At 42.5% G+C, this 62,714-nt stretch overlaps 1 protein-coding gene and 1 pseudogene across 1 annotated transcript; both read left to right on the forward strand.

Moving 5' to 3' along the window:
- Positions 1–26,765: 26,765 nt before the first annotated feature.
- LOC103205522 lies at positions 26,766–28,490 on the forward strand (annotated as a pseudogene).
- A 27,942-nt stretch (positions 28,491–56,432) lies between these two features.
- Positions 56,433–59,565, forward strand: LOC103205523 (cornulin-like). The gene is made up of 3 exons (XM_042782320.1): positions 56,433–56,570; positions 58,060–58,758; positions 58,921–59,565. Exons 1-3 carry the CDS (start codon positions 56,433–56,435, stop codon positions 59,563–59,565), a joined length of 1,482 nt encoding a protein of 493 aa, XP_042638254.1.
- Positions 59,566–62,714: the final 3,149 nt, after the last annotated feature.

The raw sequence follows: 62,714 nt of genomic DNA on the forward strand, positions 1-62,714 counted from the left end.
TCTCAGTCCCCTCTTCTCATACCCCCTATCCTGTGCCAATGTGCTGCCCACAGGCTGTCCAGCAGCTCCCACTACTTTATAGGTTTTGTTTTAATTCTGTATGTTCCAAATTAATATTTCATCCTCATTCAATTTCACTACAGTCTCCAGAATTTTTTTTTCTTTTTCTTCCTTTCTTTTTATTATTTTTAAAAAGTGTTTTTCATCACATTTCTGCCTGCAAGTACTGTTTTCACTTTATTATACCCTCGCATGGCCCTATATATGTTTCAGCTTCTTACTTTTTGCCTTAGCCATACCTCTCCCTTGAGGGACATCTTCCTGGTGGGGCAGCTGCTGCATTAAGATGCCCCAGCTGGCATCTCTAGAGTGAGTACACCTTGGTCACATTAGAGCTTCATCCAACCAGGCGCAAAGGGGCTGCAGCTTCTCCCATACAGATGGCCCAATGAACTCTCTCTCAATCTCCCTGAAAATTTCCCTGCCATTCCAGTCTCTCAAGGCAGAGAGGCCTAGGTTCAAGCCCCACAGAATAACTACCTTAACCCTTCTGAGCCTAATTATTCTCAACTATAAAAAAGTAAAAGTATAATGCCTACCTCATAAGGTGGTCATAGGAAGGAATGGAGCCACGGCTATAAAAAGCCTAGCACTGTGTGTGGCCGATGGCAGACACTCTGAAACTTACAAAGGCCCTTCCTTCTCCCCTCTCTTTGAGGCTTTCTCAGAACCCTAGACAAAAATCCCCTGAAGGGTTAATAAAACCAAATCTTACAATGAACATCCTCAGCAAAAAGGAATGTACACTCCTGGAAATAGCTAACGCCCCAACCTTATAATGATTAATGTTTGATTCTTCTTAGAAGTTCCAGTCTGGTACTCCTGAAAATAAGCTAACCAACAAACCCCCTAAGGACCAGTGTCTGCTGTTGTTGTTGTTATGTGCTGTCGAGATGGACCCAACTCATAGCGACCCCTCCTTGGGTTTCCGAGGCAGTATCACTACGGAAGTAGATTGCCCAACCTTCCTTCCGAGGAGTGGCTAGTGGGTTTGAACCGCCAGCCTTCTGGTTAGCAGTCAAGTGTCTTAGACACTATGCTACCAGAGCTCCCAGGACCAATGTCTAGTTCTTATCAAAATCTACTTCTGAACAGAAACTACAGGAAAGAAGCAATAAAACAATAAGGGCAATATGACCCACACAGAAAGAACAAGCCAACCTTGGGACCAGAGAGAATGACGTTTCCAACTATCAACCAAAGAAACCAGGAACATTGACTGACATTGGTCACCTAACATTACGTATTTGGTGCCAAAACCCAGGAAGGAACAAAGCAGAAAAGCCTGCAGGGGGTTGGACGGGGCAGTTCAGGCTCATTCAGATGAATCCACAGACAAGAAACAGCTCACCCCTTAGGATCTGTAGCCCTTCCCTCAAGTCAACCCAAACTGGGACTACACCCGGGCCATATGCTCACATGCCTCATTGCTGGCCTAAGAAAAACGGCCCATAGGGCAGTTAATTATGAGAAACCTGAGATTGTGTAAGGCCCTGATATAAACCCAATCTTCTTTTTCACCCGCCTAGCTGAAACTTTACAGAAATATACCACCCTAGACCCCACTTCACAAGAAGGATCTCTACTTCTTCACGTGCATTTTATTTCTCAGTCTGCCCCTGACATCTGACAGAAACTTCAGAAACTAGAAATGGGTCCACAAACCCCTCAAAGAGACCTTCTTAATCTTGCCTTTAAAGTCTTTAATAATAGAGATGGGGAATTAAAATGACAAAAACAAAAACGAGATCAGACAAAAGCTCAACTTTTAGCCACTGTCTTACAAGGCTCAAGACAGCCACCACAGGAAAAACTTATTCTTAAACCTCCACCAGGACCATGAAAAGGCAAACTGGAGTCCCCTCTGGGACCTTGTTTCAAATGTGGCAAGGAAGGCCTTTGGGCCAGATCCTGCCCAAATCCAAGATCCCTACCTGGACCTTGTCCAGCGTGTGGCAAGGAGGGACACTGGAAGTCAAACTGCAATCAGGCCCCTCGAGGCAGGATTGCATCTGTTCCCAAAATACCCTTCTCTGAGTCTGATTTGGAACTGCTTGACCTTCTTGGCCTTGCTACTGAAAACTGAAGATGCCTGAGCTCCCAACAGGCCCCAGCACCTCCCATCTCAACAGCGGAACCATGGGTAATTGTGACAGTGGCAGGTAAGCTTATCTCATTTTTAATAGATACTGGGGCCACTTATTCTGGCCTACCTGAATTTACTGGAACTTTATTAAATCCCTCCTCTACCTCTGTTATGGAGGTTGACAGACTCATAATACAATCCTTAATTGTACCCTTTATACCTTGTTGTTTATTTGGAACTCCATTTACCCATAATTTCCTTATCTTACCTAAATGTCCTACTCTGGTTGTAGGAAGAGATGTATTAATCAAGTTTCAAGCCTCTTTAACTATGTCACCCCCTCTCTTACTTCCTCAAGAAACAGACCCTAATCCTTCCATCCTCCTCCTTCTCACCTCAGCAGTTACTTTAACAAACCCTCTGTCACCTTTTCATTAACCTCATGGATATCTACTTTCTCTTGGCTATTACCTTTATCAGGACCTCTCATATCTATATATTTTTAATACTAATGTTTGGACCTTGCATATTCAAAATGTTTACGAAATTTTTAAAAAATCGTATTATTCAAGCAATAACCAATAACTCAATAAAAGATATCCTCCTTCTATGACCAGTCTATTATCAACCCATACCTCAACATACAATATAGGGACATCTATGCCCCCTATCAGCAGGAAGCAGTTATAGAAGAAAGAGAGAAGCAACATCCCTCAACTTCCCTAGTGGTACAAATTTAGATAAATTTTTATACAACAAACAAGAGGAGGGAATGAAAGATTAATAAAAATCAAATCTTACAATGAACATCCTTAACAAAAAGGAATGTATACTCTTGGAAATAGCTAACTCCCCAACCCTATAATGATTAATGTTTGATTCTTATTAGAAGTTCCAGTCTAGTACGCCTGAAAATAAGCTAACCAACAAACCCCCTAATAGCAAATGTCTAGTTCTTATCAAAATCTACTTCTGAACAGAAACTACAGGAAAGAAGCGATAAAACAATAAGGGCAATATGATCCACACAGAAAGAACGAACCGACTTCAGGACCAGAGAGAATGATGTTTTCAACTATCAACCAAAGAAACAAGGAACTCTGAAAAAAAGGAATATAAAAGAGCCCTGACTTAGACAGTCAGGGCTGCTGCTCTCTCTTAGGTACTGAGAGCCAGCATTCATGCTTCTATGATTGTACTTTTTAAATGGACTTGTTTTTCTTTTTCCTCTGGCCTGGTTCCTCCTGACATTGGTCACCTACCCATACATCCCCAAATTAATCTAATTGTCCCATCCACCCCTCCCTAAATTTCTGTGTATTTTGCGGCTCTTCATAGTTCACCATTTTGCCAAATCTGATCTGCCCTTGTGCTTCAGGCATCCTGTAATTATTGCCTTTAAAGGCAAGAAGCCCAGCTTACATACTTGTATGATGTCTATGGCATGGGGAAGAGCTGAGACTGAACCTTGTCCCACCAGTATTCTTCCATTCTGTCCTGGGGCCCTAGCACCACCTGTCCTTCCACATATCAGGCTTGAGGTGGAAGAATGTTTGGAATCAGCCTCAGAAACCTTCTGCCCTCTTACCCCTCCTCCTCAAGGCCCCTGCCACACACCTCCTCCATTTGTTCTTAGCATGTCACCTCTACCCATAGCCATTCCAGAATATTTATATAAATAAGAATATATCCAGCACCTAACAAGGTAAGACTCACAATGTCAGGCATCCAACAAAAAATTAACAGTGATGAAAAAAGAAGAAGAAAAATGTAAAATGAGGAGGAAAATCATCAATTGAAATGAACCCAGAAATTATACAGATGATAGAATTACTAGACAAAAAATTTTAAAAGTTAATACAACTGTATTCCATATGTTCAAAATGCTGGTAGAGAGATTAAGCATGTCAAGTAGAGACATGAAAGACATAGAAAGACCCAAATAAAACGTTTTTAGATAAAAGTTAAAACATCTGAGGAGAAAAAGAACTGGATGTGATTAATAGCATATTAAATACTTCAGAAGTTGAAATGGATAGTAATAAAGATGACCCAAAATGGAAGAGAGAAAAAAGACAGAAGAACAAGGAAAGTGAACTGTGAGACAGCTTCATGTGGTCTAATATACATATTAATTGAAGTCCCCAAAGGAGGCGACTGGGGAGGGGGGACAAAAAAATTTTGAAGAAAAAAAATGTCCAAATTTGTTTTTTGTAAAAAAAAAAACCCTATATTCCCACAGATCTAAGAATCTCAGTGAATGAAACCAACAAAACAATACACATCAAAATCACATAGCTTACAGCCCATGATTTAAAAAAAAAAAATAATAATAATTCTTAAAAGCAGCCAGAAGAAGGAAAAATACATTATTTATAAAGGAAGAAAGATAAAAGTGATAGCAAGTTTCTTTCAAAACAATCCAAGCCCGAAGACAGTAGTATTTAAAGTAATGAAAGAAAAACTGTCAGCCTAGAACTCTATACCCAGTGAAAATATCTTAAAAAATGAAGAAATAATGATTTCTTTAGACAGTCAAATGCTGAAAGAATTCACTGCCACAAACTTGAACTATAAGAAACACCATAGAAAGTCCTCGAGGAAGAAAGAAAATAAACCCACTGCCGTGGAATCGGATCCCACTCATAGCGACCCCTCCTTGGGTTTCTGAGGCAGTATCACTATGGAAGCAGATTACCCAGCCTTCCTCCCGAGGAGTGGCTGATGGGTTGAAAATATCAAGTGGAAATGTGGATCTGCACAAAAAGATGGAGATACCTGAAAGGGTAACTATGTGGGTGAGTACAAAGACGTATTGTTATTATTTAAGTCTCTTTCAAAATTCTTCAGTGAACTGTAATACTAAACATATCAGCACATATCACAAGTCCACAGATGGCACAAGTGGTGTGTGCTTAGCTGCTAACCTCAAGTTTGGTGGTTTGAACCTACCTAGTAGCGCACAATAACAGTAGCGCTGCAAAAGAAAGGCTTTGGCATCTGCTTCTGTAAAGATTACAACCAAGAAAACCCTATGGATCAGTTCTCCTCTGTAACACACGGGGTCACCATGAGTCAGCATCAACCCTATGGCAAAGGTTTTTGTTGTTTTTAAATACAAGCACTCCTCAGTTACAAGTGTCCAACTTGCCAGGAACTCCCACTTGTTCTTTAATGTTATGTAAACTTACCCTTGCTTTGAAATGATTGAACCAACTTCTGCTAACAACAAATCCTTCATAATAATCACCTTCACTTGCTGCATGTGCAGCTTTTAAATCATTTGAAAGACTTCCAGCATTTCCTTGCACTAAACTAAGTGTTGTTATGTGCCATTGAGTTGCCCCCAACTTATAGCAACCCCTCCTTGCGTTTCTGAGGCAATATCATTAGGGAACTAGATTGCCTAACCTTCTTTCCAAGGAGTGGCTGGTGGGTTTGAACCGCCAGCCTTCTGGTTAGCAGTCAAGTGCCTTAGGCACTACGCTACCAGAGCTCCCATGACCTGGTTGTACTCACCTACAAATGCCACTTAAAGACTGAAAGACACAGAAACGGATCTCATTCGTAATGCGAGGACTTGAACAAATCATAGTGGTAGTCCAGGAAACCCAGCAAGGCAGGTAGGTCTCAGCCCTCCTGAGGGGTGCCTGTGAGCCCAGTTCAAGGCTGCACTCTCACATCTTCCCCAGCAGAGGGAGGCTGTGGACTTTGGAAAAGTCATAATCATCCTTTGCATGACAAACTCACTGGGCAGGTGGGGGGGATGTGAGGCTCATCAACAAGAACCAAGGTTCGATGTCTTGAGGATAAATGATAAAATTTGAAAGATCACTGATGTTGGGTGACCTGGGTCCTTCTCTGGGCTTCCCCACTAACTCACTGAAAGACCTCATTTGGGTATCTACCTCTAAGGGCCTCAGCTCCTCCATTTGTAAAATGAAAAGTGAGACCAGGCAATGACGAAGGGCCCTTATTTCATTTCCCATTCTCAGAAATTCCCTGGTTTTATCCTACTATTTAGTCCGCTCCTCTTCTATGCTGGTGGAGCCTTCCCTTCTGCGGAAGGGTTAAAGAGAGACAGCTTTGAGAAATCAAAACCTGAAAATCAAGCTTTTTAATTCCCTGTGCCCATCAGTCTCCACCCCCATGTCCCACATGCAACCACTGTGCAAAGCACTTTATATAATTCTTTCATTTAAGTCCCTATTCCAATCCCTAAAGCAAGAGACATAGAAATAATGATTCCAATTTCACAGATGAAGAAACTGAGGCCCCAAAAAGTTGACACTTACCTAAAGTCACACAGCTAATAACAGGTAGCACTGACACTTCAGCCAAAGTTGTGCCCTGACACTTGTCACCACCTATTGGGGCCCCCACATGGCCATTATGAGCTTTCTACTGTCTCTCTCTAGGAATTGCCCCAGTATGCTGTTTGCTCCTCACATTCAGACTCTAACTAACAAGACTTCTTACAGTTTTCTGGGCAAACCCTTTCATTTTGCATATAAAGAAACTGGTTCAAAGGAGTTTTAAAATGTTTAGGACCTCTCACACCTGCCCAGTTCTGTTCCTGTAAAAGTCCACTCCAGTAAGGGGTAGGGAGCTCTGGTAGCATAGTGCCTAAGGCACTTGACTGCTAAACAGAAGGCTGGCGGTTCAAACCCACCAGCCACTCTTCGGAAGGAAAGTTGGGCAATCTACTTCCAAAGAGGGGTGGCTATGAGTCGGGTCTGACTGGAGGGCATTGCGTGTGTGGTAAGGGGTATGACTTATTGATTGTTCTCCACCTTACACCATATCTTCAGAGTTTACACATCACTGCCACGTGTATGGAAATTCTGGTGGCATCGTGCCTAGGGTACTTGACTGCTAACCAGAAGGTTGGCAGTTCAGACCCACCAGCCACTCCTTGGAAGGAACATTGGGCAAACTACTTCCCTAGAGATACCACCTTGGAAACCCAAGGAAGGGTCATTTTGAGTTGGACACAACTCAACAGCACATAACAACAACAACTAACAGCTATGTGTATTATCTAGGTGCTTCAGCAACAAATGTAAATGCTTATAAGAAAACTGAACTTTTAAAAAATTACACACATTTTATGATGTAGAAATTTCAACACATAGTTTAAGTGATTCGGTCACAGTCACGTAAGAAGAATCAGTTAATAAGCATTGTAACACTAATGCTTCCTTCAAATCTCATGCTTTTCTATTACCCCTCTCTTCCTCTGGTGGGGTATTGCCTAAGGTATTTGACTGCTAACCAGAAAGTCAGCACTTCAAACCCACCAGCCTCGAAAGGAAGATTGTGTTGTTGTTATTGTTGTTACCTGCCGTTGAGTTGGGCCAACTCATAGCGACCCCTCCTTGGGTTTCTGAGGCAGTGTCTCTATGGAAGTAGATTGCCCAACCTTCCTTCCAAGGAGTGGCTGGTGGGTTTGAACCACCAGCTTCTGGTTAGCAGTCAAGTGCCTTAGGCACTAAGTTACCAGAGCTCCTGAAAGGAAGATGGGGCAAGCAATTTCTGCAAGGATTTACCACCTTGGAAACCCAGTGGGGGTCGCTATACGTTAGAATCAACTCAATGGCAGTGAGTTTGGTTTTGGTTTGGTTTCTTCTAAGTCACTCTCTACCTACAGAATTTGTAATAAGTAATGTAATGGTTCAAACCCACCAGCCACTCCTCGGAAGGAAGATGGGGCAATCTACTTCCGTAGTGATACTGCCTCGGAAACCCAAGGAGGGGTCGCTATGAGTCGGGGACAACTCGATGGCACATAACAACAACAACAACAATGTGCTTATGGGTGTATGTGTGTGTGTTTGTCCTTAATGTTTATCGTAAAGGATGTCTTAGTGAAAATACTAACAAAAATTTTATTGAAGGAATCATTTCATTTCACCAAATGAAGGATGCAAGAGAGCATTCTGCAAGAGACCATGGATGGCATGTGTCCTGGCCTGCAGAGGAAGAGCAAGCTTTTTATTTGGCAAAACAAACTAAGGTGAATGCTTTCACATCAAAGGGAAATTCAGGGGAAGGAAGGAAAACTTAAAAGGAATCGTCAAACTACAAACTTTCTTAACTTCAATTCCTAACCTAACATTAATTCCTTATCTCCTGATCCAACTTAACTAAGGTAGTATTTCTAAAGTAAACTGTAAACATTTTGATGTGGAGGTGTTGGGATTGCATGGAGATCAGGTCAATTCTAGTTGAAGTCTTTGAAATATAAAAGCCAACCCTTGGGTTTAGGAGTGAAGGTTGAATGGACTCCAGTCTGAAGCCTATGAAATGTAAACATTGTCCACCTGGCTGAGAGGGAGTGAGTTGAGCTGAGTAAATTGCCTGAGAACAGCTAAAATAGCAAGTTTATTTTCACAAATTAAAGCTTCAATCTCTGCATTCTTTATGTTACAGCCAAGACTTTGGCATCTGCAATCTGCCTCTTTAGTTACAAATCTGCAAACTAAACTAGCAGAAATACTGCAAAAAACTCTCAACACATGAAATTTTTTAATTTGGGGCTAAGAATGAGGAACAAAGACCTGGTATATCTACCTGTCTTGGGTATAAAGTTATTTACAGTTTCTAACTTCATTTAACATTATCAGTTCTGTTTCCTAACCTCTTGCTGACTAAGGCGTCTTCTCTGGGGCGAACTGCATAAATATCCTTAACAAGCACTAAGCAATTTGTTATCTAGGTTAGAAATCCTGACTCTTGTCTTCTTTGCTTTTTGAATGGTAACACTTTGATTAAAAAAGAGGCAGGGAGCGGGGGAAGGATAGTGAATGGTTTCTTCAGAAAAGTAAAAATGAAAATCTTAGTTTAATTTAAAATGGAGTTTCGATTTGGGTCTGAAGTCACCCAATTCAGATATGCTAGCACCCAAGTTTTGTGAAGACTCAGGCCACAGGGAGAAATGACAAGAAAAAGAGTAAGACCCACTGGCTAGAGCAGAGGCAGGTGACACCATCACCACGAGGACCCTTCCATAGTCCAGGCCTTCAGAGACTCATCTCCACCCCACTACTCCCTGGGTCAGAAGTCAGAACACTTTCCTCTCTGCCCTAATGACAGAGCTCCTCCCAGCTCCACAGTGCTGTCCCTGTCCCAGCTCTTCCATGCAGACTGCCCAGAGCTGGGGCCCACCCACCCCACCTGTCTTCTCTGGAAGCCAGGGAGGAGCCAGGGAGCAACAGGGGCACCTTGCACTCTCCTCAGCTTTAATGAAAGAAAGATATGATCGCTTTTCAGCTATCTGAATCTGATTAACACCTGCACTGAGTTTTGGTTTCTGATTGAGGGCACTCCTCCCTCAAGACTCTTATAGGAAAGTCTGTTGCAACTTTATGGAGATGGGAGGGCAGGATTAAGGTCGGGACTGGGGCGGGAGTCCTCCTGTTTGAACTCTTCTAGAATCCTCAACAAGATCAGGAACAAGCCAGGCTCTAACTGAGTAACACATCTGTTTTAAAACCCTGCCTTTTGCTGTCCTGCCCAGACCAAGAAAGACGAGGGGTCCCCAGCACACCCAGTCCTCATGGTCTCCAATCCAAACTGTTTCTCCGGGCCTCTCCCACATCAGTATACTTTTCTTCTTCCCCTAATCAGAAGAATCTCCAGAAATTGAACCCAGGATTGATCAGATTTCAACCCAATATCCAAGTCTGAACTCATGGCTAGAAGCTTCCAAACTTGAACTCAGCACCTCAGATCATGACATGGCTTTCACAATCCGTCTCTTCACTTCCATCTCCTCTCCAAATTGATGCTTATTGGCCTCATATCAAACTCCATCTGAATTATTTAGAATAGGAATAAACCAGCAAACAAATAAATACACAAGATCATTACAGAGTGTGATAAGCACTAGAAAGAAAACAAGTAGAATGATGTGTAAAGACTAATTGCAGGAGGAGGCAGTGCCCCCCAGCTAGAGCAGGCAAGGCAAGGCTGCTCTGAGGTGAAGGCCCATGCGCATGCAGAAATAGCATCTATGGCAATTAGTTTTAACCTGCTGAATGATCTCTCACAGCTGGCAATGGAAAATGCCATGGTGAATAGAAACTGCTTATTGGCGTCCCCCATCAAGTGGTGCCCAGGGCATGTACCATCTCTGTCATACCTAAAATAGGCCTCTGGGCCCAACACAAAGGCTTACCTCATCATTCCCAACTGGCTCCCCTCTACCCACCACACTACTCCCTACTCCTCATCCCAATCTTTTTTTCCCATAACTCTTTTTACTCTCTGACATGCTGCATCTTTCATGCATTATTTTGTGTACTGTCAGTCTCCCCAACTATGATGTAGTTATATAAGGTAGGTTTTTTGTATGTTTGGTTCACCACTGTATCCCCAGCACCTAGAACAAGGCTTGGCTCACAGCAAATACTTAATAAACATGTTGAATAAATGGCTACCATTTATCCTTGGCAAGAAGAACATATGCCAAGGACCCAGGCAGGAGCTAGCTTCCAAAACTCCCAGCAATTTTCAAAGAATATTTGGACAAAGTCATCTGTTTGATATTTTAACACCAAGAGGACAAAGTTCTCCACTACAGGACATGCTGCAGGAGCAGTGGCTCCTGTCTGGAGAAACATCTAGAACCCAGGACCCAATATTCTTAAGATCCAACCCTCCTTTTGGTCAAGCCCAAAGTTGAGTAGTTACCCTTGATTCTTCCCTTTCCCTCACTCTCCATACATCACATCCTGTTCATTCAATTGCCAAACAGTTTTCAAACTGTCCACCTTCTCTTGGTCTCTTCTGCTGTGACCTTAGTCCAAACTCACACCCTCTCTGCTTGGGCCACCACAACTGTCCCCAACTCTTCTCTCTGCTCTTACTCTTGATCTTTCCAGTTCCAGCTACATGTAGCATCCAAAAGACTTGCTTTAAAATGTAAATTAAGAGCATCTCTCCCCTGCTTAACTTCAACAGAATTCTCTTTGCTCTTAGAATAAATTCCAAACATCTTATACATCTTGGCCTCTCACTTGCTATACTCCAACCCCACTAGCTTCCTTTCCCATCAAATATACTTTTTTTTTTTTTGTAATTTGTTTTAAATGTTGCCTCTGCCTATAATGCTCCTTCTCACCCTTCAGGCCTCTGCTCAAACATCACCTCCTTGGGGAGGCCTTCTGGGACCTTGCTGTCAGCAGGAGTTACCACTCCCACAGTTAGTCTCTATCACACCATCATGACCACTTCATCCTAGTACTTACCACACTCTGTAATTACTTTGTTTATTAGTTTAGTGTATGCCGACCTCATTAGAACGTAAGCTCCATTGGGGTAAGGATTTTTGCCTCTCTGATTCATCTCACTTCTCCCCAGTGCCTCACAAACACTCATCACCCTATTGACATTGAGTCAATTCCAACTCATAGCGACCCTATAGTACAGAATAGACCTGCTCACTAGGATTTCTAAGGCTGTAATCTTTCTGGAAGCAGACTGCCACATCTTTCTCCTGCACCCAGCACGTGGTAGATGTTTAATGAATATTCTTCTCAAGGAAAGAATAGAGGACCCCCTACTTATTCACATCCTATCAATCTTTACCCACCCCAATGGAGCTTGAAATCCCTCAGTATACACACACACACACACACTCATGATCACATGTCCACTGTCAGACAGTGATCCGTACACACAGGACACATTCACACAAACACATGTGCATTCATACACAACAGAGGCTGCAGTCACCATTGCCTCTGGTTGCAACATTTTCTCTGCTTTTATGTCACTTGGCCTCTTAGTAGCATCTGACATTTTTTACATCACCTACGTTGGAAATCACCATTTCCTTCACAAAGCTGGACTTCTTGCCTTTCCTCTCACTCCACATCCTTGTGAGTCTCTGAGACTTCGCCTTTCCCTCTGCTGACACGCTCTGTCAACCTTCTTATTCCTGTTGGATGCTTGTCCATTCTTCAAGGCAAGGTTCAAATAGTACTTCTTTGAAGTATTTGCATGTCCTGGACATTTCAACCCTTCCTTTCTGCTCCCATGTTTAGTTACATAGCTAACATAACATTTCTCATGCTGTCTTTTTTTGTTGCTTTGTGCCTCTGTCTCCTAGGCATAATGTGGAGTGTTCTTGAGGACAGGAACTATGTCTTACTCATAATTGTATTTGTAGGGCTTCATAGAATATATTAAGTACATGTGAGTGGAATCACTTGCTTAGAAAATCTGGCCCTCTGTTACACCAAATCCCTTACCTGTGACTGTCTCTGGCTCCTTCAATGTCTCTCTCTTCTGTTACTTCCTAAATGTGATCACTTCTTCAATTTTCACTCCAAACCTCTTCTGCTCTTTCTTCACACTCTCTTTCATAGAGATCACATATTCTCTCAGAATTTAAAGGATCTCTTCAGTTCCTAGCACACATGAAGCCTTAATCACATTGGGCCCTATCATCAACCTCTTCAACCCTCTGCTGGGCCAGGTAGCACCAGTGGACAGATCTTATGTTTTGGAGGGTCTCTGAAGAGCCAATGTGACTCTCAACCCATATGTTATACATGGCATGAGTGGGACACAGGTATCACCTTATGCCAGGAGGCCATGAATCTATGAAATGACTACTCAAGACTCCTGAGGTGGAGGGGCTTGGTATTCTTTAGGATGAGAAGGTCACTTTTCAGCATCCTCGGACAATAGGAAAGATAGAGCCTGAGGGAAATTCAGTTTGTGGAGTTGAATTTTAGAGAGTGATTTCAATGAGGACAGTGTTTCTATAATGGGGATGTCTGGTCACACTGTCACAAGGTGACAGAAAACCCTGAATGTAATGTGGCCACCAAGTACATTGGTCTTAAAACTATATAACAGGTCCATAAGAGGTAGTCTCAGGAAAAAGTCAAACGAGTGATGATACATTAGGGTCCTAAACCCCCACCCTACAGCACATTATTAGCTCTTCCATGCCTGCCCAAAGATTGAATGGATGCTTCATTGGGTCTGCATCTTTAATTAATAGTTGTTAGAAACACCCCCAGCTCTATTTCCACCCAAATGAATGTCAAGAATCAGTTGGTGAGGTTTAGTGTAAAAAGCACAGGCTTTGAAGTGAAACATAAACTTTGAGTCATGAACCCCACTTACAGCCTTCATTCAACAAATATTTACTGAAGCCATTTTATGTGCCAGGCACTGTGTTAGAGTCTAGGTGGTAAAGGAGAAAACAGGACATGAACCCTGGTGGGATTACTTAAACCTGACAGCCTCTGATTTCTTGTCTAAAAAGGGGTAATAGCTACCCCACATAGATGTTAGTGACCCTCCTTGGGTTTCCAAGGTGGTAACCTGACTGCTAACCAGAAGGCTGGTGGTTCAAACCCATCAGCCACTCCTCGGTAGGAAGGTTGGGCAATCTACTTCCGTAGTGATACCACCTTGGAAACCCAAGGAGGGGTCTCTATCACTCAGGGCCGACTCGACGGCACATAACAACAAAAACAACTTGAACTCAATATTTGTCCCAGGAAATTTAGCCTAAGGAAAAGCCCCAAATATGTAAAATATTTTTTTTCCACACATATATGAAGGAGAGAGATGGAAGGAAATTAAGTACCTACTAAACATATACATTTTTCCAGGCCCTGGCTGAAATACCTTACATTTGTTACTTCATGAAAATGAGCAAAGGGAAAGACAAACAATAGAAGCAACTTAAATATTCAGCAGTATGGTAATGAACGGAATAATGTGCACTCATTTGAAGTAATTATAAAGACTGTGTGGCAACATTGAAAAATGCTGGTGACATCATGATAGGTGGGGAAATAGGTTACAGAGTGTAGGCATGTGGATGACGGCTGCAACTATGTAGGGTTCAGATGCATGAGCAGCCACACAAAAACAATGATATTTGCTCTAGAATGATAGACTCATGAGAGAGAGAGTCTTTGTTCTCCATTTGATGAACTCTTCATGGTGCTCTTTGATTATTTGTTGTATTATTTTCATAGGGTGCTTTTCTTAAGGTGCTTTATTTGCAAGTATTGCGCTCCTTCCCATGAGGTCCTCCCAGCAATTCTGAAAGAAAAACACAAAGATAGTGTCATGCCTAAAAGTCATGATAGGTAGCAAATCTTTGAAGAGGCATCAATTGCATACAATTTATTACTGTTTCCTGAAAAATAAATGGAAGCTTTACTCCTTTCTGAAGGAGCTCTGGTGGGTTAAAGGTTAAAGCATTTGGCTGCTAACCAAAAGGTTGGTTGTTCCAACCCACCAGCTGCTCTGTGGGAGAAAGATGAGGCAGTCTGCTTCCATAAATACTTAAAGCCTCAGAAATCCTATGGGGCAGTTCTACTCTGTTGTCCTGTAGGGTCACCATGAGTCAGAAACAACTAGATGGCAGCGGGTTTGGTTTTCATTACTCCTTTATAGTTATCTCTTTTTTCATAGCAAGCCTTCAGAAGCTGCTCTCAGAAATGAAGGCACTGCCACAGTAGCGTGCCCATAACTAGAGGATAACAACAACCATAACTGGAGGATGCTAGGTCCTAGTAGGGTGATAGGGCAAAGGCTAGCTTCCCACCCATCCGTTCACTTATTCTACCATCTGTAAGGTGAGGTCACCCATGTCGGGAGGAACCAGGCCAGAGGAAATGGAAAGAAAAGTTTATTTAAAGAGTAAAATCATAGAAGCATAAAGGCTGGCTCTTCCTCTATCCAAGAGAGCAGCAGCTCTGACTAAGTCAGGGTTCTTTAATATTTCTTTTTCCAGAGTTCCTTGTTTCTTTGATTGATAGTTGAAAACGTCATTCTCTCTGGTCCCGAGGTCAGCTCATTCTTTCCATGTGGGCCATATTACTCTTACTGTTTTATTGTTTCTTTCCTGTAGTTTCTGTTCAGAAGTAGATTTTGATAAGAACTAGGCATTGGTCACTAGGGGGTTTGTTGGTTTGCTTATTTTCAGGCATACCAGACTGGAATTTCTAATAAGAATCAAATATTAATCATTATAGGGTTGGGGAGTTAGCTATTTCCAGGAGTGTACATTCCTTTTTTGCTAAGGATATTCATTAAGAAGACTGCCTCATCTTTCTCCCACAGAGCAGCTGGTAGGTTGGAACAACCAACCTTTTGGTTAGCAGCCAAATGCTTTAACCTTTAACCCACCAGAGCTCCTTCAGAAAGGAGTAAAGCTTCCATTTATTTTTCAGATTTGATTTTATTAACCCTTCACCATCCACCTCTCTAAAAACCTGATGACTCCTTATCTGTCCATCATCTATCCATCCCTCTGTTTATCTATCTATCCATCCTCTCTTTCTTCAAAGAACATTACTAGAAACTTCTTTAAAGGAACTAGGGGTTTACAAAATGTCCTGAGTCTTCAGATGGCTATTTGCATGAAAAATCTATGTCCAGGTTCCCAAATGGGGTCAATGATGCAACAGGACAAGCACCCATGCTTTGAATCTTCTCCCTGCCCATGGTGGGCTGTTAGTAGCTGGTTCAGCCACTGGGCAACCTCCCAGGGTTCATCTTAGGAATCAACGGCTCCAGTAATTAGGCAACTGTTTGTCACAAGGGCCCACCCTTGTCCCAGTAGTGCCCAGCTGGTTGGCTGGGGCAAGATCTTCCAGACATTTCAAGCATTTGCCACCTAAATCTGTCACATACCAGCCCTATAGGTGGAGTGGGAGAGGTTGTGCAGTATGTACTTGTCAGGCTGCCAGCTGAAAACCTGTTTCAATCAATTAATTAATGAGCTTTGGTTGCATAAGCCTGTGACCATATCAATCCAGCACTATTTTGGGTGGTGAGCACAATCTACTTTGGACCTTCTTACCCCAAAACAGACCATCATTGCCTAGAGTACCACCCTAAAATAGGTCCAGATGGGGAAACTGAGCCTGAGTCTGCAGAGGGACTGGGCTGTGTTCACTGAGCAAACTAAAGATTTAACAAACATTGATCAAGTGCCTACTCCAATTGGAGTCTGGCACTAAATGCAGGGAACTCAGGGACAAACAAATCTCTTGCCCCGCCTGTGAGAAGCACACAGTCTAGTGGAGAAAGAGTGACAACCAGTGTGACAGGGCCATCCCAGAGATAAGGATGGGAGCAAGGTAAGCCCAGAGGTGGAAGCAACCACATCTGTCTAAAGAGCCCTAGAGGCTTCAGGGAGGGGACATTTGAACTGGGCCTGCATGGCCCATGCCTGTTCCCTGCTGGATACACCTGAGGAGAAGCATGGAGAAGGAAGGGGAGGGGCCCCACAGTTCATGGCTCACACAGGGCCTCTGAGCCACAGCCACTCTCTTGAGCAGTACATTTCAAATTTGAAAATGCAATGAACTATAAATCCACTGAGAAAAGTCCAAAGCCACAGAAGTTCCCCCTAGCATTCCTGGAACACACTTTGCAGTTCCACTGCCAGGCAGCTGCTCTTGCTCTTCATTTTGCCTAGAATGGCTTCTCCTCTCCCCAACCAGTCCCTAAGCCCCCAGAGCTGCTAGATTCCACTTATCCTTTAAGGTCCAACTTTCAAGCCCCCTCTTATGTGAAGCCCTCCAGGATTAACCCTTCCCCATAACTGGAGGACACTAGGTCCCTAGTAGGGTCATAGGGCAAAGGTTAGCTTCCTATCCATCCATTCACTTATTCTACCATTGGTAAGTTTAGGTAACCAATGTCAGGAGGAACCAGGCCAGAGGAAAATGCTGGAGTGGGAGAGGTTGTGCAGTATGTACTTGTCAGGCTGCCAGCGGAAAACCTGTTTTAATCAATTAAATAATAAGCTTTGGTAGCATAAGCCTGTGACCATATAAATCAAGCACTATTTTGGGTGGTAAGCACAATCTACTTTGGACCTTCTCAACCCACAACAGACCATCATTGCCTAGAGTTCCACCCTAAAATAGGACCAGATGGATTTTGTTTCTAACTTTAGACTTGTACCTGTCAGACCGCATGCATGGACCCTTATCTCCAACTAGCTTCATCTTTATATCCCCAGCAGCCAGCACAGTGCTTGGTGCACAGTAGGTACTCAACAACTGATTATTGACAGACTAACTTCTCTCAGGATCAACTCACACTCAGGTGATGAAAAAACGCCATCCAAACCCACTTCCTGCAGGGCTGAGCTTGTTGTCATGGCAGGAAGCCACTAGTTAGTTTGGGAAAAACAAGTCCAGATGAAATTATGCCAGATTACAGCATGTGTATGCCACAGACCAACTACCCACTCCGCCCTCCACACACACATACATATCATATTCTCTAACATTTACAGGGAACTTGGAGCTCATTGGGAACCAGTCAACAGTTACCTCACAAGTACTGATTGAGCACTCACTGTATACAAGATACCATAGCATCAGAAACCTTTTAGTCACTGGGAAGGGAACTGGGAGAAATTTTCTAGCCATCAAAGACAAGATAAGCTTGTTATTTTTTTTAATTAATTAAAGAAAAAAAAAAAGAAGACAATCTGATTGACATTGTTTGGATTCCTGACTTTCCTGTATTGGGCCTGTTTTTTGTGTGTGGCCAGATTTATTTTAAAAAGAGAATTGTAAGACAATCTGACTGGGAGTAACAAAAGTATTGATTGGGTGGTATTAGGCAAATATCAGCTGATTAGTATTTATTGACAGATGACCAATAGGATCTGATTTGTTTTATGCCTAGTTAGTTTGGAATGGGAAAGGATGGAGGTGTTGAGTGTGTATGGAAAGGAGAGGTACTAGGAGACACTGGGGGGACAGAGAGTGCAGGACAGCAGGGGCCCTGGGCCTACTGTCTGGGAGCAAAGTCAGCAGCAGCCCCACATTTCCAGATTTCTTCCCAAGTTGCCCTTCTCCTTCTGCCCCTGCTCACTCCTCTTCTAACACTAGCGCTAAGGCCTGGGTCTCTGGGGATGTTCTGTTGCTTTAGCTCTCCTGCCCTACATGGGAACAAATGATTCTGCTCTTTTGTTTAGAAATAAATGAAGGGAGGGGATTATTTTCAAAGGGAGCTTTATTTGGGAAAATAAACCAAAAGAAAGTAATTACAAATTGAGGACAGTGAGTTGTTGTTGTTGTTGTTGTTGTTTTAGCAGTGGAAAACTGCACCAAGCAGGGTCACTATCCTAAAGTACATGAAGACTAGAGAAAGACTGGCTGGGCTGACACAGGTTACCCAGCACCCATCACCCTCTCTTACATTTAGAGAGGTCCACTGCCTGCCTTGGAATGTGCCCATACCTTTACTCTAGTACCATCCAGGCAGGTGAGGAGAAAACATCTTTTCTGTTTCTCACCTTGGGAGGATGGGGTGGGGATCTAAACGGAAGGTGGTGATAGCCACCACCTACAACCCACATCCCTGAAAGATGTCCATCGGTCTCCCTTCCAAGCCAATACCTGTTAGCAGGTGAGCTGGCTAAATTTTCTCTGTAATCCTACCAGGAGATGCCTGAGCCCAAAATTCCTGGTCTTGCCTGCTGTTAGAGCGCCATCTACTTGTTGTGCTTCTATCCAGTCTTGGTTCTTCCATTACAGCTGTTGGTTAGCAGGCCAAATCATCACTGGGCCTGTCATTGACCATTGTCTCTGACACTCCATTAAGTTCCTCCTTCCCAGGGCACCTGAGATCTGGGCCCAACCTCTGTCCTGGCTCCTGTGCAGGACTCGCCAGAGCTTGTCTCATGGCAAATCTTTACTCAAGCCCAGCCATTGCACACGCCCTGGGCCTAACTCTACTATGAAGTCAGCCAGGGACACATGCCCCTCATTGTGTTGCGCATGAACCCTCCATACTTCCTGCTTACTCTTGCCTAGACTTTTCTAATTATGTCTGAAAAGAAACTTAAGGCCCACTCTTTCTTGGCTCCCAAAGTCTGAAGACCTCTTTTTTAATGTCAGGTCTGACATGTAACAGGTGACTGACTTTGTCAAAATTTTGAACCTTCCAAGGATAAGCCACATTTATAACACAAAACCAAAAAACCAAACTCACTGCCATTGAGTCGATTCGACTCATAGCAACCCCTCCTTGGGTTTTCAAGGTGGTATCTCTACGGAAGTAGATTTTCCAATCTTTCTCCCAAGAAGTGACTGTGGGCTTTGAACTGCCAGCCTTCTGGTTAGCAGTCAAATGCCTTAGGCACTATGCTACCAAAGCTCCCTATGTAACATAGGGAAAACAATAGTAACTAATCCAAAGGCTCAAACAAGATAATGTAGGCAAAATGCCTTGTAAACTATAACTGTGAGCTGACAGTTTTGTTCGTTTTAATGGCCATTGGCCAATAAAACAGGCATTCCTCAATAAAACAGGCGGCCTGAGGACTGAGCCACCTGCTTGTCTTCACCACCTGAAATGTATCTCTGGTGCAGTGAGATGAGCCTCTCTCTGAAGTCTGGCTTCTACCGGATTTTCTGGTTTTCCTGCTTTCTTTCTTATTCTCCCCCTTAGGGTTGGTGGTGTACATTAGGATTTCTTCCTGCCATACATCTGGATGAACACTAGGTGGCAGCCTGGCTACAGGCGCTTGCACAAGTAACCCAGCCTTCTACCTGGCTCAGAACAAGGCTCAACTCCACAATTGCATCTTCTTCCATGACCCTTGGCAGCAGAGACCCAAGAAAACCTTGCTGTGAAGCTCAGGCTGAAGCCTTGGAAACAAGAGGAGATTTTGGCTTGACCAGGAAGTCAACTCTTTTGCCAGCTGGGGCTACCGTCATAGATTGTTGTTTTTATCAGGTACTGTGGAGTCAGTTCCATCTCATAGCAACACTATGTACAACAGAATCTTTATAGAAAAAAGGTCCAAAATAGCCATTAGTTAAGTGTGCAAGAAGCTGTGGCCAGGATACTGGCAGAGAGTTTAGCATGCTAATCTTACAAGCCAGAAGGCTCGTTTACCTATAGGGCCTGTAGCTCTTAGTGGACCCTAAGGCCCAGAGGTCCTTCAGGGATCCCATTGAGCCCATGCTTCCTATGTTTTACTTCTCTCTCTCTACTAATTCCACATATAAGCAAGAGTTTCCCATTCTAAAGCAATACTTCCTCAACTTCTCTCTCCCTTAACCACCCCCTCTCTTTTGCCTTACCTTCTTAGACAAGTTTATTGAAAAAGTGTTTTTCACTCTCTCTGCCTTGGAATGTGCCCATACCTTCCGATCCATTCCTCAACCCATTGCATTCTGACATCTCTCCCACTTACTTTTCAAAATCTGCTGTTACAGGGACCAGCCATGATCTCATATTGCCAAAGCCAAGGCCCCTTTTCAGTCTTTACCTTACCACATCTCTTGGATGCAAGCCACATTTGTGCCCTCTCCTTGACACATTCTTTTCCAGTTCCAACCCTCTTAAAATGTTCTTCTTGGTCTTCTCAAGCTCAACACTCTCAACTTTTTAACTAGGACTTACATGGTGAAGATTTCCAAATCTCCACCTTCAGACTTGACATCTCTGAACTCCAGAATCTTATCTGTAGTTGACTCAACAGGCCCAACACTTAACCCACCTTTCTGCCTCCAGCCTTGATTCAAACCTGTTCCTCCTCCCTTTCCATTTTCTATCTCAGAAAAGAGCAGCATCAGCTACTCAGTGGTGGTTATAATCAAATAATTGGAGGTCACCATTGACTCTTCCCTGTCCCTCACTACGCATGTCAACTTGATAACCATTGGTTGTCAATTCTACCCTGTTGCTGTTAGTTGCTGTTGAGTTGGTCCCTAACTCATGGAAACTCCCTGCATAATCGGTCCATCCCATTGTGACCCATAAGGTTTTCATTGACTGGTTTTCAGAAGTAGATTCCCAGGCCTTTCTTCCTAGGCTGTCTTAGTCTAGAAGCTCTGTTGAGACCTGTTTAGCATCACAGCAACACAAGAGTCTCCACTGACAGACAAGTGGTGGCTGCACATCATGTGCATTGGCTGGGAGTTGAACCTGGGTCTGCTGAATGGAAGATGAGAATTCTACCACTGAGCCATCTCTACCCCCTTAACTGAAAAAACCAAACTCACTGCCGTGGAGTCAGACCTGACTCATAGAGACCCCTCCTTGGGTTTCTGAGGTGGTATCATTATGGAAGTAGATTGCCCAGCCTTCCTTCCGAGGAGTGGCTGGTGGGTTTGAACCATCAGCCTTCTGGTTAGCAGTCAATTGCCTTAGGCACCATACCACCAGAGCTCCTTTTTGTTGTTGTGTGCCATCAATTCGGACTTGACTCATAGTGACCCCTCCTTGGGTTTCCGAGGCAGTATCACTATGGAAGTAGATTGCCCAACTTTCCTTCCAAGGAGTAGCTGGTGGGTTTGAACTGCCAGCCTTCTGGTTAACAGTCAAGTGCCTTAGGCACTACGCTACCAGTACTTCTCAAATCTCTCCTCACCTCCAATCCCACTTCATTCCCCCAAGCCTTATCACCTTTTAAACATGAAAAACTGAAAGAAAAAAAATTGCCATTTTGATTGTGCTCCATAGGGTGTTTTGGGATTTTTTTTAAAAATTGTGGTGCAAATATGCACAGCAAAACATTAGCCAACTCAACAGTTTCTACACACACAACTCAATGACATTATTATACTCCTCATGTTGCACAACACTTACCCCTATCTTTTTCCTAACTATTTTACCACCATTAACATAAACACATTGCCCCCAAGCAAAAACTCCCCCTCCATAGGACTTTCAGTGCCTGGATTTTAAGAAATTGACTGCCAGGTCTTTCTTCTGAATGGTGGACTCGAACCTCCAACATCTCAGTTAACAGTCAAGGGCTTTAACCATTTGCACTACCCAGGGACTCCTGAACAGCTGCCATTGATTCTAATTGGTCTCCCTGCATTCACTCCTGCCCCACATCACCGCATTCTCCTCACTGCAGTCAAAGTTTCCTTTATAAAATGCAAAGCTGATTATGTCATTTCTATACTGAAAATCCTTTAGTGCTCTGAGGGTACCATCCAAATGCTATTGCATGGATCACAGGAACCTTCATGACCTGGCTCTGACTGCTTTCTCCAGCCACAGCTTTGCAGTCTCCATCCACTAAACTCTCTGTTGCAGCAAAAGTGGCCCTGGGCATCTGATGCACTCACCTTCTATTGAACCTTCTATCTGGATCACCTCTGCTATATCCTTTTTGTCTGTTGAAAGCTCTCAACTCCCTAACCCCAATTCTGGGTTGAATACTTCTTCTCTTTGCTTCCTTGATCAGTGTTATAATTGAGCACAAGAGCTATCTTTTTGATCTTTGGTGCTCAGCATCAAGTTCACCACCTGACATAGAAAAAGGACTTAAAGAAACAATGGGATAGATCTAAGCAGATTCATGGAAGAGGAAAAACTTGTGCAGGACAAGTTATCTGCTTATTCTTAATATTTCAATTCCTCACTTTAACCTCAAGTCTCTTGTACCTATTACATAAAGCCCCCAGGCTTCAAAACCACCCAAGACAACCAGGCTGGATGCTTTCCTGGGGCAAGCAGCGGGAACTAGGTTTCCTGCCAAACACCTCAGGCAACCATTCCTCTCCTGACAGGATCCTGTTCTCTGCCTCTCTGCTGAGAAGACTGTAGCCATTGCAGCCTCCAACTCCAGCCCAGAGGGAGCTCTTGCCAAGCTAGGAGGAAGGGAGGGATACAGTTAAGCACAGTGGCCAGGAAGCAGGCCCAACTTCTCTGCAGTTTGTCACCAGCAGAAAGAAGCTCTGAATAGTGTGTCAGCTTGAGGGGCATCCAGAGCAAGAGGGTAGAAGGCAGGGCCTCTCCTGATGCTTTAAATGAGAAACAAATACGTGAACAAGCCTTAAGGACACAGAGTTCTTCTTCCTACTTAAAAATGATACAGTTATAGCACTAATAACACTAATGATATTGCTTTACATTTGCCAGGCATATCTTACATGCTGGGTCTATGCTCTTTCTGTTAAAAAGAAAAGAAAAGAAAAGAAAAAACAGTTGCCATCAATTCAGTTCTGACTCATGGCAACATCTTCTGTGTCAGAGTAGAACTGTGCTCCATAGTTTTCAATGGCTGATTTTTCAGATATAGATTGCTAAGCCTTTCTTCCTAGGAGCTCTGGTGGCGTAGTGCCTAAGGCACTTGACTGCTAACCAGAAAGTTGGAGGGTCAAACCTACCAGCCATTCCTCGGAAGGAAGGTTGGGCAATCTACTTCCATAGTGATACCACCTCAGAAACCCAAGGAGGGTCGCTGTGACTCGAGTCCGACTCGAGGGCACATAACAACAACAATAATAAGACTTTCTTCCGAGAGGTGCTCTGGGTAGAACCTCCAATCTTATGGTTAGCAGCCAAGCACATTAACTCTTTGCACCACCCAGGGACTCCTCTCCTCATCATGCTGTTGTTTGTTGCTGTTGAGTCAAGTCCAACACACGAACACCGGGCTTATCTTTCACAGTACTAAGTGGATTAGAACTGCCAGCCTTTAGGTTAGCAGTCAAGCAAAATTATTGTGCTGACTGTTACCATACTGCCTCTTAAAGTCTTGGTGGTCTTTCAAGACCCAGTGTGAATGCCACCATTCATGAAGCATTCCGAGAGCCACTCATCCTCAGTTTGACATTGCTCATAGTCCTTACACACACATATATATACTCTTGGGAGCTCTGGTGGCATAGTGCCTAAGGCACTTGACTTCTAACCAGAATGCTGGTAGTTCAAACCCACCAGCCACTCCTCAGAAGGAAGATCGGGCAATCTACTTCCGTAGAGATACCACCTCAGAAACCCAAGGAGAGGTCGCTATGAGTCGAATAAACTTGATGGCAGTGAATTTGGTTTTGGTATACACACTTACTTCAATTTCTCTTTCATTGATATTTCCTATGACTGTGACACTGCCTTGGAAAGCCAAGGGGAGGGGTTGCTATGAGCCATATCCGATTTGACGGCAGTGGGTTTGGTTTTTGGTTGGTCTTGGTCTACGTCCCCGAGAAGGTTGTGAATGCCTGGCAAGGAGGAACCATGACTTATTCATGTCTGCATGTTCCACAGTTCTAGTCCAGTGTTCTAGACCTTTGGTAAATGCTCATTGAATTGAATAAAATTATCCAAGCATTGCAAACCAACATGCAGACAACTCGGTTCACAAGTTCAAAATTGTTGTTGTTATGTGCCGTCGAGTCAAAATAGGCAAAGAAAATGGGAATGATCACATGGGTGGGGCTAATCTGGGAAGACTTCCTGGAAGAGGTGTGTCTGAAGATACTGTGCAGGGAAGAGGTGAGAAGGATGAACAAAGTACCTGAGTAAGCATGGCTGCCATCTTAACTTCTTCCAGAAAGGAAAAATCAGGCTTCTCTCCTTTCTTATCCACTTTTTCTCTCCAGTATAACTTAGAAGCAGTATGGCATAATGGTTAGATATGAAGACTCTTAAGTCAGATTGCTTGGATTTATGTCCTAGCTTGGCCTCTTAAGCTGTGCAGCCTTGGGTTTGCCACCTAACCTTTCTGGTCTCAGTTTCTTCATCTCTGAAATAAGAATAAAATAGTACCTACTTCATTGGACAGTATCTGAGTTATCTAGTGCTACTTTAACAGAAATACCATGAATAGATGGCTTTAACCAACAGAAATTTATTCTCTCATGGTTTAGGAGGCTAGAATTCAGGGCACCAGCTCGAAGGGAAAGCTTTTTCTCTCTCTTGGTCCTGGGAGAAGGTCCTTGTCTTCAATCTTCTTGTGGAACTAGAAGCTTCTCAGTTCAGGGGCCTTGGGTGCAAAGGACATACTCACTCCAGGTGACTCTTCCTTGGCAGTAGGTGGGTCCTCTTTCTCTGCTCAGTTCTCTGTCCTTTTATCTTTTAAGATAAAAGGTGATGGAGGCCATACCCCAGGGAGACTCCCCTTACATGGAATCAAAGCTGTGACTTGAGTAAGGATGCTGCACCCACCCTAATCCTTTCATGATTGGCTGATCACATCATATCCTATCAATGGGAGTGATTATATTATTACATAACTGCCAAACTACATCATTACTTTGCTGCCAAATGACTGACAATAATAGTCCAGCCAAGTTGACACGCATTTTGGGAGACACAGTTCAACCCACGACAGGCTGTGTGGAGACCAAATGAGTTAATCTATGCAACGTACTTACGAGGTGCCAGCTGCTATCTCAATTAATCCTCATGCAGCCTATGATGTCAGCACTATTATTATCCCTACTTTACTAGTGAGAAAACTGAGACTGAGAGATGCACATTCTATTCTGGAGAGATCAAACCTAATATAAGTGTCATAATATATCCTACCCAAAGAAGTCAACTATTCTCAAACCCCAAACCATCCAATACTTCCAATGACAAGCCAGAAACTCAGTCAGAGCCCCAAATAATAATTCTGCCTTTGCTATAATTAATAACCAACAAGCTCTGATGGCATAATGCCTAAGGCATTTGACTGCTAACCAGAAGGCTGGTGGTTCAAACCCACCAGTCACTCCTCTGGAAGAAAGATTGGGCAATCTACTTCCATAGTGATATTGCCTCTGAAACCCAAGGAGGGGTCACTATGAGTTGGATATGGCTCAACAGTAGTGAGTTTGGTTTTTGAGTTATAATTAATAACCATCCACAGAACACTTTCACATTCGATCTTCACTACACCCCTATGAAGGAGCTCTGGTGCTGCAGTGGTTAAAGGGCTAACTGAAAGGTCAATGGTTTGAACCCACCAGCCAGTCTGTGGGAGAAAGATGAGGCAGGCTGCTTCCATAAGGATTTGTAGTTCTACTCTGTCCTCACAGGGTTGGTATGAGTTGAAATCAACTCAATGGCAACAGGTTTGGTTTTCTTGGAACACCCCTACGAGTCTCCCCAAATGGTTAACACATGTGACTGCTAATGAAAAGGTTGGAGGTTCAAGTCCGTCCAAAGGCACCTCAGAAGAAAGTCCTAGCAATCTACTTTCAAAACCATAGCCATTGAAAACCCTATGGAACACAGTTCTACCTGACACACATGGGGTCACCGTGAGTTGGAATCTACTTGCCAGTGCTTGTCTCACTCTTATGAAAATCCCAGTTCAGAGTGTTATACCAGACCAGCCTCCAAACTCACAGGCTGGACAACAGGGCATCAGGCAGATGGCCAGCAGCCCCACACCTTGTCCTCCTCACTCTACTCCCCCTCCAGAGGCTGAGCAACTCATCCTCTAATGAATCTACATCAGACTCCTCAGATCCCGTAATGGCTGCTGGGCTGCACTGCTGTAATGGCTGCTTCACCTGCACCGCTGTAGGGGAACAGTGAGTTTACAGAAAGACCACCATGGCTCCAGGGTCTAGAGATGATAGAAAACAAAACTAAATCATGGCCAGAGGCTAACAACAATTTTTGAGATAAAAGAGTTTAGTTTGTAAGACTGTAAATAATTCTTCATTGCTAGAAAAATGGAGAAAAAGGAAATGAACCAAAAATTTATACATAAAAATGGTCAATACGCCCTTCCCTTGACCCTTGGCCCCGCGGCACCCACCCCCTCCACAGCCACTCAGCCTCTTTCCTCCCTTCATCCTTTCCTCCTCTCCCTTTTTCTTTTCTCCTTCCCCCTCCTTGCCACCACTGCCCAGGACCGAAGTCAATTCCTTCTAACATGGCACACCTCAAAGAGAAAACCCCAATGTGTCGTGTGAATGACTTAGCCCATTTCAACAAGATTCAGCCTGGGTATAAGCTTTGGCATGAGCGAAGTCCAGCTCACTGTAAGAAAGTGTAACTCCTACTGTAGAACTAAATGCACTGTGCATGAAACTTGGGAAAAAAACAATGTACAAGCCTGTTGACCCTTACTCTCGAATGCAGTCCACCTATAACTACAACATGAGAAAAAACTCACTGCCATCGAGTCATTTCTGACTCATAGCGACCTCCATTGGGTTTCCGAGGCTATAAATCTTTATGGAAGTAGATCACCCTGTCTTCCTTCAACAGAGCTGCAGGGAGGTGCTTATCCCCCGAGGTACTTTTACCCCTTTCCAGTTCCACCTTTGTTTCATCAAGTTGAACTTTCTGTGGGAGGATAGCAATTTAGTGGAAAAGGAAGGACAAGACAGGCTGTGAAACATGATGCTGCTGCTAAGCAATGAGCCCCTTCCTGAGAGGCTGGAGGTGAATGGAAGAGAATCAGAAGAAGAAAATGTCAATAAATCTGAAATAAGTCAAGTGTTTCAGATCACACTTAAATGGAACTTCCTTGTGAATTTTGAGGTCACGGGAGAGTGACCTTCCCACATAAAGAGTTTTATGACCAAGGTGTCGGTCGGGGAGTTCATAGGGGAAGGTGAAGGGAAGAGCAAGAAGATTTCAGAGAAAAATGCTGTTCTTGAGGAGTTGAAGAAGTTACCTCCTCTCCCTACAGTGGAGTGAGTGAAGCCCAGAATCAAAAATAAAACAAAATCCATAGTCAAACTCCACACAGGCCCAGAATATGGCCAGGGAATGAATCCAATTAGCAGATTCAGCAGATGAAAAAGAAAAAGGAGCCAGGGTACCTGCTCCTAACCAAACAAGGCCTCTGGTGCTGCAGGGAGTTTGTGATGCAGATGAAGGTCGGGAACAACATCACCAAAGGAGCAGGCACCAATAAGAAGGTGGCCAAATGCAACTCAGCCTAGAACATGCTGGAGATCCTTGGTTTCAAGGTCCCGCAGGCTCAGCCCACCAAACCAGCACTCAAGTCAGAGGAGAATACACCAATAAAGAAACCAGAGGATGGAAGGAAAGTAACCTTTTTTGAACCTGGCTCTGCATATGAAAATGGAACTAGTAATAAGGAAGATGAGTTTAGGATGCCTTACCTTAGTCACCAGCAGATGCCTGCTGGAATTCTTCCCATGGTGCCCAAGGTTGCCCAGGCCATAGGTGTCAGTCAAGGACATCACACCAAAGATCTCCGCAGAGTAGTTTTGAATCTTGCCAAGGCCACAGTGACTGCCATGATTGCCCAGGAGCTGTTGTATGGAGTCACCTTGCCCACAGCCAAGACCATTTTAAAGAATAGCATCTCTTCGGGCCACATACCCATGGATCTCTCATGAGGCCCTCTGAACAACTGGACTATCTATCCAGAGTCCAGAGATTCAAGGTTGAATACAAAGACTTCCCCAAAAACAACAAGAATGAGTTTGTATCTCTAATCAATTGCTCCTGTCAGCCGCCTCTGATCAGCCACAGCATGAGAAAGGATGTGGATTCCTGCCACGATATGGCTGCACTGAACATATTAAAGTTGCTGTCTGAGTTGGACCAACAAAGTACAGAAATGGCGAGAACAGGAAATGGACCATTATCTGTGTGTAGGAGGTGCTGAAACTTTACTGGCCATAAACCATTATTAAATCTCAACATATACTGAACATACATACCACTTTGACAAATTGAAATTTCTGATACCTTCAGTGGGCTGAAAGACCTGGATGATGAATGTGACATAACAGTGCTGAGGAAGACAGGATATAGGAGGCGGCTGTGGCTGTGACTGGGCGTGCTTGTGGTTTGTGTGATGGGCCAGAGGAGAGGAAGTGTCTGCTCCCCACACAGGAGCAGCTAAGCTCGGGGCCACCAGCCTCGTGTTGTCCCCTTCTCCATTGAAGAGCCACAAGGCCACGCCCCAGTGCACCTCACTGCTTGGTTTTGTTTTTTTTGCTGCATGAAAGAAGAAAATCCAGAATGACGATGTCCCCCTTCCCCAACTGGCTCACTCAGGCACTTGGGGATAAGCACTGGATAGCCACACCAGAGCGAAGTCTGAGACTGGCCAGAGCTGCAAGCACCAGAGGACATCAGCTGGGTCCTCCTGGGTGTCATTGCCTTCCCAGTGTGCTGAGGCCTCTACCTCCCTAGTGGCTGTGACTAGGTGTGCTTGTGGTTTGTGATGGGCCAGAGTGGCACCATAACCACTGCTTTCTCTTCCAACAGCAATACACATTCTTCTTGTTGTTGTTATGTTGTTAGGTGCCGTCGAGACATTTCCAACTCATAGAGACCCTATACACAGCAGAACGAAACACTGCCTGGTCCCGTGATCCTTGCTATACTTGAGCCCATCACCGCAGCCACTGTGTCAATCCATCTCGTTGAGGGCCATCCCCTCCTTCCTCGACTGTCCACCTTACCAAGCATGACATCCTTTGCCAGGGAATGGTCCCTTCTGACAACATGACCAGAGCAGGAGCTCTGGTAGCATAGTGGCTAAAGCACTTGACTGCTAACCAGAAGGCTAGTGGTTCAAACCCACCAGCCACTCCTTGGAAGGAAGGTTGGGCAATCCTACTTCCATAGTGATACTGCCTCAGAAACCCAAGGAGGGGTCGCTATGAGTTGGGGCCGACTCGATGGCACATAACAACAACAAAAAAAGATCACAGCCTAGGAAACCCTATGAAGCAGTTATCCTCTGTCCTATAGGGTCACTATGAGTTGGAATAGACTTGATGGCACACAAAATGACATGTCTTCTTTGGGGTCAGTGGCTGATTTTGTCTGATTTTCAGATGTATATCACCAGGCTTTTATTTTTGCCTAATTTATCTTTACTCTGAAAGCTCCACTGAAACCTGCTCAGCATGGCAGCTACATTCAAGCTTCCACTGACAGATGAAAACAAAAATCCTTGTAACATCATGGTAAACAGAGAAAAGATTAAAGTTGCCAAGGATTTCATTTTTCTTGGATCCACAATCAATGCCCATGGAAGCAGCAGCCAAGAAGTCAAACAATATACTGCATTGGGCAAATCTGCTGGAAAACATCTCTTTAAAGTGTTAAAAAGCAAAGATGTCACTTTGTGGACTAAGATGAGCCTGACCCAAGCCATGGTATCTTCAATCACCTCATACACATGTGAAAGCTCACCAATGAATAAGGAAGACTGAAGAAGAATTGATGCATTTGAATTATGGTACTGGTGAAGAATACTGAATACATCATGGACTGGCAGAAAAACAAACAAATCTGTCATGGGAGAAGTACAGCTAGAATGTTCCTTAGAAGTGAGCATGGCAAGATTTTTTCTCATATACTTTGGACATGTTATGAAGAGGGACAAGTCCCTGGAGAAGGACATTATGCTTGGGAAAGTAGAGGGTCAGTAGAGGAAGACTTTCAATGAGATGGGTTGATACAGTGGCTGCAGCAATGGGCTCAAACAGCAATAACTGAGGATGGAGCAGGACCAGGCAGTGTTTCATTCTGTTGTACAGAGGATAGATATGAGTTGGAACTCACTCCACAGCCCCTAACAACAATAGCTGACCCATGGGTGGTGGTTCAGTGGTAAAATTGGGAGACCGGGGTTTGAGTCCTGGCCAGTGCATCTTATAAGCAGCCACCACCCATCTGCCTTGCATGTAGCTACGACAGTGAAAAGGTCTCAGAAGAGCTTCTAGACTAAGACAGACTAGGAAGAAAAGCCTGGTGATTTTCTTCTGAAAACCAGCCAGTGAAAAATCCTATGGATCACAACAGTCTGATCTGCAACAGGTCATGAGGGTGGCGCTGGACCAGGCAGCATTTTGTTCCATTGTGCATGGAGCTGCAGTGAGTTAGGACCAGCTCAATGGCAGCTAACAACAACACATCCTTTTCACTTCCTGTGTTGTTCTGGGTTCTGTCCAATTGACTCTGACTCATAGCATAGGGATTGTTATTATTACGCTCAGAAAAACCAATCTGAGGCTTGTTAGTGCTTGGAAGTATGTAAGAAAACAGCATCCCTCATTTAAGAAACCAAACAAAAACATACATCTCTTCTTGGTGAAGCAGAGCGGGCCTTTTCCTTGGATGACACACCTTGAGGATTTCATCTTATGCCTTGCAGGCATGCTGGGTTTCACACGTGTGAAAAAGTGGGATCAAAGAGATACAACACAAATGGAAGCTTCATTCCAGGAGGAGTGCTCATGAAACGTGAGTCACACTCAGATAGGGATAGGCACTCGGAAGATCCGAAAACTGTGCGCCTAAAGTACAACATCTGGGCACCTGAGTCTAGAAGACAGTTGCCTAGTTAGTCCCCACTCCATCCACCCAAAATCAGGACTCCATCCTTGGAAAAATTTGAAGCAACTTTTTTTTCTTTTTCATTTATCTATTTTTTTAAAACTTTTTATTGTGATTTGGGTGAAAGTTTACAGAGCAAATTGGTTTTCCATTCAACAATTCATGCACATTTTGTTTCGTGGCATTCTTTGCAATCCCTGCAATTTACACACTTCCCATGTCTTCCCTGTGTTTACCATTTCCCTTCATTCTTCTTTCCTATCCCTTTTTGCCTTCTTAGCTTTATCCCTGGGCAAATGCTGCCTATTTGATCTCATACGGTTGAATGTTCTAAGGTGTATGTATCTCCTTGGTGTTATTGTCCATCTTATATGCCTGTCTATTGTTTGGCTGAAGGTTCAGCTGGGGGGTGAATTAAGTTCCAGGCTTGAAGAATGTTTCAAGGCCACAGTCTCAGGAGTTCTTTTTCTTTCTTCTCTGCTTTCTTCCTTCCTTCCTTCCTTCCTTCTTCCCTCCATCCTTCTGTACCCCTCCCCTTCTCTTCCCCTCCCCAACCTTTCCCTCCCTTCCCTGGTAACCAACAAAATTTCCTTCCATATGTAAACCTCCCCTCAACTTTTTATATTAGTGGACTAATAGAATATTTGTCCTTCTGTGACTCACTTATTTCACTCACCATAATGTCCTCTGAGTTCATCCACATTATGAGGTATTTCATGGATTCTATATTCTTTTTGGGGAGCTCTGGTAGCATAGTGGCTAAGGCACTTGACTGCTAACCAGAAGACAGGCGGTTCAAACCCACCAACCACTCCTCGGAAGGAAGGTTGGGCATTCCTACTTCCGTAGTGATACTGCCTCGGAAAGTAGGGGTCGCTATGAGTCGGGGCCGACTCGATGGCAAACAACAACAACAACAACAACAACATATTCTTTTTGAGTGTTGCATAGTATTCCATTGTGTGTATGTACCATAGTTTGGTTATCCATTCCTTCATTGATAGGCACTTATATTGTTTATATCTCTTTGCTATTGTGAATAGTGCTGTCATTAACATGGGTGTGCATATATCTATATGTGTCCTGGCTCTCACTTCTTTAGGATATATACCTAGTAATGAGATTGCTGGATCAAATGGTATTTCTATTTCCAACTTTTTAAAGAATCACCATACTGATTTCCACTGTGGTTGCATCATTTTACAGTCCTACCAGCAATGTATGAAAGTCCCAATCTCTCCACATCATCGCCAGAACTTGCTATTCTCTGTCTGATTGAACTTCTCTATCATTGCTGGGGTGAGATGGTATCTCATTGTTGTTTTAATTTGCATTTGTCTAATGGCTAATAATGGTGAACATTTCTTCACATGTTTGTTGGCCATTTGAATATCTTCTTTGGTGAAGTGTCTATTCATGTCTTCTGCCAATTTATTAATTAGAATATTTGTCTTTTTAATGTTGAGGTGTTGAAGTTTTCTATAAACTTGAGAGATAAGTCTCTTATCAGATATGTCTTTGCTGAACATCTTTTTCCAATTTATACTTTCTCCTTTTACACTTTTGGAGGTCATTTGATACACATAAAAATTTAATTTTTAGAAAGTCCTAAACATCTAGTTTATTTTCCGCTGTTTGTGCATTTTGGATTATGCTTAATAGTCCATTTATGCCATACATTAAGGTGCCTAAATTTGCCCCTATTTTTTCTTTGATGAACTTTGTAGTTTTAGGTTTCACATTTAAGTCTTTGATCCAGCTGGAGTTAGTTTTTGTGTATTGTGTGAGGAATGGATCTTGTTTCATTTTTCTGCAAACGGATATCCAGTTTTGCCAGCACCATTTGTTAAAGGCCTATCTCTTCCCCATTTAATGGATTTTGGCCCTTTGTCAAAGATCAGCTAACCATACATGGATGGATTTATTTCTGGGTTCTCAATTATGTTCCACTGGTCAATGTATTGGTCATTGTACCAATACCAGGCTGTTTTGACTACTGTGGCTGTATAGTAGGTTTTGAGATCTGGGAGTGTGAGACCTCCTAGTTTGTTCTTCTTCAGTAGTGCTTTGCTAATCTGAAGTTTCTTTCTGTCCATATGCAGTTAGTGATTAGTTTTTCCATGTCCTTAAAGAATATTGATGGAATCAGCATTGGGATTGCATTGAATGTATAGATTGCTTTGGGTAGTACTGACATTTTCACAGTGTTCAGTCTTCCTATCCATGAGCATGGTATGTTCTTCCATTTATGTAGATCTCTTATAGTTTCTTGAAATAGTATTTTGTAGTTTTCTTTGTACAGGTCTTTTGTGTCCCTGGTAAGATGTATTCCCAAGTATTTTATCTTTTTGGTACCTATTGTAAATGGTATTTATTTCCTTATTTCCTTTTCAGCAATCTCTTTGCTGGTGTAGATGAGTCCAACTGATTTTTGTATGTTGATCTTGTATCCTGCCACTTTGATAAATCTTTCAATTACCTCCAATAGTTTTCTTGCTAAGTCTCTTAGGGTTTCCGTGTATAGGTTCATATCTGAAAATAGAGATATTTTACTTTTTCCTTACCAATCTGGATGCTTTTGATTTCCCTTTCTTGCCTTATTGCCCTGGCTAGGACTTCCAATAGGAGCTCTGGTAGCATAGTGCCTAAGGCACTTGACTGCTAACCAGAAGGCTGGCGGTTCAAACCCACAAGCCACTCCTCGGAAGGAAGATGGGGCAAACTACTTCAGTAGTGATACTGCCTCGGAAACCCAAGGAGGGGTTGCTATGAGTCAGGTCCGACTCAACGTCACATAACAACAACAACAGGACTTCCAATACAATGTTGAATAGAAGTGGTGATAGAGGGCATCCTTGTCTGGTTTCTGTTCACAGGGAGAATAGTTTCACTCTCTCCATTGAGAATAATGTTGGCTGTTGGTTTTGCATATATACCCTTTATTATGCTGAGGAATTTCCCTTCTATTCTTATTTTGCTGAAAGTTGTCTTTTTTTTTGGGGGGGGGGGGTTGGTGCTGAGAACCAGCCCTTGGGAGTGAGTTTTATTTCAGGCCCAGAATGTATCCCAGGACCATAGTATTGGGGTCTCACCAGACTCCATCCAATGAGTAATTCTGGTCATTATTGAGTTTTTGGATTTTGTCCCATGCTTTTGCTCCCACTCTGAGAGTTTTTATCAGGAATGGATGTTGGATTTTATGAAATGCCTTTTCTGCATCAATTGATATCATCATGTGATTCTTTTCCTTTATTTTACTTATGTGATGGATTATGCTGATTGCTTTTCTAATGTTCAACCATCCTTGCATACCTGGTTTGAATCCCACTTGGTCATGATGTATTATTTTTTTGATATGTTGTTGGAATCTATTGGATATGATTTTGTTGAAGACTTTTGGATCTATATTCATGAGGGATATTGGTCTGTAGTTTTCCTTTTTAGTTGTGTCTTCTGCTAGTTTGGTGTCAGGGTTATACTTGTTTCATGAAATGAATATTGGAGAATTCCATCCTTTCTATGTCCTGGAATAGTTTGAATAGGATTGGTGTCAGCTATTCTTGGAATGTCTCAGGAGTTCTTTTAACTCAGATCTTAGGGACTGACAGAAAAAAGGAGTAAAAAAGATGGAACCCACATGATTGTATACTAATAATCTGAATTTTTTGAACTTTGACTAAAAAGTGTTAACCTAAGCACAATTGCATTGAGAACAAATTACAAAATAATTTAGAGAGTGAGTCTTGGCGTTAACTTGATCCCTCCTCACTGCAGAACTGGTGAATCAGGCTGGGGTGGTCCTCTCTGGATTTCCTTCTTGTGCTATTCAAGTTCTGTGCCATCCATTGGAATTCTTCATCAGTATATCTCCAAATGTTCACATCCTTGTGCGTACCTTTATAGAAATTGCAGGTAAGTTTTTGGCTTTCCACTTGTAATGGCTCAAAGGTCAAAATTTTTATTAACAATAACTCAGAATACATCTAGTCCTGGTTTTCTATTGAACAGAGTAATACATATTGAAACTTAAGGAGATTTATCTTCTACGGATAAACACACACACTCATAATTGAACTGGATTATATTCTAGAAGATATAACAAATCCTCCCTTATGACCATAGGAGCATTTTTTTTTTCTTTTACTGTTTAAAATGCCAATCACTGTTGTGTAAGGACTGAGCTCTACCCTGGAATAGCTATGTTCTTTCAGTCATAAGTGTTCTTGACCATATTCCCATGATTGACATCATACATCTATTATCTATTGAGGACCTACTTTTACCAATCACCAGAAAAAAAAATTTAAACTAATCATCTAATTTAATCTATACACCATCCATTTTCTTAAAGACTGACAGCAAAAATAATTTAAAAATACAGAACCCACATTATTATGTAAACATTTTAAACTTTAATAAAATAAAAAAAATAATAATCTAAGCAAAATTGCATTCGAAACAATTACCAAATAATTCACAGCATGCTTCTGGTGTTAAATCAGATCTTACTGAGGCTAAGGCTCAGAGAAGTTGAGGGATTTGTCCTAAGTCACTGAGCTCATAAGTGGTAGAGCCAGTATATAACCTGAACCAGTTTGTCTGCAAAACCCTCAGTTTCTGATTTAGCAAAAATGGTCACAGCTGACCAAGGACAGGTTAAGAAAAGAGCAATTCAGAACCAAAGAGGGAGGGCCTAGCCACAAGGCAGAGGCTCCAAGTTCTTGACTGGTGACAGCAAAGGAAGAAGTTAAACACCTGTTGACATCTGTGACCCCACAGGATGCCTCATGCACCACACCTCAAAGAGCTTCTCCTGAGGTTTTGCCCTCCCATGGGGCCACCCTAACCCATGCCAATATTCCTCATGTAGACCTTCAACCTGATGAGGGCTGTAATGCTGACAAAGAACACTTTAATTACCACTCATGGTGAGTGTCAAATAAAATACAAATCAAGACTTCCTAAGGAATTCAAAAGAATTATTGCAGTAGGTGGTGGGATAGGAAAGAGCTATTGCAATGGAAGGAGAAGGACTTGCATAGGGAGAAGGTCTTGACCAAAGGGGGTTTTCTTTTATAGCCCCAAATAATTCATTCCTTGGAGTTGATTCTGACTCAGAATGACCCTTAAGGACAGAATAGAACTGCCTCATGGGGTTTCCAAGACTATAATATTTACTGAAGTCACATATTTCACCTCTTGGTTAGTAGCCAAGAACTTAACCACTGCACCACTGGGACTCTTTTTCCTTTTATAGAGAGAAGAGTAAACAAAGCTAAAGAGAATGAGGTATGAATTGAGATAAAAGAGTCTCAGATGGGATAGTAGATCAAAAAGGTTTCACCCTGTGGCCAGCCTAGCTGCCTGAGGGGACCTTGAGAAGGGTTCTGTGTGTTGGTTCAGGTTCAGGGTGGGCCAAAGTTCAGGGACTTGAGGGAAGGAGAGAAACTTAAACCAAGGTTTAGTTAAGAAGCATTTTGTTCCAGTTGATCAGTAGGGACAAGCAGTTCAGTTAATCATTTATGAGGCAAAGAATGGGAATTTGGAGAGTCTGCATCTGCACCTTGTCTTAGGTAAACCAGGGGGGCACTTGTGAGTCTTATCATTATGTGGAGAGGGTGAATCCTGGGAAAAGAAGAGGGTGAGGAGATTTCTCCCTGTCCCTTTTTTTAAATGAATTAATATTTGGTGAAAATATTCACAACAAAATATATGCACTTCAACCATTTCTACATGTATAATTCAGTAATTGTGGTTACATTCAAGTTGTGCCATCTTTCTGGACAATCTTTCCCAAACTATTTCACCATCACCAGCACAAACTAAATTTCTTATCTCTCTTTTCAATTGCTGTTGCCAGTTTAACCACATATAGATAATTCTTTAAAAGAGTAGTATGCTTAATGCAGACATTCTTTTCTACTTATGCTAGCATATTATTCAGTTCAGTGATGACTTTAGGAGATAGTTGCAGTTCAAAATTTAAATATTTCCTCAGGGTAATAGTTTGGGCAGGGTGTAGGGGGTGTCATCAGACTCAATGGCTCCAGAAAGTCTGGATATCATGAGAATTTGAAATTCTGTTCCACATTTTTCCCCCTTTTGATCAGCATTCTTCTATGGAATTCTTGATCTAAGTGTTCAGTAATGATAGCTAGGTATCATTCAGCTCTTCTGTTCTTGTGGCAAAGTAGGTAGTTGTTTATGGAAGCAGCTGAACATATATTTAATTTCCTCCAATGATTCCTGATTTTCCTTCTTCCTCTGATGCTCCCAGTGAATGCAAATCAACTGTTGTACCTTGGATGGCTCCCAACAAGCTTTTAATAGCCCTGGTTTTATACAATGAACTAGGAAGTAGAAGAGAAGCACCAAATCAATATAAGGCCAATTCAGGGACTTCCAGTAAGATGGAAGAATAGGTAGACAAGCTACACTGATGCTCTTCAACAAAGAAGGGAGAAACCATTTGACACAGATACAGAAGATAATCCTGGAGACCTGAGCTTTGAAAGGAAGGATACAGAAGTGGATTAAACACCAACTGGTAGAAGAACCTGAATGAAAACAGTGAATAATGAGACAAATGGAGCTGCAGACTGTCAGCTCCCTTGATGGCATGGACAGTTTGAATATTTCCAAGTGGTGTTAGGACCTGAAAATTAACCTAAAAATTGCCCTTAGTCATCAAGGGATGCATGGATGACTGCCCTGTGGCTGATGACTAAAAAGGGAAACAGCAAAGAAGGAGACACACTGAGCTATGGATTTCCAGTTGTCTGGAGGGTGCAGTCATTTTGAATATTTATAAGCAGTGAGGCCATTTTGGTTATTGAAAGCTAACGGGTTCTCTTTCAGATTCTAGGGACCTAAGAATAGACTCTTGCCAAGGACAACAAAGACATACTGGAGGCTAATGACTAGAAAGGTGCAATATTCCCCTTGTTACTCTTATAATCGACACCCTCTTGGCAAACAGAGGTGCAGCCATCCCTCATCTCCACCCACCTTCTGGTCAGCAGGAATTCCATCCCAGTCATTGTGCTCTGATGGAGCCTGAGTGCCCTGCCCTGCCTCTACCCAGATTTTTGTTTGTTTGTTTGTTTGTTTTTAACTATTCCTTTTCTTTCTTTCTTCCTTTTTATTCTTATTCTTTCTTTTCCTCTTTCCAGGTTCCACTTTTTGACTTTTTTTTTCTTCCCTTTTACTGGTTCCCTTTTTTTTTTTTTTTTCTTTCTTGTGGTTCTTCTTATTGCTTGTTTTTCTTTTTGCATTTTTCTCATTTTTTCCTTCATTATTCTTTTATTGTAACACTTTTCCTCATTGCCCCTTCCACAGATATTGTGGGGTTTTTTTTTCTTTTATCAGTTTATATTTCTTTTGTCTTTTAAAAGTATTTCTTTAAATATTTCATCTTATTTATTGCCTTTTCACTTTCTGTTTTCTTTCTTTCTTTCCTTCTACTTTTGGTGAAAGATTCTGTGTGTTTATGTGGTATGTGTTTTTTGTCCTCTTGTTTTTACTTTTTTGGTGGCTTTTGATTGTTGTTTTTGTCTAACTGAGTAGGAGATAGCAACTGTGCCCATACAACCCAACCAAATCTGCACTTCGTGCAGCTCACCTACTGTGTGAGGACCACCACTTGATTCTGCACCAACTGGCCAACAATACATGACAGCCAATGCAAGCCTGATTCACCCTTAACTGCTCTTCACAAACAGCTAACAGAGAACTGTGCACCCACTCTCACTCTCTATCACTTCCACCACGAGACAGGTGGTGAGTGTGTAAGTGCTGTCAACTAGCACATAAAGGAGAACAGTACTCTGCTTACTCAGATACATCTAAACAAAACAAAGAAAAGAAAAATCTTGGATGAATCACTCCAACATACAATCACCAATTTTAAATATAAACACAAAAATGGCACAATGTCTCAGAGAAACAGACCATTCCAGTCCAGACAAAGAAGCAAGATAAAGCAGTAGAAACAAGGGACCAGGATATAGACCCAAAACACATTCCTGAGGAAGACGCAGCATTGGAACTCCCTGATAAGGAATTCAAAAGAATTATATTTAGGTGTCTTCAATGGATTGAGAGACAGACCAAGGAAAACACTGACGAAATGAGGGAAAACACAGACAAAACCCTAGAACCATTTCAGAAGGCCATACAAAAACAAAATGACAAAATAAATGAAAAATTAGAAATGATACGAAACCTGCAGTTAGAAATACAGAATATTAATACCACATTTTCAGAAATAGATACCACATTGAAAGGGCAAAGGAGTAGAATCAAATCAATGGAAGACAGAGTTAGTGAGATTGAAGGCAAATACCTCAATACTTCTTTGGAAGGGGAATAATCAGAAAAAAATATCAAAACAAAATGAAGAAAGTCTAATATTAATGTGGGATACCGTCAAGAGGAATAACCTACATGTAACTGGAATTCCAGAATAGGAAGAGACAAATAAAACCATAGAGAAAATAGTTGAAGATCTGTTGGAAGACAATTTCCCTGATATGATAAAAGACAAGAATAAATCCACTCAAGAAGTCCAAAGAACCCCAAACAGAATAGACTCCCAAAAGAAAATCACCAAGACATATCACCAAACCAACCAAAACCAAAGACAAAGAAAGAATCCTGAAAGCAACAAAGGAAAAATGAAAAGTTACCTACAATGGGCAAACAATAAGACTAAGCTCTGATTTCTTGGGAGACACAATGCAGGCACGTAGGCAATGGGATGGTACATATAACACCCTGAAAGAAAAGAATTTCCAACCAAGAATTATATACCCAGCAAAATTGTCCCTCAAATATGATGGTGAAATTAGAAAATGTCCAGATAAGCAGAAAGTTAGGGAATTTGTTAAAATCAGACCAACCTTACAGAAGATGCTAAAAGGAGTCCTTTGGACAGAGAACCAACAACAGGAAACAACAACCAACCATTAACGCACATGATGACATAACTCAGAAACCAACCCAATTATGGTAGTATCCAAAGTAAAATAAGCGTACAAGATTGTAAACAGGGAACCAGAGACATCAATTGGTAAATGAGGACAACAATAAACCAAAAAGAAGGAAAATGTGTGTAGTTACAGATCTTCTAAGTGGTGAGGAAATCAAGACAATTGCACAATAGAAAAACTTCAGAAGAATATTATAAAGCATGGACTAACCTCAAAGAAAAATGATAAACCTTTGTATCAAAATAAAAAAGATGAGCACAAATATTTAGCAAATACTAAAACAATAGCAATGAAGGAAATGATAATATGATTCATAAACAAAATGAGCTCAGCACAGAAAATTATATGGAACAAAGAAATCAGCAACACCACAAAAGAAAAAAAAAACATAACAAAGTGAAAGAAGTAAATTCATACTTGTTGATAATTACACTGAATGTAAATAGATCAAATGGATCACTCAAGAGACAAAGAGTTGTAGACTGGATAAGAAAACATAACCCATCAATATGCTGTCGACAAGAGACACACCTTAGAGACAAAGACAAAAATAGACTAAAAATCAAAGGTTGGAAAAAGATATATCAAGCAAATGGCAACCAAAAAAGAGCAGGAGTGGCAATATTAATTTCTGATAAAATTGGCTTTAAGACAAAAAGCACCCTGAGAGACAAGGATAGACATTATATAATGATTAAAGGATCAATTGAACAAGAGGACAAAACCATAATAAATATCTATGTACTCAAAGAACCCCAAAATACATAAATCAGACTTTAACAGAATGGAGAAGACAAACAGATGACTCCACAGTAATAATAGGAGACTTTAATATACCACAATCAATGAAAGATAGAACGGGAAAGAAACTCAACAAAGATGCAGAAGAACTAAACAGCACAATCCACCAACTTGACCTTATAGACATCTACAGAGCACTTCAACCAACAACAGCACAATATACGTTCTTTTCCAGTGCACATGGAACATTCTCCAGGATAGACCATATGTTAGCCCATTAAGCAAGCCTTAATAAATTTAAAAACATTGAAATACTGCAAAGCATCTTCTCAGATCACAATGCTATAAAATTAAAAATCAACAATAGGAAGATCAATGGAAAAAGAGCACACATGGAAACTGAATAACACCCTCCTCAAAAATGACTGGGTAATAGAAGAAATAAAAAACAAAATTTAAAACTTTCTTGAATCAAATGAGAATGAAAACACAACATACCAAAATCTTAGGGACACAGCAAAAGCAGTAATCAGAGGCCAATTTATAGCATAAATGCACACATCAAAAAAGAAGAGCCAAAATCAGCATCTTAACCCAACATCTCCAATAACTAGAAAAAAAAGCAGCAAAAAAAAAAAATTACAGTCACAAAAACAAACGAAATAATAAAGATATGAGCAGAAAGAAACAGAGAATAGAAAGACAATAGAAAAAATAAATAAGACTAGAAGTTGGTTTTTTAAAAAATATTAATAAAACTGACAAAGCACTGGCAAATTTAACAAAGGAAAAGAGGGAGAGGATACAAATAACACGAATAAGAAATGAAATGGGAAACATCACAACAGAACCGACTGAAATAAAAAGGATAGTATCAGGATACTACGAAAAACTGTACTCCAACAAATTTGAAAATCTAGAAGAAATGGACAGATTTCTAGAAACATACCACTTACCTAAACTCACACAGACTGCAGTGGAACATTTAAACAGATCCATAACAAAAAAAGAAAAAGAAAAGAAAGAAATTGAACAGGTCATAAAAAAATTACCAACACCCCCCCCCCAAAAAAAAATCCCTGGCCCAGATGGTTTCACTGGAGAATTCTACAAAACGTTCAGAGAAGAACTGACACCAGTCCTACTCAAACTTTTCCCAAACACAGAAAAGGATGGGCTACTTCCATATACATTTTATGAAGGAACATAACTGTGATAACAAAACAAGGGAAAGATACCACTAAAAAGGAAAACTACGGACGAGTATCCCTCATGAATGTAGATGCAAAAATCTTCAACAAATGATCTTTAACAAAAGCCAATAGACTCCAAAAATATACCCCCAAAATAATACATTATGACCAAGTGGGATCCATACCAGGTATGCAAGGATACCTCAATATTAGAAAAATAATCAACATAATCCATCACATAAGTAAAAAAGGAAAAGAACCACATGATCATATCATGGGAGGCAGAAAAAGCATTTGATAAAATCCAACACCCATTCCTGATAAAAACTTTCGGAAAAATAAGAATAGAAGGGAAATTCCTCAACATAATACAGGGCATATATGCAAAACCAACAGCCAACATTATTCTCAATGGACAGAGACTGAAAACATTCCCCTGTGAACAGGAACCAGACAAGGATGTCCATTATCACACTTCTATTCAACATTGTACTGGAAGTCCTAGCCAGGGCAATAAGGCAAGAAAGGGAAACCAAAGGCATCCAAATTGGTAAAGAAGAAATCAAACTATCCTTATTTGCTGATGATATGATCCTATACATAGAAAACCCAAGAGACTCAGCAAGAAAACTACTGGAACTAATTGAGAGATTTAGCATAGTAGTGGGATACAAGATCAACATACAAAAACCAGTTGGACTCCTCTATGCCAGCAAAGAGATTGCTGAAAAGCAAATAAGGAAATAAATACCATTTACAATAGCTACCAAAAAAAAATAAAATACTTGGGAATAAATCTTACCAGTGGGAAGAGAGCAGTTGCATTGTGGGGAATTGCAGTCAATGTCATGAGACAAAATGTGTGTGAACTGCTGTATGGAAAATGAATTTGCTCTGTAAACTTTCACCTAAATTACAATAAAAACTAAAAGAAAAAAAAAAGAAATGTTTTTATGTTGTGAACACAGAAGCCCTACATATTCTGAAATACAAAAAAAAAAAAAAGAAGAAGAAGAAGAAACAAATCAGTATTAGGCCAATTGACTGCAACGTGGTAGGGATTTCTTAATGTTGTTCTTTTCCAGGAGCACAGGTCTCAGGTAAAACTCAACAGTGGCAGCATCCAAGCTCCTACCACACCACCCCAGTCCCTCATGGAGGGAAATGGGTATAATAAAAAGTCTACTGAGTTAGGAGTTAAAAAAATATATATATCAGAGTTCCAGCCCCATCTGTACTCAAAACTGTCTATGTGACTTTGGATATGTCATGTTATTTCACTTCTTTGAAACTCAGGTCCATCCCTCCTCTGAAATATGGGAACAATAAGAAGAACGTTTCAGGATGATTGTGAGGATTAAAGGTGTCAGTGTGAGAACAATCACCTCAGCACAGGGGCTGGCACTCAATCAGCGCAGAGTCAAGAGTTGTTGAACCTGAAGCTGAGCCTCAATCTCTTCAATAAACGAAAGGGTGGGGACACATGATCCCCAAGGTCTCTTCTAGACCTCAATGGACTCATCGCTACCTCCTCTGCAGCACCTTTTAACACCATGGTCAGGACATCTATTTCACCTGAATTCTGCTTATACTTTCTGAGTGAAGGTTAGCTGGTGGATCTTGTCTTATTTGACTTTTCCTTGGAGCATGGTCACTGCCACCATCCAGACTTCCAGGCCCTGTCCTTGACCTCTTCTCCTTGATGTCCAGTGACCCAAATCCAGCAGTCAGGCCCACACTGTGTGCATGAAGAAAGGCGACTTCTCTCTTGGCCATTGCTGTCACTTTATCAGCATATCTTTGAAAAATAATAGCATATATGCATGTGCCAATGTTGTGGTTACCTAGTACCGCTCTAACAGAAATACCACAAATGGGATGGCCTTAACAAACAGGAGTTTATTCTCTTACCGTTTGGGAGGCTAGAAGTCCAAATTCAAAATTCCAGGCTCCATGGGATTTGTGAATGCCCTTCAACCTTGGGCTTCAGATCTGCCTCTTATTCCCAGGCCACTGAAAATAGAGGCATCTCTTCACTCAGGCAGCTGCTAGCTGCTGAAGTTGACAAGCCTAAGATCAACAAATAAAATGGCACTTGACTGCTAACCAGAAGGCTGGCAGTTCAAACCCACCAGCAACTCCTTGAAAGGAAGGTTGGGCAGTCTACTTCTGTAGTGATACTGCCTCGGAAACCCAAGGAGGGGTGGCTATGAGTTAGCTCCAACTCAATGGCAGTGAAAGAGAGAGACAAGAGTTTTATAATTGATCAGTTTAAAATGCACTTTCACACCTACTGTATATTTTTAGCCTGACAATAACTATGTGATATAAGCAGGGGTTATCACTATTTTACAGATGGAAAAACTGAGGCTCAGAGAAGTTGAGAGTCTTACTCAGGCCCTGTGGCCAGTACACTTGAGTATAAGAATCACACTGTGTATCCTTCTTCTCTTCCCAGTACCATCTTCATCAAGGTGGCCTTAAGGTAAGGAATGTGTAAATTTCCCAATAGCAAGCTGTCCCTCAAATGACCCCAAAACCAATGGAAAAAGAAAAACCCATGTCTATCAAGTCAATTCTGACTCATAGTGACCCTATAAGACAGAGTAGAATTGCCCCATAGGGCTTAAAGCTATAAATCTCTTTGGAAGAAGTGCCTAGTGTGTTTGAACCTCTGACCTTCTGGTTAGCAGCCAAGTGCTTAACCATTATGCCAACCAGGGTTCAAATTACCTTAGAGATCCTCAGTATTCAGCACTTCACCTTCTTCCTATTAAATAAATAAGGTGTGTGCTCCCAAGCCCCATAAGTAACTTCCCTTCTTAATGGCTTTCACCTCTGTACACTTTCAGTGTTCCTTTGCCACTCTGCTTGCTCAGAACACCCTGTCACCACCTTTTAATCCTTCCAACTACCTCTCTGGGAGGGACAGGCACTTTGATGAATAGAGGAGGAAATCAGTAAAAGCTGACAAAGCCTAGTGGAGACCAGCACTGACAGGTTTGTAGGGTTAAAGCCAGCCAAATCCAGTCCACCCTGACTGAGAGCTACATTGGAGCTTTCACAAATTTGGGTCAGTATACATGGGCCAGGAGCCCTGATGACACAATTAAAACCCACCCAGGTAGTGGATTGGAACCTACCCAGTGACTCCATGGCAGAAAGACCTGGCGATCTGCTCCTGTAAAGATTACAACCTAGGAAACTCTATGGTCAGTTCTGTTCTGTCATATGGGGTTGCTATAATGTTATGGAACAGAGGCCTAGTAGTGGGAGGGGTGGTCAGGGTTGCTTTGAATCAAAAATTGATTGGACTGACAGCACACAACAACAACACCACACGTGGTCTTGGGATACCTTTTAAGCCTTGGATGCTGAACTATCTCATTTTATACTTTATATGTCGAACTATCTCACTTTAGACCTGAAGCCTTGTAGCTCTAAAAAACAAAACAAACGAAAATAAAACCAGATTCCATGAAGTTGATTCCTAGTCAAAGCAAACTGATATGTTACAGAGTAGAACTGCTTCTTAGGGCTTTCTTGGATGTAATCTCTATGGAAACAGATCATCAGGCCCTTCTGTGGAGCCACTGGGTGGGTTTGAACTGCCAACTTTTAGATTAGCAGTCAAGCACAAACTACTTGCAAACCCGGGATCATCAGTAGCTCTAGTGGGGAAAAAAAAAAAAATATGGTGACAGGCATGGTACAGGTGACATATCACCCCAGCCCTCACGGTTTCAGGAGAAAGCTGTGTTCTCCTGAAGAATGGACAGGACTTCCATATGGAGTCATCACACACTTACTGCAAACCATCCTTGTTCTCAGAGGGGTGTACTCTAGAAAGGGTGATTGAGCAAACATACAAATGATGATCATGAAAATAGAGTAAAATAAATGCTATACAAGATGCATCAATAAAAGAATATTGAGGTAAAGCTAAGATGTTTAAGAAAGATTTCATCTAGTTGAGGTCATCTGGACATACAGTATGGAGGCAGTGGTATTTGAGTCGCTGGAATGGAGGGAATTTGTATAGAGGATATGGAGAAGGTCAAGTTTAAGGCAGAAGGAAGGCTTTGCAGGAAGGGGAGAAGGGACCATGAGCTGGAGTTATGTGGGGGAATGGTAGGTCCATACATTTGATCAGAGATTATGAAAGGAATAAGGGCTTAGTGAGAAGTAAGTCTGTTCCCATAACATTTAAGTCAATTACCTTTGGCCCCAATAGGATTTTACAGAGTTCTGAGCAGAAGCACATATGAAGCAGATGAAGGAAGAGTTCTCACTGCCCTCTACTGCTCCAGCCGGGATTTCTCTCCTTTCCCCAATGAGAAAGGGAAGGTTGGAACCTTCCGGTTTGCTTATTCTAGGAGCTCTGTGCACTAGATACCCAGATCTTGGAAATTCAAAGTCCCATTCAAATGTCAGCTTGCAGTTTCCCTGATCAAAGCAAGGATAGTAGGAATAGTTTTAGCCTCACGCTCTCTGCCTGGATCAGAACTCATAGAAACAGAGGGTCCCAACTCAACCTGTCAGGTCAGGGATTAGGCCCAGATGTCTAATAGATACTAAGTCACTGGAAACTGTGTCAACAGAGACATCTCCAGTCTCTGCCTAATCCTTCCTGGGATTTCCGGGGCTAAACTTGAGCACCTGGGCTTCCAGGATGCTCTGATCAGAGCCCAGATGGGTGGGTTTGAGAGAAGAGGTTCCAGTTGGGGCAGAGAGAATAAGGAAGTCCAGGACTGTCCACTGTTCTTCTCTCCTCTAATAACCACACTCTGTCCATCCTGTCAGTCAGGATATGTGGGCTGTGAGTACAACAGGTTCCAGAAAATTCTCTCATCACCGAAGCAATTCCGGGCAAGAGCTCTCTGGTCTTCAGACTTTTTTTTTATTTGTTAAGAATGAAGCACTGGATGATGAAATTCTCTCATTTGCTCCTTCCTGGGGGAGACATGAAAGGCCACCCTCTAACCACTGCCCACTACCAGAGTGCTCCTGAGTGGAGGTGAAGGTATTCAGTGAGAAGACTTCTTAATAAGCTGGATTTGGGGCTGCCTCTGTAGCAACAGTAATTTAGGAGTCTTGCCAAGCTGAATCAGGGTGAGCAATCACCTGCCACCTGATTGAGAGGAACCAAGCAGCTTACCCTGGTATCTACTCCACTGATTCATTGCACTGGAGCTGCACTGGAAGAGACATTCAATTAGACAGATGACTTTGCCTGCAGAGCAGGCCTCCTTCCTGCTTTGTGTATGTGATAAATATGTTCTCCTTTGGAATAAAGTTAGGGGTAGTCAGGAGGTGATGACTATGATGTAAGGCAGGAAAGAAGTGAAGAGAAGCCACCATCTCCATAAGAGTCCAGCTGTTCCCCTGGATGAACTTACAAATATTTTTGCCAAACATTCTGGATTTTGCTGGTGAATTGTGTTGAGGGGGAGGAGGTGTGGAGGGGCAGAAGAGTCCCTCTATGAAGAGAGATTCTTTCCTCTGGCCTTGCCCCCAGCATCACACAGGGCCTCTAGACTTGGGGACTCACCCTATTTGTCTTGTGGAGCCAGAAAACACTAGTGTACGCTAGGTTCCAGCCAAGGGCAATTACCTAGCATTCAGACATAAGAAGTACAGCCAAGAAGCAGGGCAGAGGGGTTAAGAGTTTGGGCCCTGAAGTTGGACAGATTTGGGTACAAATTCTGCCTTTGCCATTATCTTTTGTGGTTGGGAAGTTATATCAATTATTTATGAGTTATTAGCTTTTCATCTGTAAAATTCCAATAATAGCTTTGCTACCATAGGGCTGCTGTGAGGGCTAAATGAAATGATGTGTGTAAGCTCTTAACACAGTGTCTACCAATAGTGGGCCTTCAGAACTAGCAAATAAAATAATAAAATAAAACCAGCGCAGCAACACAAGCATAGGCAGAGAGACATTGCTGACATGGTTTCTCTCATCCTTGACCACCCTGAGCACTGATTCTTTACCCCAGATCTTGTGGTATTTGACTATACTTCATAAAGCATTTCACTAAATTCTGTCTTTCATGATTAAATAATTATTTCTGGTGTTCATGGCCTGTCCCCCCAGTAGACTGACTTCCTGGAGTCAACTCAATGCCTGAACTAAACCAATTGCAAATGAGTTGATTCCAACTCATCACGACCTTATAGGACAACTAGAACTGCCCTATAGGGTTTCCAAGGCAGTAAATCTTTATGGAAGTAGACCGCTTCATCTTTCTCCCGTGGAGCGACTGATGTGTTTCAACCACTTGGTGGGTTTGAACTGCCAACCTTTTAGTTAACAGCCAAATGCCTTTGCCACTTCACTATCAGAGCTCCTTATGTCTAGCCCAATATGAAGCAAACACTGGTGTTTATTAGATACTTGCAGAAATAAATCAAGTAGAGATTAGCGATGAATTTTTGTCTGAGTATGTAAGGACGAATCAGAATGCAAAAGTGGGTTTGTGTTTCTTTGGGGTATTTCTACTTATTCTAAAAGTCTTGATCAGAGGACAAGTTTGACTCAGGAATTCTGATCCCTAGCCTGAGTGCTCTCTGCCCCCCATACACACACCCAAGAGATAAAAATACCACTGGTTAAGGCATTCAGATGCTAACCAAAAGGTCAGCATTTCAAACCCACCAGCCATTTCATAGTGGAAAGATCATTCAATCTGCTTCCTTAAAGATTTACGGGTTTGGAAACCTTAATGGGGGCAGTTCTACCCTGTCCTATAGGGTCTCAATGAATTGGAATTGACTTGATGATGGTGGGTTTGGTGGGGAAAGTCACTAATATATAACAACTCTTCACAAACTATGCAAACTAACAAATTTACACTCAATTAGAGATTAGATCAATACCAATCTCCTCACCCCCTCATCTCCATTGACTCCACTCATTCACTCCAGTCAACTCCACCCACTAACACACACATACAATTCATGACCCTCTATTTGTGTGAGGCCCTCACTCTTCACAGATGACTTCACCTACAGGTTCAGCCCTGCCCCAGGCACATATAAAGACATAGATCTTGAGTCAGGCAGACCTAAATTAAAATTCACACCTATCACTTTCTACTTATGTGACCTTGGGTAGTTTACTTACCATGTCTGTGTCTCAGTTTCCTCATCTATAAACTGAATGTAAAAATACTTATCCAAAGGAGTTCTGGTGGTGCAATGTCTAAGGCATTTGACTGTTAATCAAAAGCTTGGCAGTTCAAACCCACCAGCTGCTCCACAGAAGGAAGATGGGGCAATCTGCTTCCATAAAGATTTACCAGCTTGGAAACTCAGTGGAGGTTGCTGGAATCGATTCAATGGCAGTGAGTTTTTAATACCTACTCAAGTGTTGCCTCATAGACAAAGCTCTTGACTTGTTGTGTTCTTTACTTACTTTCCCTTAGTTCCCAAGCCTCCTTGAAAGTTGTAATTCCCTTCAGATAAGGCTTAGAACAATATTCACTGAAGAAGGGCCCAATCTGCTCACCTCTCCTCTTGGTCCTCAACTTCCCCTGTCATGGTTAACTCAGTTCAATTACTACAGTAACTTCTTTCTCCTTCTGCTTCTAAAGATTGGAGCCTGGCTCTGCTTTTTCCTAGCCAGACACTCCTTTGTACCTACCTCCCACTCCTATCCCATCCCAGAAATAGGCTCTCTGAAAAAATTTGCAGATAGTTGACTAATTTAGGGGGTTACACATGATTATCTTAAGCCCCTCTCCCCACTACCCATAAAATGCTGTCTACCCGTAAGATGTAGGTAGGGTAGTGTGTATTAAGCCTTATTTGTTGTAATAAGAAAATGAATCACCATTAGACCCGAACTAGATGGTGCCCGGCTACCACTGTCAACCACTCGGAGGGGGATCTGTGTAGGAGATCCTGGATAGAGTGGGAGAACAATGTGGAACAAAACTCAAAATCATTGGAAACAAACAAACAAAAAAAGAACAGGTTTGCTGGTCTGATAGAGCCTAGTAAAACTCCTGAGACTATGGCCTCTACCTGCCCTTCAGGTTTAGAATCGAACTCATTCCTGTGGCTTCCAGCCAAATAAAAGACAGGCATATGTGCTGAACATTTACATCAGGCAGATGCACTCCTTGGAGAGATCAATCATGGAAGAACAAAAGGGCAGTATATATACAGGGAGACAGCTCAGGGGGACAGGAGTTCATGGGAAGGAAGGACTCAGGGAAGAGGTAACTATGGGGAGGAAGTGGGAAGAGAGCTGTTACATTTTGGGAAATTGCAGTCAATGTCATGAGACAAAATGTGTATGAACTGCTGTATGGAAAATGAATTTGCTCTGTAAACTTTCACCCAAATCTCAAAAAACTGAAAAAAGAAAAGCAAAAGAAAAGGAGTCACATGGAGAAAGGACAGTATTTTCAACCAATGGAGCTGATATAACCAGACATCTACTTGCAAAAAAAATGAATCTAGATAGTCAATATGTTTTATAAAAATGAACTCCAAATGGATCATACATCTAAATGTAAAACACAAACTATACAACTTCTAGAAGATAACGTGTTGTGTTGTTATGTGCCATTGAGTCAGACCCAACTCATAACAACCCCTCCTTGGGTTTCCAAGGCAGTATCACTACAGAAGTAGATTGCCCAACCTTCCTTCCGAGGAGTGGCTGGTGGGTCTCAACCACCAGCCTTCTGGTTACCAGTCAAGTGCTTTAGGCACTATGCTCCTAGAAGCTAACATAGGAGAAAATAAAGGTGGTCTTGGGTTTGCCAATGATTTTTTGGATACAATATCAAAAGCACAGTCCATAAAAGAAAAAAATGATAAATTAAACTTCATGAAAATTAAAACTTTCTGCTCTGCAAAAGACAGTTAAGAGAGTAAAACTATAAGACATACACTGGGAGAAAATATTTTAAAAACACATATATGATAAAAGATTTATATCTAAAATATATAAATACCTCTTAAAACTCAACAACAAGAAAACAAACAAACCAATTAAAAATAGGCAGAAGATCTGAACAGACACTTCATCAAAGAAGATATATAGTTGGAAAATAAGCATTTGAAAAGGTGTTCCACATCATATGTCATTCCAAACTCCAAGCTCACCTTCCAAACCAAACTCATCCGTCAAGTGGATTCTGACTCATAGCAAACCCCATTGGGTTTCTGAGGTGGTGAATCTTTAAGTAAGTAGATTGCTCCATCTTCCTTCTGCAGAGCAGCTGGTGGGTTTGAACCTCCAACCTCTGGTTAGCAGTCAAACACCTTAGGCACTGTGCCAGCTGAGATACACTAACAACAACAAATTTTGGCGAGGGAGCAACAGGGACTCTCATTCATTGCTGGTGGGAAGAAAAAATGGTACAGCCACTTTGGAAGAAATTCTGGCACTCTTTACAAAGCTAAGCATAGGCTTACCCTATAAGCAAGCCAACAATTGCATTCCTAGGTATTTACCCAAATAAGTTGAAAATGTATGTCTACATAAAAACATGCACTCAACTGTTTAAAGAAATTTTATTCATAATTCCCCCAAACTGGAAGCAACTACTGTGGCTTTCAATAGGTGAATGGATAAACAAACTATAGTACATTCATACTATGGAGTATTATTATTCAACAATAACAAGACATCTGCTCTCAAGCTATGAAAAGACACTGAGGAAGCTTAAATGTATTTGCTAAGTGAAAGAAGATAGTCTGATAAAATGACATACTATATGATTGCAAGAAGCTCTGGTAGCATAGTGCCTAAGGCACTTGACTGCTAACCAGAAGGCTGGAGGTTCAAACCCATCAGCCACTCCTCGGAAGGAAGGTTGGGCAATCTACTTCTGGAGTGATACTGCCTCGGCAACCCAAGGAGGGGCTGCTATGAGTCAGGTCTGACTCAACGGAACATAACAACAACAACATGTGATTGCAACTATATGGTGTTCTGGAAAAGATAAAACAATAGAGACAGTAAAAAGATCAGTTGTTTCCAGGGAGTCCAGGGGAGAGCATTTTTAGGACAGTGAAACTGCTCTGTCTGATATAGTGATGATGGACACATGACATTATACATTTGTCAAAACCTATAGGAGTATACAACACAAACTGTAGACCTGAATGTATACTATGCCCTTTAGTTAATAATGATATATCAATGTTGGTTCATCAACTGTAACAAATGTATCACATGAATCCAAACCATAAAAACCAAACCCACTGCCATCGAGTTGATTCCGACTCAGTGATCCTATAAGACAGAGTAGAATTGTCCCATAAGGTTTCCAAGGTTATAAATCTTTATAAGTGCAGACTGCCTCATCTTTCTCCCACAGAGCAGCTGGCAGGTCCCAACCACTGACCTTTTGGTTAGCAGACAAATGCTTTAACCACTGTGCCACCAGAGTTTCTTACTTGAGTACATGTGTGCAGGGAAGGAGGGGGAGCATATGGCAACTCTACTTTCTGTATAGTTTTTCTGTAAACCTAACACTGCTCTAAAATATAAAATGTATTTGGAAACTGGGGTGGCGATGGGGGGAAGAAGAGAGAGACAGACCCAAATTTATTATAAACACTTGAAACTGGCTTTAGTGTGTCTCATAAATGGAGTATGAAAGGTAATTACAAAACTAGAATTCAAAAAATGTTCTAAGTAATGCCAGCATCACCAGAAAACCATGAGTAGCCTCCCAAAGTGGTCACTTTGAAAAAGACAGCCCTCAATAAATGATGTGTTTTGCAGTGTTTGTATGAAGAGGAAAAATGATCCCAGGATTCGTAGTCACGCCAAGATGAGGAGGGTTTACCAGGAAGCCCGGCCTGTGCATGCCCTGCTAAGCCCATCACATCAGAAGGGAGTCTCCCTTGTCAGTGGAGAGAGGGCATCGAGTGTGGAAGGCAGCACCTGCTAATTAGCTCAATGCAGCCACAGGTCAGCGGGTGAAACAGAGAAGAGAGGAGGTGGGGCTGGGCTGGGCTGAGCCACGGATGAATCACTCTGTCTAAAACTCTAGCTGTGATGAAAACTCCTATAAAAGATTCCCACCCCACTGACTTGGTACTCCACACACTGCTTAACACCACTTGCTTCATCCTGCCTGGGCATTAGGTAAGTCCTGTCTTGCAGAATCCCCCTTTCTTTTACTCAGTGTCTTGGGGACCTGAGTTCATAAAACCAAAGCTGTTGGTCAGTCAGTACTGGCTGTGGGCAGAGAGCGTCCCTCTTTGACTGGGCCTCAGGCAAGCCAGGAACAAGAGCATGGTGGGAAATGGTGCTCTCCAGAATTTGTTGGGCTCTTGCCTCCTCCCCTGCGGTAGGCCTGGCAGCAGCTCCTCTCACAGGGAGACTGTGTGGGTGGCAGCAAGAGAACCACCTCCTGCTTTCCTGAATCAGTGAAGGCCTCCTGTTCTTACGGTTCTACAAGTGCTTTTGTAGTGCTCAGTCTGTGGCATCAGACCCAAGTTACTTTTGCCAACCCAGAAGATGAAGTCAAACCACCTCGTGAAGGAAGGGGCTTACATGACTTCCCTCCTCACTCCCAGTGTGATATTAGGCAAGATGAATTTGTGGATTAATCCTAAGGGATTTGAAGTGTAGCTAGAAGGTCATCTTATTATTTTCTGTTTATAGACCAGTGTGGGAGTCCCTAGGTGGTTCAAACTGCTAGTATTTGGCTGCTAACTGAAAGGTTGGAGGTTCATGTCCACAAAAAGACACCATGGAAAAAAATTGGTGATCAACTTCTGAAAGATCAGCCATTGGAAAACAAAACCCTGTGGAGCACTGCTCTGTTGTGACACACATGGGGTCTCCATACGTGGGAACTGACTCCATGGCACCTGGTTTATAGACCAATGTTTAAGTTCTGCCACACTGAAAAGTCCCCCACCAGGATCTTTTCATGTCTCTGTTGAGGTGCTATATTATGAGTTTTGTACCTTGATGTACACAAGAGGTCAAAGTCTGCCAAAAACCTTTGGTTACTAGTGCCTAAGGCATTTGACTGCTAATCAGAAGGCTGGTGGTTCAAAGCCACCAGCCACTCAGCAGAAGGAAGACTGGGCAATCTACTTCTGTAGATATACCACCTCAGAAACCCAAGGAGGGGTTGGTATGAGTCAAAACTGACTCAACGGCAGTGAGTTTGGTTTGGTTTGATTTAGGTAGAAAGGAGATCCTTTGAGCAGTCAACCTTGGGTTTATGAATTTCTGAATTCTTCTGGCCAACTGACCTTTCTCTAGCTTCCAAATCTCCTTACTTCCTTTACTCTCTTGCTTCTCTCATTATGTCTTTCTCCTCCCATGGCATTCTCCTTTAAATCCCCAGGTTCCTCTCCTGTTTTCCAGATGCCATCTGCTCCTGCATTTGAACCTTTTCATCTTTGACACCAGTTTCTCTTCTGGTCTCTCCAAGGCTTCTGCCCAACACATATGCAGATCTCTTTGCCTATTACCCCCATGCAGATCTTACTTGAACTTGTCTCCAGATCCCCGGCTAGTGAGAAAGCCAATCTCTCCCTTCCATTGAGAGCCATTCCCCATAGGTCACTAGAATCCTGGGCTTGATAGACCCACAAACCTGTTGGGCAGGCTGACCTCCCTGACAGGGGCCAGGGCTGAGGACAGAGGTCATATTCAGGAAAACCTAGACTGTCAGAGTTGGAAAGTCATCCACCCATGGGAGGCACCCCCTCCTCAGCATTCCTAACAGGTGGTAGCCCTGCCACTTCCTGAACAACCCCAAAAAGGAAGTAAGAAAGGGCACAGCTGGACCTCTAGAACTCCTAGTTGGCTCTCACCTGAGTCAGGGATTGACTCACATATGTACTCACTGCCTCCTGGCATACCCAGCAGTGACCATAATAGCCTTGTGATAGGTAAAGAAAGCTCATGCATACGGGCTCAGGAGATATGAGTTTTAGGATTTCTTGGTCCCTTACAATCTATGTGGCCTTGGGCAAATCACCTAATTTATCTGAACCTGTTTCCTCACATATATATGTAAGGAACTCTAGTGGTGCAGTGCCTAAGGTATTTGACTGCTAACCAGAAGGCTGGCAGTTCGAACCCACCAGCTGCTCTGTGGAAGGAAGACTGGGCAATCTACCTCTGTAAAGATTTACTGCCTTGGAAACCCAATGGGGTTCTCTATGAGTCGGAATTGACTTGATGGCAGTGACTTTGTTTTGTTGTTGTTATTATTGCTGTTATAAGCCATCGAGTCAACCCCAACTCATAGTGACCCATCCTTGGGTTTCCGAGGTAGTATCACTATGGAAGTAGATTGCCCCATCTTCCTTCCAAGGAGTGGCTAGTGGGTTTGAACTGCCAGCCTTCTGGTTTGCAGTCAAGTGCCTTAGGCACTATGCTACCAGAGCTCCTATGTTGATATATATATATGATATATATATACACACACACATACATATAAATCTTTACTATATAAATCTTAGTAGATTGTTTAGATCTATAAATCTTAGTAGATTGTTCAGTCTTCCTTCCATGAAGTGGCTGGTAGGTTTGAACCACCAAACTTCTGATTAGCAGTCAAATGCCTTGGCACTGCACCACCAGAGAACCTTTTATACATATATACAGTAAAAATAATAAGGATTACAAAGATGATGCACACAGAAGTGTTTTGTAAGCAGGAAAGTGTGCATAGAGGCACACAAATTATATCTGTGTATATGTGTATAATAACATAATAACACTATTTAATAGCTAGCACTTAGTACAAAACAGGCCTCTGCCAAGTGCTTTATATGTATTATCTCTTTTAATTCTCACAGTAACCCTATAAAATAGGTACTACTATTACTTTCAGAATCCTTGGGTAGTAAAAATGGTTATGCACTCGGCTACTAACCAAAAGGTTGGCTTCAACACATAGGTGCCTGGAAAGAAAGACCTGGCTATGTGCTTCCAAAAGGTCCCAGCCACCGAAAACCCTATGGAGTACAGTTCTACTCTGAAACACATGGGGTTGCCATGAGTCAGAATCCACTCAACGGCAACTGGTTTATAGTACTTTGTTTATTCCATAATGAATAACTGAAGTATAGACAGGCAAAGCAACTGGCCCAAGCTCACAGGACAGCATTCAAATCCTGAGGGAGGCTGCCTCTAGTCACTGCATGTTCCCTCTTCCCATTCATAAAATGTATTATTAGGAAATGACAGAGGGAGACACAGACCAAAAGCAGAACTGAATATGCAAGGAAATGACTACAAAGCAGAAATGCTCCCCAGGAAACAGCTGAGGCTCATATGTAGCCCCCTGAGGGGGCTTTTCATCTTTTTCCAGCTTGACATCAAAGATGCCTCAATTACTGCGGAACATTAATGGGATCATTGAAGCCTTCGGTCGCTACGCCAAGACTGAGGGCAACTGCAAGGCGCTGACCCGAGGGGAGCTGAAAAGGCTCTTGGAGAATGAGTTTGCTGACGTCATCGTGGTAGGATGTGCTGATCCGGGTGGGAAAGGGCATAACAGCAGAGAGAAACTCTTTGCCTGCACATGTTCCATCTCAGGAATCTGAGGAGGCAGTAACTAAACCCAGGCCTGCCTGCAGGCAGAGGAAAGGAAAGCCAAGGAGCAAGTTAGTAGGGCTAGGCCCTTAGAGAAAATACCTTTATTTCAATTAATTTTTATTTGAGGGTAGGTAAAAGGGCTCTCAGGGGACAGCTCAGGTAGGAACAGAATATTCTGGAAACCAAAATAGTTGCCGTTTTCTGCTGCTTTGAAATTCTGACACAGTAAACAGTTCCCAAGCCTAGCTGAAATTTGATTATCCAATAATAAGCATTCATTAGAAGCACAGCTGTGTCTTGCCCATAGAAGTTGCTCAAAAATATTAGCTGACTGATCACATAAGCAATTAAGCAACCAAGAAGATGAAGGCCATAGGGACCAGGATGTATGGACAGCAGGGTACTACCTCTGCATACTCCAGGCAGCCTTGCACCACAGGACCTCAGCCCCATCTTGGGAAAGACAGTCCAAAGGAGCAAAGAAAACCCTAACACTCAGACAGCTGCATTATGATGAGCACAATTATTTATTCATTCTTTAGTAAATATTCATCCAGTTCTTCTATGGGTCAAAAATTGTGCCAGACACAGAGCATACAAAATAAAAGGATTTTGGCACAGTTAAGCACTCTACTACTAGTTGAAAGGTTGGCAGTTCAAATCTACCCAGAGGCCCTAGGAAGACAGGCCCAGCAATCTGCTTCTGAAAGACCACAGCCTTGAAAACCCTATAGAGCGGTTTTATTCTGCACACATGGAGTCAGAAGCAACTCTGTAAGAATCACCACCCTTGAAGGGAAGAGAGACAGTCCCAAAAACAAACACACTGCAATTATAGTGCTGCTATAGGGGCACAGGACCTAAGGCATTTGACTGCTAACCAGAAGACTGATGGTTCAAACCCACCAGCTACTCCTCAGAAGGAATATGGGGCAATCTATTTCTGTAGAGATACTGGCTTAGAAACCCAAGGAGGGGTTGCTATGAGTCAAACTGACTTGATGCCAGTGAGCTGTTTTTGTTTTTTTTTTTTTTTTTAATAGTGGTAAGGAGCTCTGGTGGCGTAGTGTCTAAGGCATCTGATTGCTAACCAGAAGGTTGGCAGTTCAAAACCACCAGCCAATCCGTAGAAGGAAGATGGGGCAATCTACTTCTGTAAAGATTTCCCACCTCAGAAACCCAAAGGAGGTTGCTATGAGTTAGAATCAACTCAATGGCAGTGAGTTCAGTTTTTTGGTTTGTTTTTTTTTTTAATTTTTGCTTGGTTTTTGGTATAGTGTTATATGTGCAGAGTGTGGGAGGGCTGGAGGGGTCTGGCTTCCTCTCTTAGGGGCTGGGAGGCCTGGAGCTGAGCGAAGTTGGCCTTCCTTCAAGAGAGGGAGGGGTGCTGACTCAGCCTCATCCTCTCCTCAGAAACCTCACGATCCAGTCACAGTGGATGAAGTCTTTCGCCTGTTGGATGAAGATGACACAGGGACTGTGGAATTCAAGGAATTCCTGGTATTGGTGTTTAAGGTTGCCCAGGCCTGTTTCAAGACCCTGAGCGAGAGTCCTGAGGGAGCTTGTGGATCTCAAGAGCCTGGAAGCCATCATCCTGGGGCCTCGCAAGAGCTGAGGGAAGGACAAGAAAGTCACACTGAAGTAGGAGGTGCTGGGAGAGGTCAGCTCTGTGAGGGGAGCAGCTGTGGACAGAGAAATCAGGCTTCCACAAGGCAAGATGTCAGCTCCCCTCAGGTTGGTCACCATGACATGCAGACTGAGTCCCAGAGACAAGGTAGCATGAGCCAGCAGGCACAAGTGTCAGGGCACATGGAGCAGACCCAGACAGCAGAAGACAAGCATCATCAGACCAGAGAGGAACAGTCAGAGAGAATGTCCCAGACCAGGGAACAGGAAAGAGCCCACCGGACCAGTGAGACTATGACTGGAACCCTAACTCAGACCCAGACAGGTACCACCCAAACCCCAGAACAGGACAAGAGCCTTCAGATGGGGAGCACTGGCACTCAGTCACGAGAGTCCTCCTGTACCCAGACTAGAGGGACTGAGACCCATGGTCAGGACAGGAGCCAGACCAGGCAGGTAGTAACAGGAGGACACATTGAGACCCAGGCAGGGTCACAAACTCAGACTGTGGAGCAAGATGGGAGCTTTCAGACAGGGAACACAAGCACTCAGTCACAGGGGTCCATCTTTAGCCAGACCAGAGAGACCCACGGTCAGGACATGAGCCAGGCCAGCCAAATAGTGGCAGGAGGACACACTCAAATCCAGGCAGGATTACAAACCCAGACATACACCCAGACCCCATGTCAGGATGAAAGCCATCAGACAGGGAGCACTGGCACCCATTCACAGGAGACCACCTGTGCCCAGACCCAAGGGACCAAGACTGATGGTCAAGACAATAGTCAAATGAGCCAGGTTGTAACAGGAAGACACATTCAGACCCAGGTAGAGTCACAGACCCAGGTACACCCCCAGATCATGGAGCAGGACAGGAGTCAGACGGGAAGCCATGTAGGGGTTAGAGAACAGGGACAGAGCCTGACACAGTCAGACAGTGGTCAAAGGCAGACACAAGTAAGCCACTACGAGACAGGGGAGACCATGCTGGGAGGACAGGCCCAACCTGGGGCAAGCACTCTGACAGGCAGTCAGGACCGGAGCAGCACACATCCTACGTGCAGTGTGACAGGAGGGCAGAGAGATGGGAAGCCACACCCCACAGAGTCCACTGTGGTTGGTGAGGAGTGGGTTGATGACCATACAAGGGAGATAGTGGTCCCAAAGCCGGACCAGAGCAGCTTGCACACCAACGTTTCTTCAGCTCAGGGTGGAGAGGTAGCCCAGCCTGAGGGGAGACAAAGCATCACAGCTAGGGAGCTGTATTCCTACTTCAAAAGCAACAAGCCATGAATCCCTGTCCCTGGAGCCTAATGCCCAGTCCCAAAAGCAGACAGCTGGAGAAGGGCTGCTTGTCCTGCACTGTCCACTCCAGCTGGCACATCCTTCAACATCAGCACTTAATCACGGTGATTCCTTCTTAGGTCTTTCTCAGTGAGACCATTTCCATAAGGTGCTTTTGATCTTAACTCCTCTCTCTTACCTGTTTTCCAGTGAAGAACTTCTTAGGAGCTAGAAGGCATGGAACAAATGATCCTTTTGTTCTGAACTCTCCTCAGTTTTGGAAGTTTTCCAAGCTACCTTTATCTCAGTCATCTGTCTACTGTCCCATCTATCCTAATGCATCAATAAAACTTCCTAAGCAACTAGCCTAGGGGCTCCATTCACTCACTGTCTATGGGCTAAGGGCCATAGTATTATGATGATGAACTAGACATGATACTTACTCTTGAAGAATGCCTCTCTGAGAAAATATTGCAAGAGATTTCAAGAGTTATAAAGTGTCAAAGAAAGGAGATAACATACTTAATATTGGTAGATACAGGTCAGGAAAGGTTTCATCCAGAAAGTGCTTTTTTGTAATGGCCTTTAAAGAGCAACTAGGATTGACATAAGTAAAATTATTCTCTGTTGTTATTTTTATTGTCCTTCTTGGGAAATCACACACACACACACGCAGATACATAACTCTTGGGTAAAAGAAGATAAATAGAAAATGAAATTGCAGAACTTTGAGAGAATGATGATAATTAAACTAGATATACAAGGTTCTGTAGAACACAGCTATCTGAATGCTCTGAGGAAAATTCATAGCATTCATTAACTGCACATGTTAAAAAATAAAAATTAATTAATTAAATCTGCAATGTGAAAAACTGGAAAAACCCCAACCAAGACTATAAAGAAAAGTATAAGAAAATAATGAAGGTATAAATAGAAATTAATGACTTAGAAAATAGAAAAGTGAAAAACAAGTAAATAAATAACCTGGTCATTTGAATCAACAAAGTAGACAAACCATTAACCAAACTAATTTTTAAAGAGGTGAAAAAGGTATGGGCGAGAAAGCATAAATACACAAAATAAAAGACAGCAATGGACTAAATATACAGATCACAGAGAAAATACAAACAATGTGCAAAAGGTATAAACAGATAGGTCACAGAAAAAATACAAATGATCCTTAAATACACGAGAAGATGCTAAAGCTTATTTGTCATAGAATAAATGCAAGTTAAAACAATATTGAGATATCACTTCTCACCATCAGGATGGCAAGCATCAAAAAGTTTGAGGACAGACTTTGTTGGCAAGGCTGTGGAGAAGCAGGCACGTCCATACTCTTCTGGTGGGAATGTGAAACGATTCCCCTCGATGGAGGAGAATTTGGCAGAATTCATCATTATTACACTTGTCTGACTGTTCTTTCCCCAGTCCCTGAAGTAGTGCCTGGCAAATAATGATTTGTTGAAAGAACTGAATGACTCGATATCTCCATTCACACACATGAGTTTATGTAATCCCTGCACAGACCTGTGACAATAGAAAGGCAAGCTTATAATCAATCCCATACCAAATAAAAAAATGGAGCTTCTTCAGTGTTGTTTTTTGTTCAAAAAAAAAGTTGTGCAATTAGAAAAGGGGCAGAACTAGGCCTAAACCCAGGTCTTCTGAATATAAACTCTCACACCACAGAGAGAAGTAAGGGCAGTAGGGAATAGTATGTGTGAGGTCTACACAAAGAGGTTGGGAAGAAGTTGTAGAGAGTGACTCTCCAATCCTCACCTCCTCCCCCAGGAGATTTTGGCCATGAAAGCAGGGAGCCCATCTACACCTTTGAGAAGACACCATTCTCAGGATTCATATCCCCAGGGAACCACCATGAAGAAGAAGGGAAAATACAGACATAGGTGGTTCTGGAAGAGAAGTCAATCAACAGTGAGAGGAAAGAGCAGGCAACCCATGCCCTCTAACCTTCTAAGTCTTGCTGGATGAACTGGGGGTCTTGAGTGAGATCCCCCAAGAATTTAGGTATGAAGGAATAAAGATTCCTTTTAATTGCTAAATATTGGAATGGTTGGATCAGATATACTAAAAGTCACTTTAAAAAGAAAGAATGAAAAGAATGATTCCCAAGCCAACAGAATCTGTCTTCAATTTCAAATTAATGATTAATCCACCATTCAGAAGAAAAAGAGGTTATTCAGTCAAGTGCAGAAAAGAGGAGTCATGGAGGCCAACAATGTTGGGCCCATATAAGCACTGTGTCTAGGGAAGGGAGAGTCAAGTACCATTGGCAAGGCCCATGGAGGTGATAAGCACACCATCAGTTGAATGCCCAGATGCCATTAACCTCCAAATCAGGAAATGGACTTCCCTTTTCTGATTCTGGGCTTACCGTCTTCTGATTATGATATGGCTGTTCATGTGGGAGAAAAGGCATTGTCCAGGAGATATGAGTGACCAGTTCTTCAAACAGTTATGTTCTCTGTTGTAAACTGATGGCCTGGCATCATGAATGTCAGTCCTAGTCTCTGAGCTTGGCAGATGTGAGTGAGCCTGGAGGGGCTGAGAGTCAGATCCTAAGCTCCTGAAATCACAAGGTTCACTCATCTAGGTCACCAGATCACCTCAGATCACACCCTCCTTCTTCTCTCAGAAGATTATTTACTGGTCTTCAATCAACTTGTAAAATATCCACATACATACTTGTTTTTTTTAAATATGTGTATGCTATTTTAGATCCAGGAGGGAAAATTTGCCAAAATGTAAAGGGGCTTGGTGGGAATGGAATGTGTTCCTTCACAGCCCCTGAGGTAGACGCTTCCTCTTGAGAACCCCAGCCCACATGATATCAAATATATTAAATGCACTTAAAAACCAGTGAAAAAAATATTTGCCTAAAATAGTTTGAAAAGGTTTTAATAATTTTCTTTTTGAACTTATTTAGATATAAAAAGACTCACTGCCATGGAGTGGATTCTGACTCATAGCGACCCCCATTGGGTTTCTGAGGCTGTAAATCTTTACGGAAGTAGATTGTCCCATCTTCATTCCACAGAGCAACTGGTGGGTTTGAACTGCTGACCTTCTGGTTAGGAGCCAGATGCCTAATCCACCTTGCCACCTGAGCTCCTTTATTTAGATATACATAATGCATT

This window comes from Orycteropus afer, unplaced genomic scaffold (genome assembly GCF_000298275.1).
Source record: "Orycteropus afer afer isolate SDZICR_OR568_19922 unplaced genomic scaffold, OryAfe1.0 scaffold00290, whole genome shotgun sequence".
In the NCBI taxonomy this organism is placed as follows: domain Eukaryota; kingdom Metazoa; phylum Chordata; class Mammalia; order Tubulidentata; family Orycteropodidae; genus Orycteropus; species Orycteropus afer.

Coding starts and splice junctions, on each gene's coding strand:
- LOC103205523 (XM_042782320.1), top strand. CDS start 56,433: ATGCCTCAATTACTGCGGAACATTAATGGGATCATTGAAGCCTTCGGT. Junction 56,571..58,059: donor AGTTTGCTGACGTCATCGTG/GTAGGATGTGCT, acceptor TCCTCTCCTCAG/AAACCTCACGATCCAGTCAC. Junction 58,759..58,920: donor GAGGACACATTGAGACCCAG/GCAGGGTCACAA, acceptor ACTCAAATCCAG/GCAGGATTACAAACCCAGAC.